A 72089-nucleotide genomic window follows, 5' to 3' on the forward strand; every position below is an offset into this window, starting at 1 on the left:
ACATAGACATGAGTAAACATATGTATATAATGCATGCAACATGATGACTGGTAAAAGATCATCTGAAAAATCATGCTCAGAACCGGCGCCATATGAGTGCTGCCACCGCACGGATCAACCTCTGGGTGCAACCACACTCGTCTAGTACACCAGAGTAGACAGACATAAATGTCCCCGCCGTCGCGGTACCCTCAGTGACAGACTATCGAGTATAGAGCTGAGCGGCTCTATAATCAGGTATAACAAGGTATAGGCTCAACGTGTATATGCACATGACATATGAGTATAGAAGAAGGTAAAGCATACATCATGCCATATAATAATGCCAAATAAATGCAACATATAAACATGTATACTCGCTGGCAATCTCAGTCAATGTGTACGTAGCTCTAGGCTAGTTCAAGTAAAGTAGATCCTAGGTTCCAAGCCTATATTCAAAAGTTCACCGTATCACTACATAAATTCTATAAGCCTTAACTAAGCTAATAAGTACTCCCAAAACTTAAATAGATTCCCGGACTATACCTTCGTCCGTCGATAGCCCTTTGAAGTCGCTAGTCCTGGATGACTATAACCACACCTTGGTTATTCCAGAACCTCTATTATAACCGATAGGGCCCTCAAGTGTATAACTCACACTATATAACTGAAGAAGGAAACTCGGGAATTCGTAATTGAAAATGAACTCTGAACGGCCCTATTTATAGCCAAATTTCTCGGCCAGGATCGGAACTTCCGATTTCGGGATCGGAGCTTCCGATCCAGCTCATTGCGTGCATGTCTGCCACGCCAGGATCGGAACTTCCGATCTACGATCGGAGCTTCCGATCTGCTCTATGACCGACACTTGTCAAAACTCGCGACTGAGTCATCGATCATTTTTGACAGCTGGGGATCGGAACTTCCGTTCCAGGATCGGAGCTTCCGTTCCGATCGGAGCTTACTATCCGGGATCGGAACTTACTATCCGTCCCAAAATGAAAAAGCCCAAATTTTACTTCTGAAGTCCGATAACACTCCGAAATTGGTTAAATACCAACCCTTAATCATGTTTAACATATTATTATCTTAAAATGATATCTGGGTTACTACAGCGCAGATGCGGTCCCATTTCGGGAGCCTCTGCGCTTCCAAAATCTTTCAAACTCTGGGGTTACTGACTTATTGCACATCTTTGCTTCCATCTAAGCGCTCATGTGCTTCATGAGTTTTCAAATTTCTGTTTTTTGAGCATCTGCTCTGTAATAAGGCGCATCTGCTTACTGAAATCTAGTCACTACTGTCAAATTTACACAAAATCTGAGATATGCTCAAGACTCGGAAATATTGCAAACTTGAAACATGGTTATATTATATCATCCCATAAAAGTTTAAAATCATAGGAACATGATTATATTACATCGTTCTTCAAAATACGAGTGTTTAACTATTTAAACAAATACATCTAGCCAAACTAAACACATGAAACTCATCTAAAACCCGGATTACCACTTTTAACTCGTTCCATATTTCTCACTGCCCTCTATTGCTCAATCTTGAACCATCTGTTACCATGCACACATACAAAATAAGGCAACAACATGATAACTTCGGTGATAATATTATTCCCAGTATAAGCAACATAACATGAAATATAAAATAAATCATGAAATGCAATGCATGTTTCAAAAGAAAAGCTATCAAACTCAGATTTTATAATGGAAGCTTAGTTCTTGGGATCCCGGGGAAGAAGATCTTCCAACATATCCACCAACTCACTCATTCGAGATGGCATCGAACATCTAAATCCCCAGACTTTGGTGTAACTATAAAGAGTTATCTAGCTCTAGGAGTACATCTACATCCCATGCCACTCGATATAGCTCTCCAAACATCTATCATAATCTAGGTCGTTCTGCCTTCTATGGTTTATGGTTAAGGCTCAAGATAAATGTATACATAATCTAGATGCATCAATCTATAAACAATAAAATCATAATCTCATTCTTATAATCAAGCAATACAATCAAACACATAAAGCAAACAAGAGCAATCAAACATGCACGTATGTGATTTAAGGAAAACTCGATAATCATATTTATCTCGAGTGTTCTATCCCATCTTGATTGATGTCAGCTTACACCTTTAATCTTGAGTCTAAGATGCTCCAAATATGTACAAGTTACACCAACAATCATCAATCAAAATCTGCTCAACAACATCTCAATCTTCAAGGTACCAAAAGGCTTACAAACCTTGATCTTCCTTTTCTGGTTCGAAGTATGGAATCCCGAGCTCGATGGATTTCACTACAAATCTGAATGAAACATAACAACCTAGGAACATCATAAACTAACTCACATAATGTCGAGCTCAATCAATCTTGATTCAAATTGATCGTTTTCGAACCGGCAGCATAACAGTAGCAAAATCGGTAACCGAAACTCATATATATCAATTCTAACAATCATATCAGCACCAAATTCATCTCATACCAGCCATATAACATCATATATCAGCATAATCAGAAGTATAAGTTTTCGAAAATAAGCTGGAAAATCATATAAAATTCAAACAGCATTCGTTCTTCGATCCGACTTCGATATAAAAATACATATAACCTCAAGAACATCAATACATAATAAAATTATTATTCCTCCCAAAATCACAATTTTGAAACCATTGGATCATATAGATACTTACATCACTTTGTAGCTCTTGAAGAAAGGATCACAAAACTATGCTCGGCTTTGAAATCGGATGAACGGATCTTGAGAAATCAAAGTTTGAAGATGATGAAATGGCTTGAGCTTCCTTTTTATTCTTCTCTTGATTTTTGAGTTCTGAAAATATGATTATTTACATGTGTATACAAGTTCATATACAAATAGAAGCCATGTGTCCTACTAAAAATTCTATTTTTGCACTTTAGCCCCGAATTCTTCACTATTTGCAAATCAGTCCTCAGTCAATCTTTTTAATTCAATTTCAATCCTAAATAATTTAAGAATATATGAATTTAAATCTAAACTCCCAAAAATTCTCAAATTAAATATTCTCGGATTAAAATTAAATAATCTTGGGTCTTACGAGTACAAATGCAGAGGGTGAATTCGGAAGCTCCGAACTCCTTCAGTCAGACAGGGTATGGGTTTTGGTTGGTAATTTGACGGATGCCATATCGGAAGCTCCGAACCTCCAGAATCTAAAGGTCCGTGATGGGCATGTTTGTGTTGCATATTTTATTATCATTTTATTGTCACGTGCATTTATTTGTTTTAATTAAGTTTTTGTTGGTTTTTCATACATCGTGTCTACATTACACGCTCCCGTGTTTATTGTATAGGACGTAGCATTTTGTCGAGGAAAAGATGGAAAAGCTATTGCGCAAGAATGAATTACAGAGTAGAAATGATCAGAAAATCATATTTAATTTTACAGAAGACCAAATCCAATATCCACCGTCCAGAATAAATTTCAAGATGTTTTGAAGCATCTGTCCAAATTTCAGCTCAATCTGACGGCTAGATCTCTGGATATGAATTTTTTCAAATCGCTGCTCGCTGGGAAAAAAGCTGCACGCTCGAGCGGATGAACTCGAGCGATCGAGCGGCCAAGAAGTTTGAAAAATAGAGAATTGCATATTATTGAGAGATCGAGCGGCCATACTCCTACGCTCGAGCGCACCGACTTTTCCGAGAAATCTGTTTTAATTAGGAAACTTTCTTGGGAAGGACTCTAGTCTTTAAATACATCATATAACTCGAAAATTACTATCTGGGGGATGACTTCGGAAGATCTTTAGACGGCTACATACAGAGAATTCATCTGGCGGCTAGGTTTGTCTTTCTTGTTCTTAGATTTTAATTCTTCTTGTTTTTATTCTTGGTCGAGAAAGACTAACCCTTGAATTTATTTATCTTGTGAGATTCAGATTTTCATTGTTTGATTTTTATCGAGTATCAAGAGTTGTTTTGGTTTATTTCATGCTTGTGTGTTTGATTATTAGATTGATCACCTGATAATTCTTTCGTACAATCTACCGCTAAATTAGAATTCAAATCCGTAATTGTTTGAATCATCTAATTTGTGAAGCAACTATGATTAATATTTTCTGCTGTTAAATTTGTTAAATCGTAGGAACAACAATTGACTATACTAAATACAACCGCTGGTGTTTGTGTTGTCTAGCTTCATTAGTTTTACTCATTTGAATGCTACCGTGAGTTTAAATCTAGATTGCTGTTATCGGGTTAATTTATTGGTAAGGGTTAACTTAGAACGCTGGTGTCTAGTTAACTAAAATTAAGGTGAAACAGGAATTAAATTTCCAATAATGAATATTCGATGTGGATTAATTATTTTTAGGGAATCAATGATCAGATGAATGATTTCAAAGGTGTAGTCGACCGATACCAAGTCTCGTTAATTTATTGATCTTTCTTATTTTAATTTTTGCATAGTAGTTAGTAAAATCTAAAAATTCTCTTTTATTTATTTCCAGTATTTTTAAGAACACAAATAAATTTTACTTTTCTCGTGGAAACGATCCCTACTCTCGCTACATGTTTATTTAGTTAATCTGAGTTGGGTTAATTTGGGCATGATACGACTAAGCGCTACCAAATTTTGGCGCCATTGCCGGGGAAAGTATTTTAATTTATTTGTGTTTTTGTTTTTGTTTCTTTGTTTTTTTTATTATTCCTCCTAGTGCTACTCTGGTTTGTTCGTGCGTGCAGGTGAATCTTCGGAAGAAGAAGAATTTTCATACGACCCAGAGATATAAAGAATTTTGCTTAGGCGAAGGGGGATTCTTGCGGTGTAATACTTTGAGATGTCAAATCGACAAGTATTAGAAAATTTTATCCAGCAACATGGAGAGCCATTCTACGCAGCATGGAAGAGATTCAAAGATTTGGAAACCATCTTCCGGTATCATGAGTTTTCTAACTATTCTCTCCTTACATATTTTCTTAATGATTTGGATGCAGTGACAAGAAAATGGATAATTGATGGAGCTTTCACAGCCGGTATTTCAATATTTTGCCGAGATGATGATACCATGAGACACCTGTTGGATGATATGGCCGAGTTTGACTATTACTGGTATTCGCAATCTCAATACCCAGATTTTACAGACCAACCATTCGAGCTTCAAAAGGAGGAGGGAAGTTGTTCGCAGTTGATCTTACATCCGCTGGAAGATATCATGAGCAAGCTTGTGGCATCGACTGTGGAAACTGTAGAAGATCTGAAAAATTCTAGATGTCACCTTGTGGAGCACATAGAGAATATCAAGAGATCACTCGTCCATGAATACCGAGAACATGAAGTGAAGCAAGATACTCAAGCAGTGACCAACCCGATTTGGTTTGATGATGATGACTCAGAGAACCAGGATTGGGAGTGAAAATCAAATCATGCTGAAGATTTAGAGGCGTTTGAGTCTTCTCTTCTTATTGGACTTCAACCGGAATATGTTATAGAATAAATAGCTTATGACGGAAATTTGTTGCCATTTGAGTTTGAGGATGACGGAGTTCAAGAGTCTATCGATATGAGCTCATCGATAGTATTATCCTACACACATCCCCAAGATCTTTCTTGTCCATCAGTACCAGTTTCAAAAGATTTTGGCTTCCGAGAGCCCGCAGAGATGTTCTCTTCCTATGTTTACCAGCTATGGAGTGTTATTGAGGTGACGAGCTTAAACTGTTTATATCTAGCCAAGCTTGAGGGCACATGGAACAAAGACCCATTTGTGGTGTCATATGACACTTATTTTGGGCGTCAACCGCTATTTGAGGAGTGCTTCTGAGGGTCAAGCCGACGACTAAAAATCAAGCGCTGGCTGGGAGACAACCCAGTATTCTTTCTTTTATTTAGTTTTTCTCTTTCATTTAGTTCACTTGTTTTATTTTTGTTGTTTTCAGGAACCTAGCCGCCCCATCTGCAGACAAATTGTCAATATGAATCTCCCATTATTCAGCCTGAGGCCAAAGAGGACGACAATGCCAACACTTGAACCAGGGGAGTTCTGTTTTAATTTTGCATCTCGTTATCATTTTGTTATTTGTGTTGTGTGTTGTGTGTTGTGTTTTTAGTGCTAGAGCATTGACGGCAATGCTTTAGATAAGTGTGGAGGGGTTGCATTGCACGCATTTTGATTCCTTTATTTGTATTGTATTTTTCTTGTGTTTTTTTGCATCGTATTATTGTTGTTGTCGTTTGTGTTGTCAAAATGCATAAGTTGATGATGAGTTGTCAGCATATGATGAGATAGTTGAAAAATGATGATTTTTTGAAATTTTTTTACTCTTGATTGGATATGAAAAACCGTAGGTTGTTTGTGAATATTTTAAACACGCATGTTTAACCAGTGAAGTGTAGTGATGTATTAGATTTTGTGGATGACTGTTGGGCCATTGCACGACAATAGGTGTTTGTGGAACTTGATAGTGCTTGAATCTTGATGATTTTTTTTTGATATGGCATACACTTTCTTGGGCGCACCTTAAATTATTTTTTTTTTTGTTTTATGAAAAAGGAAAATCAATTTTGGAAACCAATTAACTCCATACGGGTTGCGAGCAAGATGTTTGAAATCCTATTCATCTTGTTTGTGGCTAAGTATGCGGATTACATGGGGTTATTCTTTTGAAAAAAAAATATAACAATTCCATCCGGTCGTGAAATGTGAATGAAATTCTATTCATTATTTCATAGCTAAGTTTGCGGATTCCATGGGATTTTAGTTCCTCCCGGTCTATAGACGAGGGGATTGAAATACGAATCCTATCTAGTTATAGCTAAGTCTGCGGGTAATTATTGGGACTTTTAAAACAAAGTCGGGTGAAAAATCCGACGGTGCGTAATTATTCTCAAGAAAGTTGTGTTGTGCTAAAGGATTGTTGGAAGGAGAGTTCTTGATGGTGAGGCTTGCACTGAATTGTTATAGGTCGGCGAACAGTTTTGAAGCTTTGTTCTTTTGAAGTTGCATGTAACTGGGTAACATGACACACACACACATTCGCATTCGACTGAAGGTGTATCATTGATGATTGAGAGTAACTATAAACTTCTTTTATATGAAAGTGGTTTTCTCTGAGGCTATGATATGCGTGATTCGTCCTTGCTTATGTGTTTGTTTTGTTTCATTTTATTTTTGCATAACTTGCTCGAGGACGAACAAGGATTAAGTGTGGAGGTATTTGATGGGCATGTTTGTGTTGCATATTTTATTATCATTTTATTGTCATTTGTGCGTGCATTTATTTGTTTTAATTAAGTTTTTGTTGGTTTTTCATACATCGTGTCTACATTACACGCTTCCGTGTTTATTGTATAGGACGTAGCGTTTTGTCGAGGAAAATATGGAAAAGCTATTGCGCAAGAATGAATTACGGAGCAGCAATGATCAGAAAATCATATTTAATTTTATAGAAGGCCAAATCCAAAATCCACCATCCAGAATAAATTTCAAGATGTTTTGAAGCAGCTGTCCAAATTGCAGCTCAATCTGACGGCTAGATCTCCGAATATGAATTTTTCAAAATCGCTGCTCACTGAGAAAAAAGCTGCGCGCTCGAGCGGATGAACTCGAGCGATCGAGCGGCCAAGAAGTTTGAAAAACAGAGAATTGCATATTATTGAGCGATCGAGCGGCCTTACTCCTGCGCTCGAGCGCACCGACTTTTTTGAGAAATCTTTTTTAATTAGGAAACTTTCTTGGGAAGAACTCTAGTCTTTAAATACATCATATAACTCGAAAATTACTATCTGGGGGATGACTTCGGAAGATCTTTAGATGGCTACATACAGAGAATTCATCTGGCGGCTAGGTTTTATCTTTCTTGTTCTTAGATTTTGATTCTTCTTGTTTTTATTCTTGGTTGAGGAAGATGAACCCTTGAATTTATTTATCTTGTGAGATTCAGATTTTCATTGTTTGATTTTTATCGAGTATTAAGAGTTGTTCTTGTTTATTTCATGCTTGTGTGTTTGATTATTAGATTGATCACCTGATAATTCTTTCATACAATCTACCGCTAAATTAGAATTCAAATCCGTAATTGTTTGAATCATCTAATTTGTGAAGCAACTATGATTAATATTTTCTGCTGTTGAATTTGTTAAATCGTAGGAACAACAATTGACTAGACTAAATACAACCGCTGGTGTTTGTATTGTCTAGCTTCATTAGTTTTACTCATTTGAATGCTACCGTGAGTTTAAATCTAGATTGCTGTTATCGGGTTAATTTATTGGTAAGGGTTAACTTAGAACGCTGATGTCTAGTTAACTAAAATTAAGGTGAAACAGGAATTAAATTTTCAATGATGAATATTCGATGTGAATTAATTATTTTTAGGGAATCAATGATCGAGTGAATGATTTCAAGGGTGTAGTTGACCGATACCAAGTATCGTTAATTTATTGATCTTCCTTATTTTAATTTTTGCATAGTAGTTAGTAAAATCTAAAAATTCCCTTTTATTTATTTCTAGTATTTTTAAGAATACAAATAAATTTCACTTTCCTCGTGAGAACGATCCCTACTCTCGCTACTACATGTTTAATTAGTTAATCTGAGTTGGGTTAATTTGGGCGTGATACGACTAAGCGCTACCAGTCCGATTCCGCCGGCAACATTGATTTGTCCAATCACTAGACAAGTGTGTAGAAAGCATAGATCGGAAGATCCGATTGGATGATCGGAAGCTCTGAAGTGTGATCGGAACGTGCGAACTTGCGATCGAAACGTTCGATCGTGGTCTATAAATAGGAGTTTCTCATAGTTGGTGGATGTTTTGGGTGTGAGTTTCAAGCCAGTGTTTATTTCTTAGTGTTTTATTCGTCTTCTCGAGGGATGAGCAATAGCGAGGTGCTACGGGGCTTGTAGCAGAGCTGCTCTTGAGTCAGGGCCTTCGACATCAGCTAGCTGACGAGTGACGACGAACGCAGGTATAAGTCTATACTCATAGTAGCTTTTGGGAATAGCTATCAGTCTAGTTAATACTTTTAGATAATGTATAGTGATATGATATTCACTTAACTTGTAGGCTTAATTTGTATACATTGTTCAGCTGGACCAATTGTTGAGGATGTAGGTACAGACTGAGATAGCCAGCTGAATATGCATGTTTATGTTTGTATTATTATCTATCATATGATGCATGATTATTATTGTTCATGAATTGTATGCGACATTGGCATACCATGTTGAGCTTGTTTATCCTTTCGAGATAACCAGTTATTCTAGGGTCGCTTAGCCCTAGGGTTTTCTTTGTAGGATCGGGTACCGTGTGACACTCACTGGACCGACGGGGTAGCGTGTATGGTTTTACATAGGACGGTGATAGCTAGTCTAAATATCGGGTTCAGTATGCATGACACCCACTGGATCTTCAGAGCAGCGTGTGCATACTGGAGAAACCTACGTTATGAGCATGTTTTTTTCCAGATCTTGATTACAGTGTACCTGTAGTGACCCACGACATGATCACCTACTAATAAGAACTTAAGCATGCAATTAATAAATAAAATAATCTTAATCAGAGTAACTGCAGAATCTTAAAATAAAATAGTACCAGGTAAGCAAAACCTAGTGGTCAACCCTGCTATCCAGCCTTGGTCACCACCTAACCTCCCTGACCCCGAGAGAACTACCTGCAACTGCCCTATGGAATAGGGTATCCAGCCAACAGAAAACAACCGAAAGTGAGCCTAACATGCTTAGTACGAGAATATGAGTATACGGTAAATGTGCATGAATGCAAATGAACTGGGTACCAAGACACAAGGTCAAGAATATCTGATCAAGAACAAACTTGGGCCCTGGTATGTGCCATGCTGAGCCGTTGCTACATGAGGTGACCGACATACCCAGAAGCCCTAATGGTGACCTAACACAAGTACACGTGTCCAACCAATTATCAGTGACCTGACATGAGCTCTTGTGTCCAACTGATATTGGTGATCTAACACAAATATATGTGTCCAACCATCAACTGACATGATATCATAATACCGGATATCTCAAGGATAAAGGCTCAATATGCTCATGTATGCAACATACAGTCATGACATGATGTATATAAATACATATAAAACATGCAATCACATAATCCATGCAAACACATAATACATGCATACTCAATCTGGATATCTCGAATAATACTTCCGTACCTCTCCAAGGCAGATCATAGAAGCTTCCCCTCTAGGTCCAAGCCTACCATGCAGCACTACATCATAAAATATTCATGCATTACCTAGCATGCTAAACATCACCTACTAGGCTCTAAAAGCCTTAAATAAACTATAGTCTACTCTTTATTTACTATAGGGAACCAAAGCCATACCTTTGTCCGTCGTCAGCCTGCTGATGTCGCGTGCCCCAGAGCCTGGGCATAGCCTAGCTACGACCCCTAGATGCCTCGCCAGAGCTCCGCCTCCTGGCTGCTACTGTGGACACTGTTCGCTATATAAAAATATACTACTTCCTACTACAACTCTTAAAGAAAGAGTCCCGAAGCCCTTAAAATAGAGCGATTACCTGGAGAGGAGAGGAAATTCTCACTTCAAAATGAGGGATTCGGACTCTATTTATAGACCACGATCGGAAGCTCCGGTCGTTGGATTGGAAGCTCCGATCGGTGCATGCATGAAACGTGTCCATCGGCTACGATCGGAAGCTCTGATCTATACTTCAGAGGTTCCGATCTTCTGCATGCAGCTACGTGTAGAAATCCTCATGCCACATACCGGCTGATACAAATCGGAAGCTCCGATCTCCAATAGGAAGCTCCGATCGTTTCCGTTGACTGTTGCTTCCGAACTGTTTTCCTTGGTTCTGATCTGATCGGATGTTCCGATCTTGGTTCGGAACTTCCAAAGGTCCCGAGTCCATTAAGCATATTCCTGCGCATTCTGGGCCCAATTACTTGGTCTGGCTGATCATATTAAAATTCCTTAATCATGTTTTATTAAATCTAAACATGATTAGTAACTTAATCTTGTAAAATGGAACCGAGCTACTACATTCTCCCCCTACTTAAGATATTTCGTCCTCAAACAATCTTAAGTAATAAATGCAGTAAAAATTACTGAATAAACATCTTTTATTCAGGCTTTAACATTTTAAAAGATATAACTTGAAATACAACACTTTTAAAACAACTCTGGATAGTTTGTACACGTACCATTCTCAAGTTCCCAAGTGGCTTTCTCAGGGCCTTGCCGTTGCCACTGAACCAGAACAAGAGACATAATCTTGTTGCGTACTATCTTATCCCAATATTCTGCGACACTTGCTTGAACTATATCTCATGATATTGTCTAATAATTCAGTTAGACCAATAAACCTTAGAGAGTATGGCTCCTTGGTTGAATTAAACCTGGTTCTTCAACCTGTCGTTTTCCCCACATCTTCCAGAATAGTGGAGTATGACATCACCATTTATACAACGCCTCAAACGGAGCCATCCCAATACTGCGATGGTAACTGATCTTTTCATGCTAGACCAAAATCCAAAGAACATGCTCGCAACATGTCTTCAAGAGTACGGATCGTGCCCTCTGACTGCCCGTCAGTATCTGGGTGATATATTGTACTCAAGTTAAGAGTAGTACCCATAGCGCGCTGAAGACTCCCCCAGAACCTGGAAGTAAACCTGGGGTGCAATCGAACAATTTCGTGAATGTACAACCGTGCCATCCTGTCAAAACTGTAGTCCCAGTTATAAGGAATGAAATGTGTTGACTTGGTGAGTCGGTCCACCACAACCCAGATAGCATCACAATTCCTCGAGCTCACCGGTAAATGGGTCACGAAATCCATCGTGATCAACTCCTATTTCCACTCAGGAATGGATAAATTGTGAAACAACCCTCCAGGTTGTCGGTGTTTTTCCTTGACCTACTGACACACCAAACATTTAGAAACATACTGATACACACTTGTCTTCATTCCTTTCCACCAGAACCTTGTACACAATTTCTTATACACCGAAAGGATTCTTATACTTCATGACTAACACTTGTCATAACACATGTGACAACGTTGTTGTCCACAATTCTTTATTTCCTGAACCCTTCAGATTCTCTTCTTGGAAATATCAATACAAATATTCTTATTGACTCAAAAGTTAATTAGTACAACCTCTAGTACTAATCTTGAGATAACACCTAAAAATAAGAATACTGATTATCCTGTCATGGATAACAATAATTTCTTGCTAAATTCTGACTTGCGCGACTAGATGAACAAAACCGTTTCATCTTTCTTTGCCAAGTCCGTAAATCATTACAATCTAGCTAACCCCTGACTCGATCTCATCAAATCGGACATATCAATGGCCTAACACATCCAATAGACATCCGAAAAATCAATGACATCAATTCTACTAGAAATAGTAACCTTAGATCTCAGTTGCTGTCCTTTTTCCATGTCTAAACACTTGATGCTATCCTGTTAGTAACCATCGAAATTCAAACACTTTCTAGATCAACTGCTGATAATATAATCCCAAAAATTTTGTAGAAATGTTCCTTACAACTGAATATCTGAGTACTATACTCATCCTATCAGTTCATTATCGTCAAGTGATGAACAATTTCAATCTTTCCTTCTACAAAGAATATTTACCTCCCCCATCACGGGGTTACAACATTTGTATCTACCAAAGATAAATTAGAAGTAAAACTTCTCATCAACTTTCCTTAAGCAGAAGGAAATCCAAAAGCTGAACTGGCACATTCCTTGGAAACAATTATATCCATCTCTGACCACCTCAGACAAGTACTCACAATAAGTCACTGGGCACTAAGCTAGCACCAATTTTTACCGACCATTTCAAGCAGATATGAACACCTAAGTGCTCAACTTCCACTATCTTAGTGAATTCTCATACTACTAAATCTACGCTGTAACTTAGCAGGTTCATGACATCCGTCAACTACTAAATCAATCATCTGATAGATCTCAAACTATTCTGATGCAAAATATTCTTAGACAGAAAATACTTATCCCATCACATTTCTTATCCACTAATAAAATCAAATATCTTTTCAAAGTTATCAAACTGACACCAAATTATACCTTAACGTAACTGTTGAAATGATATTTAGACTGATTAAATTTCCATAACCCTCTGAAGTACACAAGACTTCCAGAATATTATTGGAAATATACTCCCCCATATCTAGCCTTGATCATAGTTCACGTCTCCCGGCATAAATCATCCCAGTGTCTTGATAAAACTCATATTTTCTTGGTAAACCATCAACTAAATTCCAATTCTTACAAAGAAACTTGCCTAAGTAAACCCATCACTTAGGATTCCCTGTTCATCTAGTTATCAATACCCTAATCACTAGTTATACTTCTGATAGAATCAGACAATATTTGGTCAATCCTCCCGGTTCTCCCCCAGTATCACGTACGAGAACTATCCGTCCAGAATATTCAATTGTCAAGAAACCCTTTCCAAGAATATTTTGTCCACGGAAACCAAAATTTGTATCTGATGAAGTCAGACGTTAATTCATCACATCCCTTGTCACTAACCCAACACCAAGTATAATTCTAGAAGATTCAAATAAATTCTGAATATTCTCCTGATAGTTATACACATTGCTATGACTGTACATACAACGAGACTGAGGTAAGTCTTCCTATAATGCCAAACTGGAACAAAAAAATCCTTCCAGAGTACACCGGCATAAGGTCGCACTTACTATACCATCTCAAAACCCAAAGTCATCAGCATCCTGACATAACTCATCCCTGAGTCTCTGATATTATGCAACATCCCTATCTGGACCAAAATCACTGGTCAAGGAAAATTCTCTACAGAAGCACAACTCAAATCCTGAGTCTGAAAACACCTGACAGTTAAATCCTGTTGAATATCAATTCAACTAAACTCTTAAATTAAATCCTCGAAACCACAATTTTAAGGCCAAAACCTATCTGCTCAGAACGATTACATGTCAATAAAAATCCATTCCAAGACTTTTTTGACAACTGGACATCTGTATCCCTAACAGTCGATAACTAAACCTTGATACCACACCTGATATCTGTCCTATCCAAAGTCATACCCTGCTGTGACTATTGCCAAATTTCCAGACTGAGTAGCCTTCCATATATAGTACCTGGAGCACAAAGGCCTCCAAACAATCTCTGAAGTATGGAAACTTCCAGAGGAATACATACTAAGGGTCGCGCCTCCTCACGTCTATTACTGGTCACAATCCATAACTCTTGGTATCACTTAGTCTGGCATCATGATGAAAATCCATCATCACACGGTAGCCACCTAATGAGATTGAAATAACCTGTTCAAAGGAAACCCACCTAGAACAAACACTCATGCCCCCCTAATGAATCATACCATCCCTGGAAAACACTTGGTTTACAAGAATATTCTAGGTAAAACATCTAGAACTATTCATCTGAAACATGCAAATCCCCAAGTATACATTAAAACAAATAATCAATCTTTTATTCAATTTAACCAAGAAACTCTTAAAGATTACAATACTTGAACCACCAATCCAAGTTCTAATATAGTCTTTATTACAATCCCATGTAATACATAACTTAATCAAAAGATTACACGAAAAAATGTACATTTACAACAAAAACTGAGTACATAAAATACTGAAATCTTTAATACATTTGATTACAACTGAAATACTGTTTACAACAAAATACAGTATTTAAACTCCTGCGGAAGTCTTTCATTCCGTCTACTGATCTTGAACATGAAGTTTTCTATCTGTCACTCATGTCAGCAGACCTTATTCCTCACAAGATCTAAAAGAATAAAACCTTGCTAATCTACCGGATCCTTCCAATATTTTGTTGGAAAAACGTGTTCAGATCAATTAAGAATTGATACCCGGTGCAGCGAAAGTTTAAAAATTTTATTTTTATATATGGAACGATTCCATATCATGAGTATCAAAACTTTAAGATTAAATTATGCAAGTAAAAATAAAATCACAATTAAATTTTTACCTCTTCAAGAAAGGCTTGATTATGGACACCAACAGAATTTAATCTGCTTTTCTTGTATATCCCGGGAACCGATGGCTTCACGATCAATCTCCGAAATCAGGTCCACGAACAGAAAACAGAAACCCTCTGATTGATTGCACTAGAAATCAATCAGATGTTTATCGATGAGAATAAACAGATTTGATCTGTCAATTCAGAATGTAATTTTCCGTAAAAATCACAAACTGAATTTTCTAAAAAAGGGACAGAGGATTTCGAAAATTCCCTTGAAATAATATGAGTGATTTTCGAAAATTGCTAGAATGAATTCTTGTGATTTTCGAACACTACTCATCTATTTATAGATAATTTTACACTAGATTAAGTTATGATTGTATTAGGACTCTAACTCCTTAGGGCCCACAATCCATAACTTAAGCCCAACAAGCCAAGTCCGTTATTATAGAAATTAATATAAAATTCATCATGACTCCGATTGATAAACCGATTTCACCAATGTGCACAGAAACCATTTCTGCACCTTTTAAAGTCAAGATAATTTTTCTGAATCCGAATTCAGTGATTTCCAAAAATGCCCATCCCTACATCATTTTAGGAAATTCCACTCCCTTTTAGTTAAGAAGTCCAACTTCTCTTTCATTAAATTTAACTCTTTAAATTTAACTATCTCAACGGGGTTTAGTAATCCATTACTTGTGTGACCCTCAATGGTTCAGGGATACAGCTAGCCGTGGGCTCACAACTCCTTGTGACTCGAAACAACAATTTCCGACTTGCCCAACGAATCATGGTCAGAGCATCTAGCAACATCCCCCCATGATTCTCTAGGTATCACTGATAGTGCCTACAAGAACCAGTAGATTTTGGTTAGCGTATAGTACGGTCCCTTCATCCATATATCCCGATCGAATCAACAACCATTGGTGCATCGAGAGTCGTTCGAGATTCGATAACTATGCATTACATCTTGGAGATCAAATAGTGACATCGCATGTGTTACTAGGAAAACCGAGTAACCTAAAACACATCATGTACTCTTGCCAGAGATTCGTCACACTAATATCTCCTCAGATCGCATAGGATATCCAGACTCGCAAGTATGTGGTGAATACTTGACAACAAAGCATCGACTCCTATATGTATCGTAACTGTACCCAATCCCGACACCTGTTGACCCCAATAGAGTCGGTAAACGAGTCAAAGTACAGTACTAGCATATAGAGTCTCAATGATGTTTCAAGTAGTAAGGACTAATGGTGTACAACCAAAACCGTGAACTTTATCCACTCGATAAGTGATAACCACTTGGAAAGTCCGAATAGGGTAGTTTGATCATTCATCATATGAATATCCATTTGCATGCTTTGAAAATCTCCATGTCCATTACCAATGAAACGTGGTACTTGGCATCACAAATGCTAGTCTCAATCTCGAGCGATCCTTATCCTTATTAGCGGATTGCTCAATTGACTAGGAACTGTTTAGAATATACAGTGACTATAAGATGTGTTTCATAATAGTGATCTCTCTTTATTCACTATCTCATCTTACTTACACTATAGTATATTCAAGGTCTTTATCAAAACATCAATAGTATATCACAATATAACAATATGAAGAAATACAAAGAAAATGCCATTAATGAATGTAAATTATATTAAACAAAGATTGTTTATACATAGAGTCACAAAAGCCCTTAGCCACAAGTTGGCTAACCGGGCACCCACTCTTTCAATCTCCCACTTGCCCTAAAGCCAACTAGTCACACTACGCAATCCCATTGCTTTGCGATGTTTGTCAAACAATGGTCCTGACAAGGACTTAGTAAGTGGATCAGCGATATTGTCTGTAGAGGCCACTCTCTCGACAGTGATGTCTCCTCTTTCCACAATCTCCCGGATGATGTGGTATTTCCTCAGTACGTGTTTGGATTTTTTATGAGACCTTGGTTCCTTTGCCTGAGCAACGGCATCAGTGTTTTCGCAGTATACCGAAACTGGACCAACAGCTTCAGGAATTACGCCCAACTCTTGGAAGAAATTCCTCATCCAAACGGCCTCTTTAGCAGCAGCTGATGCTGCAATGTATTCTGCCTCAGTGGTGGAATCCGCTGTGGTGTCTTGTTTGGAACTCTTCCAAGAGACAGCACCGCCATTGAGCATGAATACAAATCCAGAGGTTGACATCGAGTCATCCACCTCGCTTTGGAAGCTAGAGTCGGTATAGCCTTCCAATTTAAATTCTCTTCCTCCATAAGCCATGAATATATTCTTAGTCCTTTTCAAGTACTTAAGAATATCCTTCACGGCTTTCCAATGCATTTGACCGGGGTTGGCTTGATATCTGCTCGTGACACTCAGAGCAAAGGCTACATCCGGTCTGGTAGATATCATCCCATACATAATACTACCTATGGCTGACGCATATGGTATGTGTGTCATTTTCTCTATCTCTTCGTCAGTCATGGGACACATAGACTTGGATAGAGAAACTCCATGACACATAGGTAGATGTCCTCTCTTGGACTCATCCATAGAAAACCTTTTCAATATGGTGTCGATGTAGGTTGCTTGAGTGATTCCTATCATTCTCTTAGATCTATCTCTATAGATCTGTATCCCTAGAATATAGGATGCCTCACCCAAATCCTTCATCGAGAATCTACCTGATAACCATATCTTTGTTGACTGCAACATCCCTATATCATTCCCAATGAGTAGGATGTCATCAACATAAAGCACTAAGAACGTCACCGCATCCTTAACTACTTTCTTGTACACGCACGATTCCTCCGGGTTTTTGATGAAACCAAAGTCCTTTATCGTTTCATCAAATTTCTGGTTCCAACTTCTTGATGATTGTTTGAGACCATAAATTGATCTCTGAAGCTTGCATACCTTATGCTCGCTTCCCATGGATGTGGATCCCTTGGGCTGCATCATATAGATTTCTTCCTTAATGTTTCCATTAAGAAATGCAGTCTTCACATCCATTTGCCATATCTCATAGTCATACCATGCTGCTATGGCAATAAAGATTCTTATGGACTTGAACATTGCGACTGGTGAAAAGGTTTCATCATAGTCAACTCCTTGTCTTTGAGTATAACCTTTAACTACCAATCGTGCCTTGTAGGTAAGTACCTTACCATCAGGCCCAAGTTTTCTCTTGTAGATCCATTTACACCCTATTGGAACAATTCCATCGGGAGGATCTACTAAAGACCAAACTTGGTTTGTATGCATCGAGTCTATTTCCGACTGCATAGCTTCAAGCCATAAATTAGAATCCGCATTAGAAATTGCTTCCTTGAAGTTTTTTGGATCACATCCAATGTCGGGTTCACTTTTATCCCCTTCAAGAAGAAGACCATATCGAATAGGAGGTCTAGAAGTCCTCTCGGATCTCCTAGATATAGGCGTGCCCGTTGAAGGTTCTTGAGGTGTGTGGTCGTTATTTTGTATCTCGGGTTCTTTTCGAATTTCTTCGAGTTCCATCATATTTCCTTTCTTATCTAATAAGAACTCCTTTTCCATGAAGGTGGCATTCCTCGAAACAAACAATTTTGTCTCATAAGGATGATAGAAATAATATCCGATTGAATTCTTCGGATATCCTACAAAATAACATAAGGTGGATCGACTATCCAAATTATCTCCCACTGTCTGCTTCACGTAAGCAGAACATCCCCAAATCCTTAAGTACGAATACTTAGGAGCTTTGCCATTTCATAACTCGTATGGAGTTTTATCTACTGCTTTAGTGTGGACATTGTTCAACAACAATACCGCCATTTCAAGCGCATAGCCCCAAAACGAAGGTGGGAGCTCAGTGAAGCTCATCATAGATCGAACCATGTCCAACAAAGTTCGATTGCGACGCTCTGAGACACCATTCAGCTGAGGTGTCATAGGAGGAGTCCACTGAGAGAGAATCCCATTCTCTTTTAGATAGCTCAAAAACTCGGTACTTAAGTATTCTCCACCTCGATCCGATTGAAGTGCTTTAATACTTCTACCTTGTTTGTTTTCTACTTCAGCCTTGAATTCTTTGAACTTTTCAAATGATTCAGACTTATATTTCATTAAATATAAATACCCATACCTCGAATAATCATCAGTAAAGGTAATGAAGTAGGTGTGTCCAAATTTAGTACCAATACTAAATGGTCCATAGACATCTGTATGGATCAAATCCAACATGTTTTGACTACGCTCAGGCTTCCATTTGAAAAGAGATTTAGTAATTTTTCCTTTTAGGCAGGACTCACAAGTAGGTAGAGAGTTAATATCAGACATATCAAACATACCCTCTCCCACTAGCTTGTTCATCCTCCTTGAGGAAATATGACCTAGCCTAGCATGCCAAAGGTTTGCCGGGTTTTGACTATCGTTTTTTCTTTTATTTGTTGTTATCGGTTTATCAACATAATTGGAACGTCTTTTAATTTTAATTTATATAGATCGTTTTCAATTTGTCCATTTCTAATCAAACATTCATTCTTGTAAATATTGCAAATCTCATTCACAAAATTACAAGAAAAACCATCTCTATCAAGCATAGAAATAGAAATAATGTTTTTAACTAAATCTGGCACAAATAAAACATCTCTCAAAAATAACTTAAAATTGTTCTGCAAAACTAAATAAACGTCTCCCACTGCTTTGGCTTCAACTCTGGAACCATTTCCAAGCCTCAGCTGGGTCTCACCCATCCTAAGCTTACGACTTCTTGTCATCACCTGCAAATCATTGCAAATGTAAGATCCACATCCGGTATCTAATACCCAAGAAGTAGTATTAAGTGAAACATTTATTTCAATGTAAAACATACCCTTTGTAGTTCGCAACTGCTCGAGGTATTCCTTGCAGTTACGTTTCCAATGACCGGGTTTCTTGCAGTGATGACAAACATCTCCAGATATGTTCACGTTTGAAGCTTTTGTCTTGGCCTTCTTTTGTGGTACAATTTTCTTGGGTGGGGCAGAACGTTTCTTACCCTTTCCACTTGGCCCCTTCTTGGAGTAAGAAGAGGAGCCAACCAAGAATACCGGTTTATCCTTCTTTAATGTGGCCTCATAAGACACAAGAATATTGACCATCTCTTCAAGAGTGGCCTCTATCTTGTTCATATTGAAGTTCACCACAAATCCGTCAAACGACGAAGGAAGGGAAAGAAGCAACAAGTCCGCGTTTAGTTCATGCTCCAAAGTCAAATCGAATGTTACCAATTTTTCAATGAGCCCAATCATGTGTACCCCATGCTCACGGACCGAAGTTCCATCTCGCACGCGGCATGTCATGAGCTCTTTGACGGTGGCATACCTCTCCGACCTTGACTGAGCTCCAAAAAGTTCCTTGAGGTGCATGTGTAAGTCAGCAGCATTCACGGCATCCTCAAATCGCCTCTGGAGTTCATCAGACATTGAAGCTTGCATATAGCATTTAGCCTTGACATCATGGTCCCACCATTGATCAAGTTTTGCCAATTCTTCCGGACTTATATTAGTCGGTGCTTCCTTTGGAGGATTCTTTTCTAACACGTAGAAAATTTTCTCCGAGTTTAGAACAATCTTTAATTTACGGAATCATTCCGTATAGTTTGCGCCAGTTAATTTGTTTTGTTCGAGAATTGAGTATAGTGGATTGCGCGAATTCATTGTAATGAAATACTGAAAAGAAACAGACAATAATCAGTGATTGTTTAATTAATTTACTAAGACATAAAATATGGCAAAATTTAATTTTATGAATTTCACTCCCACTATTTTAACGATTTCACTACCCTCTAGTGAAAACGGGAAACTTGTTTCCTTAGTGGGAACATGGAGTCCAATTGACAAACTATAGTCCCGAATAATATCAGCCAACCATAATTTTCAAAAGGTAGAGCCCAATTGCTTCCAAAGAAACCCCCATGTTTTTACCTCATGTCCAATAAGGGCCCAATAATATGACGCCGTTTAATGTGACATGTCAAGATGACCCATCAATATTAAGTTGTGATGGACGGTCGCCATGTGGATTCCCAATAATATGAGCCAATTCCATGGGAGTTCCACCCAACTTACAACATGTGTCGATCCAATGTACAGCTTTCCGACGAACGGGCCCCCCCAATAATATGAGTCGGACCGTGCCCGCGCGTAGCATCTCATACATTGATCGTTGATGGAAGGTAGGAATATTTAAACAATATTTAAATTCCCTTTTGTTTATCTTTATATCAATTTTAAATCATATTTAAAATGAGGGATTTTTAATTTTTGAAAATTTGTCTCATCATGCAATTTATGTATGCTTGCGGGATTCATACAATTTAGTCTAAACATACATACATCAATAATATCATATATTATTTAAGGATGATCGATCCCATTATCTAATCGACCCGTGGTTGCCAATCACGAGTCTAAGTCCAATCCTAGGTGATATGCAAGTATGCAATGCAATCCTATTACATTGAACTTTCATTTACATTTCTTCGGTCTTTATTGTCTGCTGGGCCCATCATTGTCTTCAAATCTTTATCTCCTACTAAGTCTAACAAATTTACAATAAATTTCGATGACAAGTAGGGGATACATATTTAAGGGGTGGGAACGGGCCATAAACCAAGCCCACTTTTTATTACAAATGACAATTCAAATTGGGCTATAAACCAAGCCCATTAATAAAACCCAACAACAATAAAACCAAATGTAAATAACCTAACATACACCTACAAACTTGGTCATGACAATCGATCATCCTTTTATCCAATAATTAATTCAATAATTAAATAATTGGACAACATGCAATGGCATCATATTTAAAAAGATAAAATCAAATTTTATCTTATCCTTTCATAAGATCATATCTTATCATCAATTGTACCAAAATAATTGATTTTATAAAATCTAATTTAACGGATAAAATTTATAAATTTTCCAAAGATTCAAATTTATCCAAAAATCAATTTTAAAAATTTCGGACTCGAACAATTCGATCCGATGCCTCGCGAACCAATCAAAAACAATTTTCGATCGGACCAAAAACTATAATTTCAAAATTTCAAAATTTTAATTAAAAAATGAATTTTAATTTTCCCGGACTGCCCGGGACATTCCCGGGCAGCCCCCTCCTCCACGTGGGACAGGGCTGCCCACGTGGAGGCGGGCAGCTTCGTTGCTGCCCTGCGCTGCCCCTTTGATCGCTGCCCCGGGCAGCGACGATTGCTGCCCCGAAGCCCCTGTTCCATCAAAATTTTAATTTTTAAAATTCGTTTTGTTTTCAAAAAACCGAGGCCAAATATTTTGTACAATCGATTAATTTAATCGTTTGATCTGAGCAACCTTTCTCTGATACCACTGTTGGAAAAACGTGTTTAGATCAATTAAGAATTGATATCCGGTGCAGCGAAAGTTTAAAAATTTTATTTTTATATATGGAACGATTCCATATCATGGGTATCAAAACTTTACGATTAAATTATGCAAGTAAAAATAAAATCACAATTAAATTTTTACCTCTTCAAGCAACGACTTGATTATGGATACCAACAGAATTTAATCTGCTCTTCTTGTATATCCCGGGAACCGATGGCTTCACGATCAATCTCCGGAATCAGGTCCACGAACAAAAAACAGAAACCCTCTGATTGATTGCACTAGAAATCAATCAGATGTTTATCGATGAGAATAAACAGATTTGATCTTTCAATTCAGAATGTAATTTTTCGTAAAAATCACAAACTGAATTTTCTCAAAAAGGGACAAAGGATTTCGAAAATCCCCTTGAAATAATATGAGTGATTTTCAAAAATTGCTAGAATGAATTCTTGTGATTTTAGAACACTACTAATCTATTTATAGATAATTTCTACACTAGATTAAGTTATGATTGTATTAGGACTCTAACTCCTTAGGGCCCACAATCCATAACTTAAGCCCAACAAGCCAAGCCCGTTATTATAAAAATTAATATAAAATTCATCATGACTCCGATTGATAAACCGATTTCACCAATGTGCACAGAAACCATTTCTGCACCTTTTAAAGTCAAGATAATTTTTCTGAATCCGAATTCAGTGATTTCCAAAAATGCCCATCCCTATGTCATTTTAGAAAATTCCACTCCCTTTTAGTTAAGAAGTCCAACTTCTCTTTCATTAAATTTAACTCTTTAAATTTAACTATCTCAACGGGGTTTAATAATCCATTACTTGTGTGACCTTCAATGGTTCAGGGATACAGCTAGCCGTGGGCTCACAACTCCTTGTGACTCGGAACAACAATTTCCGACTTGCCCAACGAATCATGATAAGAGCGTCTAGCAACATCGCCCCATGATTCCCTATGTATCACTGATAGTGCCTACAAGAACTAGTAGATTTTGGTTAGCGTACAGTACGGTCCCTTCATCCATATATCCCGATCGAATCAACAACCATTGGTGCATCGAGAGTCGTTCGAGATTCGATAACTATGCATTACATCTTGGAGATCAAATAGTGACATCGCATGTGTTACTAGGAAAACCGAGTAACCTAAAACACATCATGTACTCTTGCCAGAGATTCGTCACACTAATATCTCCTCAGATCGCATAGGATATCCACACTCGCAAGTATGTGGTGAATCCTTGACAACAAAGCATCGACTCCTATATGTGTCGTAACTGTACCCAATCCCGACACCTGTTGACCCCAATAGAGTCGGTAAACGAGTCAAAGTACAGTACTAGCATATAGAGTCTCAATGATGTTTCAAATAGTAAGGACTAATGGTGTACAACCAAAACCGCGGACTTTATCCACTCGATAAGTGATAACCACTTGGAAAGTCCGAATAGGGTAGTTCGATCATTCATCATATGAATATCCATTTGCATGCTTTGAACATCTCCATGTTCATTACCAATGAAACGTGGTACTTGGCATCACAAATGCTAGTCTCAATCTCGAGCGATCCTTATCCTTATTAGCGGATTGCTCAATTGACTAGAAACTGTTTAGAATATACAGTGACTATAAGATGTGTTTCATAATAGTGATCTCTCTTTATTCACTATCTCATCTTACTTACACTATAGTATATTCAAGGTCTTTATCAAAACATCAATAGTATATCACAATATAACAATATGAAAAAAGACAAAGAAAATTCCATTAATGAATGTAAATTATATTAAACAAAGATTGTTTATACATAGAGTCACAAAAGCCCTTAGCCACAAGTTGGCTAACCGGACACCCACTCTTTCATATTTTTGGGTTCCTTATCTGGTAGATGAGACAAGATTTTCTCGACAACCTCTCCAACTATTAGTGGAGAGTTTTCGGGGTGGCTTCCTTGGTCGACGCAGAATGTATGACTACATGCCACACATTTCGTTCAACCTTGAGAAGTTCCTAGCGTTGAAAACTGGATCTTCTCTTCTAGCTCCATCCTGCTGGGATCCACATAATACGAAATTATGCTGCCAACCTTGGAAATGACGATCCTAGAAAAGCCTAAACATCTTGATATTCCAATTCTTGATACTTCTATCGTCATTGAATCCAACTTGAAATCCTACAAAGGATAACCCAATATCAATACTATGTCCCAAAGAATCTTATTGCATGCTCTGATATCATAAATGTAGTGACCCGCGACGTGATCACCTACTAATCAGAACTTAAGCATGAAATTAATTAATAAAATAATTTTAATCGGAGTAACTGCGGAATCTTAAAATAAAATAGTACCAGGTAAGCAAAACCTAGTGGTCAACCCTGCTATCCAGCCTTGGTCACCACCTAACCTCCCTGACCCCGGGATAACTACCTGCAACTGCCCCATGGAATAGGGCATCCAGCTAATAAAAAACAACCGAAAGTGAGCCTAACATGCTCAGTACGAGAATATGAGTATACGGTATTATATGTGCATGAATGAAAATGAACTGAGTACCAAGACACGAGGACAAGAATATCTGATCAAGAATAAACTTGGGCCCTGGTATGTGCCACGCTGAGTCGTCGCTGCAGGAGGTGACTGACATACCCAGAAGCCCTGATGGTGACCTAACACAAGTACACGTGTCAAACCAATTATCAGTGACCTGACACGAGCTCTTGTGTCCAACTGATAGTGATGACCTAACATGAATCCATGTGTCCAACCATCAACTGACAGGATATCATAATACCGGTTATCTCAAGGATAAAGGCCCAATATGCTCATGTATGCAACATACAGTCATGACATGCCGTATATAAAGGCATATAAAATATGCAATCACATAATCCATGCAAACACATAATACATGAATACTCAATCTGGATATCTCGAATAATATTTTCCTACCTTTCTAAGGCAGATCCTAGAAGCTTCCCCTCTAGGTCCAATACTACCATGTAGCACTACATCATAAAATACCCATGTATTACCTAGCATGCTAAACATCACCTACTAGGCTCTAAAAACCTTAATTAAACTATAGTCTACTCCTTATTTACTATAGGGAACCAAAGCCATACCTTCGTCCATCGTCAGCCCGCATTTATGGTATTAATCGATGCCTCTAGCAGATGGTCAAATGTATGCTTATTGTCAACTCGAAATGTGGCATTTGCAAGATTAATGACTCAAATAATAAAATTGCGGAATCAATTTCTCGATTATACAATCAAGAAAATAAAACTTGATAATTCTGGAGAATTTACTTCCCAGACTTTCAATGATTATTGTATGTCAATGGAAATTACTGTTGAACATCCTGTTGCTCATGTTCATACACAAAATGGATTAGCTGAATCATTGATTAAACGTCTACAACTGATTGCTAGACCAATGATTATGAGAACAAAACTCCCTATTTCTATATGAGGACATGCAATTTTACATGCTGCTGCATTAATTCGCATCAGAACAAGTGCATATCATAAATTATTCCCGTTGCAGCTTGCATTTGGTAAAGAACCGGACATTTCTCATCTGAGAATTTTCGGATGTATGGTATATGTGCCTATTGCACCACCTCAACGATAAAAAATGGGTTCTCAAAGAAAGATCTGTATTTATATCGGTTATGATAGCCCATCAATCATTTGCTATCTTGAGCCTCAAATAGGCGATGTGTTTACAGCAAGTTTTGCTGATTGTCATTTTAATGAATAAATCTTTCCAATATTAGGGGAAGAAAATAAACACATCGAAAAAGAAATCACATGGTATGTACCATCATTGTTACATTTGGATCCAAGAACCAAATAATGTGAGAAAGATGTACAACAAATTGTGCATTTGTAAAGAATAGCAAATCAAATGCCAGATGCATTTGCAGACACAAAAGGGGTAACAAAATCATATATACCTGCTGTAAATGCCCCTGCTCGAATTGAAATTCCAAAGAAATAAATTGAAGACACTCAGGATGTCATAAAATACTTGAAGCGTGGAAGGCCAGTTGGTTTCAAGGATAAAAATCCTCGGAAAATAAAAGACATAGAGAAACACGATGATCACAAAATAGAAAATGGTGTTCCAAAAAAACACATGATGATGAAAATGTTCTGTCAGAACCACAAACTAACGAGAATCGTGAAATCTCTATCAATTATATTAATACTGGAAAAATATGGAACCAACAAGATATAGAAGAAATTGATGAGATATTTTCTTATAATGTGGCATGTGACATCATAAATGAGAATGAAGATCATGAACCAAAATCTTTTGGTGAATGTAAAACTCGGCAAGATTGGGGAAAATGGAAAGATGTCATCCAGGTTGAATTGGATTCGCTAAATAAACGTAATGTTTTTGTACCTATAGTCCATACACCTTAAGGTGTAAAACCTGTTGGATACAAATAGGTTTTTGTTAGCGAAATGAGAAAAATAAAGTACTAAGATATAAAGCTCGACTTGTTGCACAAGGTTTTTCTCAAATGCCTGAAATTAATTATGAAGAAACGTATTCTCCCGTTATGGATGCAATTAAGTTTCGGTATTTGATTAGTTTGGCAGTGTCTGAAATTTTAGAAATGCATCTTAAGGATGTTGTTACAGCTTACTTATACGGATCACTTGATAGTGATATATACATGAAAATCCCTGAAGGATTCCAATCATAGTACACTTGGTGATGCTGATGCTGGATACTTATCTGATCCACATAAGACACTTTCTCAAACCGATTATGTATTTACTCGTGAAGGCACTGCAATTTCTTGGCGTTCACAGAAACAAATACTCGTAACAACTTCATCAAATCACGTCGTTGCATTACATGAAACAAGTCGTGAATGTATGTGGCTAAAGTCAATGACCCAACATATCCAAACCTCGTGTGGATTTTCAGTTGACAAGAAGCCTGTGACACTATATGAAGATAATGCTGCGTGTGTTGCTCAAATGAAATAAAGATACATCAAAAGTGACAGAACCAAACATATCACCTCAAAGTTCTTTGCCTACACTCAAGAGCTTAAGATGAATAAAGATATTGATATCTGTTACATTCAATCAAGTGAGAACTCATTAGATCTCTTCACAAAGGCACTTTCTGCGGCAATATTCAGAAAACATATATATAACATTGAGATGCGCAATCTACGACATATGTGAAAAATCGTTCGTGTTAACATGAGGGGGAGTTTATGTGGCTGCACTCTTTTTTTCTTACTATGGTTTGTATCCCAATGAGTTTTTCCTAGTAAGGTTTTTAACGAGGCAGTATATAAAACACGTAATATCACGATCTTCATCACAAGGGGAAGTACTTGAAATTAAATATTTAAATTAGGTTGAAAATTATTGTGTGATAATGAATGATGATATTTTATTTTTTGATTATGTAAGTGATGACATATTTATTTTTTGGACAATTCTCAATTGAGGATCTATAAATAGACCTCAACATTTGTAATGAAAAACATAATTTTAAGAGAGAAGATTTTATTAAGTGTAGAATTTGATGTATTTTGAGTTTTGAAATTTTTACCATAAATTTTTACTTTTTCACAACAATAAAAACTCATTAAGCTTATATATCGCATAATCATTTAATCTTTTACCAGTGTAGAATTTGTGTAAAAAATATAAATAGGTGAATTAAAATACAAAATAATTATATTAGAAGATGTAATTGAAAAATTATTAATAAATATAAGGATAACAATATTTTAGTCTTGTTATTTGCACTTTTTTTTAAACTTTTGGTCTTGTTAATAGTGAATTTGTGTTCCAAGTCCTGTAATTTATATATATTTTTTTCAATTTTGGTCCTGTACAGTTAATTTTCATTTGTAGTCCTGTAACTTATATACATATTTTTTATTTTGATCATTTGACTTGTATTTGCTTTCATTTTTTTATGACTGAAAGACCTATTGAATTTTGAATTGATTGTTATAATCGAGCCGAACTCAAACTTTATTTAACGAATATATTCTCGACTCATGAGTTTATTCGAACTTTTATCGAGTCTAAATATGCTTAATAAGTATAAATTATAACTTTAAATATTCATTAAACTCATAAAAACTAAATTTTATATTTAGAGAAAAATATAATATTTTTTTTAAACTTTGAAATTTAATTCTAATAAATAAATATAATATTTTTTTTAAACTTTGAAATTTAATTCTAATAAATAAATAAATGTAATAGATTGTTACATATTTACCAGAAATAAAAGTGTAAGATCTATAAAGAAAAAAACAAAACCATCATCATCATTATTATTTTATCTAAAAGCTTACTCATGAACCTGTTATGTAAATCTTCACGAGTTAACGAGATAAATATTATAAAATTGAGCTTATTTAACTTGACGAGTTTCATTAAAAAAACTCAAAAAAAAAAAAAATTATTAACGAATCGAGTTTCGAATAACTAAATATGAGTTGTGTTATTTACAACAATGTTAGAAACCGTTCAAAGAAGTCCGTCTATCGAATTACAGCATGGAATCATCGACATTTATAATCATTTGCCTTCAAAAAAGATGGCGGAGAAAAGAAAAAAGAAAAAAGAAAAAAGAAAGCTTCCCATCTTTGACTCACAATTAAAAAAAAAAACTATGGATCAAAGACCCTTTCAACGAATTAAAGTTCTTTTTCCAGCAGGAATTCATTTCAATCATATGCCTTCTTCTTCAACAACAAAAAAAAAAAACCAAAAATAAAAAAATCAGCAACCATGCCCGTTGAAATCTTCTTCTTGTTCTTGTTCTTGTTCTTCTTCCTTTTCTCCAGTCCTGCAACAAGCCTTTCAGCTTCATTATCTTTCAACTTCACCAACTTCGAGTCTCACGAGAACAAGGGCTCCATCAACACCACGGGAGATGCTTACATCTCGCCTCAAGGGATTCAGCTCACCCCCAACGAATTCAATGTTTTGCAGAATTTCACAGTGGGCCGCGCCACATATATCTCGCCGCTGCATCTGTGGGAAAGGAAATCCGGGAATTTATGTGATTTCTCCACCCGTTTTTCGTTCGTGATAAATTCCAGGGGGCAAACGGCTTTCGCGGATGGAATCACCTTCTTCTTGGCTCCGGTGTATTCATCCATTAAGAGCCCTAATGCTCTAGGTGGAAGCATAGGTCTTAACACAGATGACAACAATCGGAATTCATCTTCCGAGACGTTTTTTGCTGTCGAATTCGATACTTTTCAGAATTTTTTCGATCCATCTCGCTCACATGTTGGGATTAATATAAATTCCATGGTATCTGTTGCGACCGCTAATTGGCAGAATGATATTCCTAGGGGGAGAGAAAATGAAGCTTGGATCAGCTACAGCGGCACTTCGAAGATTCTCAGTGTTAATTTTACAAATTTTTTGAATAACACTGTCACACAAGGTACTCTGAGCACCGTGATTGATCTCAGATCAATCATGCCTGAGCAAGTTATTTTTGGCTTTTCTGGTGCAACAGGAACTTTATTCGAGATAAATACTATCAATTCTTGGGATTTTTCTTCGAATTTGACCCTCGATACTACTTCCACCGTGCCGGCTTCGGGCCCGATACCCGATCCCCCGATCAGCATCGGAGATGGAAGGCGAAATAAGAAGCGGGGAGTAGGGGGATTAGCTATCGGATTAGGCGTTGGATTGCCGATTATAATTCTTCTTTTGGGATTTGCGGGCTGTTTCTTGAAGAAAAAGTATAAGAAGGAATCAACAGATCATATGCATACATACGCCATCGACCCATCGATGGATAGCGAATTTCAAAGGGGCACCGGGGCTAAGAAGTTTGTGTATGCTGAATTGGCCCGTGGAACTAATAATTTCTCAGAGGAATTAAAGCTTGGAGAAGGGGGATTTGGTGGAGTTTACAGAGGTTTCTTGAAAGAAACCAATTCATATGTTGCTGTAAAAAGGGTATCAAGTGGATCCCAACAAGGCCTCAAAGAGTATGCATCAGAAGTGAAGATCATCAGCCAATTAAGACACAGAAACCTCGTTCAACTCATCGGTTGGTGCCACGAAAGAGGTGAACTCCTCCTTGTTTACGAGTTCTTGCCAAATGGCAGCTTAGATTCGCATATCTTTAAGCATAATTCGGTGTTGACATGGGAAGTTAGATACAAAATTGCACAGGGGTTAGCCTCTGCTTTGTTGTATTTACATGAAGAATGGGATCAATGTGTAGTCCATAGAGATATCAAGTCAAGCAACATCATGCTGGATTCCAACTTCAATGCCAAACTCGGTGATTTCGGCCTAGCTCGACTGGTCGATCACGACAAAGGGTCACAAACCACGATCGTGGCAGGGACGAGAGGATACATGGCACCCGAATATGTGATCTCGGGCAGGGCCAGCAAAGAATCCGATGTATATAGTTTCGGGGTCGTTTTGCTAGAGATCACTTGTGGGAGAAAAGCCATTGAGGCTAGATTTCAAGAAAACAATATAGTGATGTTAGTGGAATGGGTGTGGAAACTCTACGGTGCCGGGAATATACTCGAGGCAGTGGATCAAGATCTGGGAATGGAGCAAAACAGTGAGGTAATGGAGAGATTGCTGGTTGTGGGGCTATGGTGTGTTCATCCAGATAATCGGCATCGGCCCACGATACGACAGGCGATGAATGCGATGAATTTTGAGGCTCAGTTGCCGGTTCTTCCGGCAATGATGCCGGTGCCGATATATTACAGTCCATCCATGAGTATGGTTACGGGTTCTAGCGTGAGTTACAGTGATTCTTCAAATATTACCTCTTCTTCTGCTGGTTCCTCTGATCCATCAACGGCGTTGCTTAAAACTTCTTGAGGTGTACGGTTTCTCATAACAAATTATTTTTTGTAAAACTGCTTTTTTTTTTTTTTTTTTTTTTTTTTTTTATAAATTATTTATTTACCTTGTTAATTCTTTGGAGTACGGTTCTTGATTGTAAATTGTAATATATACTAGGGGAAATTGCATATATTATCCTCGTGATATCCTGAGTTTGCTCAAATTTCCCCGTGAAAAAAGTATTATCTTGAAACTTCATATGTTTGTTAATTTTGAGCTTACGCACATCTATCAGTGTGTTTGTATATCACGTGCGGAAGGTTGCGATTTGTCATAGTTTTTTTACAAATGTTGTGTCTAAAATGTCTAAAATGTCTTTTATTCAAATAGAAGACTTCTTTCTTTTTCTTCACTTGGCGGCTTCCCATTTACAATTTTGTAAAGAAACCCTAGATTGAATTCGAAAATCATGAATCCAAATGTTAATTTAAGAGCATTCCCAACTCAAAGAAGGGGAAAAATTTTAAATCGAAACACAAAAAACTGAAAAAAGTAATTTATTGAGACAATTATACACGAAACCCTACCTATCACAAGTCACAAAAGAGCAATATTCCTTTGACAATGCGGTGAGGAATGCATTCTATGGTTCCGATGATATCATGTATGTGAGGATGTGAGATTTTTGAGAAGGCTGGGGCAAAAACTTTCTCAATTCTAACATAGTTAAAATGAAAATAGAAGAATCAAGTTTTTAATTTAAGGGGTAATTTTGACAATTCAAAATTTAGTTTGACTAAAAGCAAGGAGTGTGTGAGCTCAAAATTAACAAACACGAGGAGTTTCAAGATAATAATTTTTTCACAGGGAGATTTGCGCAAACTCGGGATATCACGAGGGAAGTATATGCAATTTTTTCTATATATTATTATTGGTACGCAAAAAAATTCAAAAATTATCAAAATTAGTTAAAATAAAAAATTATGTAGATTATTTTTATATAATTTAGGGTTTTTATAACAAAATTGAGCTGATAAATTTACGATAATAATATTTTTTTTTGAAAAATAAATGTTAAATTAAACAGGGTAACTTGTGATCGAATAAAATAAAATACCATGATATTAGAGATACTTTCATCCTATTTTTATATTTACTGCGCCAATGATGTATTATTTTTTTTTGGACAGAAAATTCTTGCAACTTTATTGAATAGTAAGAAGATCTTTCGCTACAAGACATTTCAGCCAAAACGGAAAATTCCCCGGCACTCAAGAAAAAGATGCGGGGGAAGAATAAGCAAAAAGAGCTAATGAATGTGCAACAACATTTACTGATCTCTGAGAATGAGAAAAAAAAAACGCCATCGAAAACAGAACATAAGGATGAAATTTCCAATGCAATATTTCCAACATAAGTAAAATCACTATTAGGCTCCATGACTGCTTGCACGACCAACAATGAGCCTGAATAAACATAGATCCATCTAAACCCTCTATCAAGAGCCAAACAGAGAGCTTCTTTGATTGCTAGGAGTTCTCCAATAACTATTGAATTCGTCAATGGGAAAAATCGACCAAAAGAAACCAGTGCTTGACCATCATGATCACGAAAAATACCTCCAATACCACAACAATTCTAATTTTCATTAAATCCAGCATCCACATCAATTCTGATATAGCCAACAGACGGGCATTGCCAACAAGAAATCGAAAAAAGCGGACCTGTTGAATGGGTTGTATCGTGAAGTAGCAAAGCATTGCGATATTCCTGTAAATAGATTGAGGCAGAAAGATACGGTATTTGAACACCTTTACTTTCATGATCATGTACAGCTCGACATCTAGCACTTCAAACCATCCAAGCAAGGCAAACAAATTCCTCAAAGTCAATTTTCTTCAATTGGCTCATTAACCAGAAACATACAGTTGGAGAATCGTGGCTCTTGATCTTCTTAATCCTTAGTCAGGCTTCATTGTTTACCCACATATGGCGCACCATAGGACAGAAATAGAGTGCATGACATGTTGAATCTAAAGATTGTTGTATAATGGGCAAGAACTAGCAATCGACACATGATACCTGCAAAGATTAGAATGTGCAGGAATGTATCATAAAAAACTTTCCACCGAAATACTCAAATTTTGGGAGGAATAGACAAAGCCCATATGAATCGCCACCATTTTTTCATTATCGAACTATCTGATTGGTTTACATGAGGATTATGGAGGCCCACTCCCACTCGATATCCACTCCTCACCGAATAATGTTTCTTTGGATCAAACTTCTAGAATCTCGTCTTAAGAAGAATGGAATTTGATAATGGAATTTGGAGGATTTATTGAGCTATAAAATTTGGGCAAGAATTTTGAATACTATGCTGATCCCACTTATGATTTCGAATCCAAGAACTCACACTCGCCCCTTATTGAAATTGAACACCATAAGAAAGGATATTGGATTTCAGCGAAGGAACCCATCTATCTCGGAGAAGATCCACAGATTTCCCATTTGTAATTTTCCAATAAAGGCCAGATTCCAAAATATCTCTACTCCACATCAAAGATCTCCAAATGTATGATGGATTACTACCTAAGGAGGCATTCATGATATCTACATGCTTAAAATATCTAGCTTTTAAAATCCAATGATGTATTTAAGGATGATGATTTATGAATATTTGTGGGATCCATTGAAAAAATAGTCGGACCTAATATGTATTCACAAATCTCAAACCTTTAAATATGAATTGATAATAGATGATTTCAAGTTTAAATTGCAGCAATTTTTTTTAAAAAAAAATTAAATATTCACGTAAAACATCTTTGAATATTCATGTGACCATAATGTGGAATATTACATCTTAGCATTTATCAACATTTAATGCTTCAAATATTTTCAATTGAACATCTTAATTTTTTTTGTTTTTAAAAAATATAGCTGCAAGTTGGCGCTCAATTTATTTCGTCGGTGTTGGTTTAATTGGTCATAGACTCATAATAGACTTTTCAACATGACCACGGGAGATTCTATGCTGGCAGACTAGCACTACTCGGTCTGCCAGCATCAACGGTCCCGGGCCCTTTTGCACATCAAATGATTTGATGTGCAAAGGTCCGGGGACCGTTGGATTGCCCTTCGGACAGTGCCTCGAAGGATAGCATAGACTCTCCCCATGACCATATGCATGAATGTTCAAATAATTAAATTTAATGAAACTATAAATTTTTCAACATGACCACATGCATGAATGTTCAAATAATCAAATCCTCCCTTCAAAAAAATAAAATAAATCAAATTCTATGAAATTTGATGTACAAAATCTCGTTATCTTGAAGAAGAGCCTTCGTGTGACATGTCAATTAAGGAGAACAGCAGCTTTGGGAAACCAACTGCTTCTCGTGTGTTCAATCTAATAAAATTCGAGTCATCACCTGCATCACGAAATGATGTCAGAGGCACCGGGGATGCCCGGCAAAAATCCTCCGACGCTCAAGTCAGCTATCAACTCAAAATACGTACACACAAAAACTAAAGAGATTTTTAGAGCATAAATGGAGAGAATACGAGTCTACCTTGAAATGGAGAAAAATCTTTTATTTATAGAGTTTCTCAAATGGGCCATGGACCTCCCAAAATATGGACTCTTCTCCTTGGACCTAAGCATATGAGCTTAATGGATTTGATACCATTTTAATTGTAATACCCAGAAAATTCATAAGTCCATTCACGGTTTATTTAATGAATTTTAATAGATTTAAGTTATTTTATTGTATTATTCATGATTTACAAAGAAATTTTAAATGAGCTTTAATCTATTCCATTTGGTTGATTATGATTTAAATGCTTTTGATTCTGGACTCACGGAACGAAGCTAACCAATACACGAGATCGTATAGAATATTACTAAAAGCATTTTGAGTATAATATTGCTATGGTTTTATTTCTAGCATTGGGAGAAAAATTTTAATAATCCGATTTGAGGCGTGTTGGATTGACTACATTTTATGTATCCAACACCCCTGTTGTATTAATTCTATTATCCATATCCATCTACCCTTGACCACCCTCATTATCACTTGTCTCCCCTCCTCCTCTCAATCATACGCCTACTTCCCTTCCTCCCATTTCCATTTCTTCCTTTTCCCTTTCCATCGGTGTTTCTTAAGATCAAAGGTAAAGTTTAGCTCCAAATTTCCGTTCCTACCAAAGGTTAGCTCGTTATCGAAGTTCTGGATCATCTCAATCTTCGTTAAGGCAAGTACAAATTTTAAAGGTTTTGAAACCACCATTCAAAATATAATTATTTTGATATGAAAATATGTATGTTGAGATATATAAGCATGAAGTTTTGATTTTAAGGGTTTGAAGAGCATGTTATGTGATAGTATGAAATCGTGAAGCATAAGCCGTTCTTGTCATGTTCTTGAATTTGATTCAAGAGATACATGTTTCATTTAAGTTTTTATCTGTTCTTGAAGTTTCAAGGGATGTTTTATTTAAATTATATAGCTAGAGTAGTAGAAAATATCATATTTTGAAGTATTGAGTTAGTTTGAATTAAATCTTTGAAACGTTGCATGTGCTGGATTGTTCCGGATTAGCGGCACTTGTTACCATTTTGATGATTAAGACTAGTTTACTAATCCAAATGATATGAGGCTAATTTTATTTGAAATATACCTCATTTATCTACAACTTTAATGTTTTGAGTTTTGTCAAAATCATTTTGAAAGTTTAGTCAAAATCGCCCCGAAGTGTGTCGAGTATTTTGAATTTTTGGAAGTGACACATCTCGGGAGAATGAGCATAAATTTTTACATAAAACTGAAATTGAAGTGAGGTTTTCGGAATTAGAAATCCAAGAGCAAGATCTATAACTTTTATGTTTACCATTTTTCCAAATTCCGACTTTAAAATAGAGTTTCAGAGCGAGCAATAAGGCCCATTTGCGCAGGTCATGCGCGGCCGCGCCTAGAAGTTGAGCGGCCGCGCCTTGCCTTCGAAATTCATGATTTGTTTGTGTTATTTTAGGGTCCTAAATTCATGGTTATGATCTTTTAAGGCTTCTAAAATATATTTAAGAGTTTCTATGCAAAAAGTTTCAAGTTTTAAGTCAAGAACGAAAAGAACGACTTACGTGGATCGATTACGTTATGTGATGCATGTACATGTCTAAGTTTCATTCATGAAACCTATGTTCAATATGAAAGTATGATTTTATCATCTATGACATGCATGAAGTTATTGAGTAAAGTTTTATGTTCATGAATGAAAGTTTATGAAGGAAATTACGATGATATGATGATGCTTCACAATGAAATGATATGTTATGATGATACGATGATATGATGATGAAATGATAAGATGATGAGACGTGAATGAATAATGTTAAGATGAAGCATGATATGACATGTTAATGTATGAAAACGCTTTTGATGTCTTATGTGTCTTTGTGGTTGCAAACACGGGATTGGTGCTCCGGTTTGGGCTCCGGAGAGGGCCTTTCCAAACATGGCTCATGAGACAGATAAGTACACGGGACTAGTGCTCCGGGATGAGCTCCAGAGAGGGCCTTTCCAAAGAATGAATGTTATGAGTCTTAGTGCCATATGCTTGTTGATCAACAGGAACTACGAATGTGCCCATTATGAAGATTGCCATAATTTCACATAATTCATCACCCCAAAATGATAAGTTTCTATGTAATGTTCATGGTTTATGTTCATGATTTGATGTTGTTCAAGTTGCATGATTTTATTTATTAGATGTTAAGTGCAAAAGTTTATTTAATAATGAAATGGTAATGTTTTAGGAATATGCATGAAGTCTATTTTCAAGATTTAAAGTTAAGTAAGTTGATATCTATGTTTAAGTTTCTTGCATCTTTTAATAGTTTTGAAGTTCATGTTTAAGATTTTAAATTTAAAGTTCCATGATGTTTACATTAAAATTCTTCAAGTTCAAGGTATCATGTTATGTATGCTCAAGTCATTTTAAGTTTAAATTATTTTGAAGCTATAATGACATCGATATGTATATTTTAATCTTGCTGAGTCCTTTAGACTCACTATACTTGAATGGTGCAGATGGTTTAGCAGTTTTGATTTAAAAAGCTTTGGTAGCATGGCTGAAGAGTCCAAGAGGCGAAGACATTGCATGACACAATAGTTCAAAAGCTCTGATGTATTTAAAAAGAAAATATTTACCTATGTTTATTTATGTTATGTTGTTACAATATTTTATTTACGATGTTCAAAAGTAATGGTTTAATTATTTTCATTGTCAGTCTTTTAAAGATGAGTTGGGATTTCAAATATTTCGTCTTTTAAATGTTTATTTTAGTTTGATATTTGTTTATAGTAACTCACATTCCCTTATCCCATTTAAATATTAGAAGTAGGTTTTGACGTGTCGTATTTTAGAAGGTATTTGTGGTAGGGTTGCATCCGTGTTTCAAATATTTTGTGCATGGTGGAGTCACGAAATTATATTGTTATTAGTTATACTTTGAAATTCATTTTGATTTAGCGTGACGCACTCCCTACATTGTTTAAGTTTTGAAAAATTTTATCACTCTTTTTTCGCAACTCTTTTATTAAATGTTTTAAAATACGGGACGTTACATTAATACACCCAACTTATATCCTAATTAAATTTAATGATTTTTAAACCAATACCTATCATACACCTTCACTCTCGACCATCTTTAATTTATTGAAGACGATCGAGAGGATTAAGAAGCTACATTATAAAGGTGAGGTCTAATATTTTTTTCCTTTTTTTTATAATTAAAAACTTGACCTACTACTCTTGCCACAATAGGGTAGTGCTTTGGAGATGTTTCATGAAGTACTTTTCAACTTTTTCTTAACAAAAATTTGAAATTTAGTAAAATTTTGTTAAAAAAAAGGCTGAGAAGTGATTCCTAAAAGTTCTTTCCAAAGACTATCGATTCATATTTTACCACCATATGCAAGGGTCCCACCACAACAGCTCATTTTTAAAAAAACCAGCTGCCATGTCGGGTAAAAAAATTCTCTCGCTTTTCTTTATATACTTTTTCTCTCATGTTTCTTTCCATTTATTACGTTTGCTCATCTACAATACACGAGATGTTCTATGATTCACCGGGTGAAATTCACCCGGTGGATATTGACCATTCATGGGGCCTGCTGAACCGGGTGAAATTCACCCGGTGCAACATAGAATAAGCCACAATACACACACATGTATGCTTATATGCACAGTTCCATTTTTCTCTTTCCTTCTCATTTTTTCTACTGTATTTTTTTTTGCATGTATTTTCCTTTATGCTCTTGCTCATTTTGGGATAAATCGCGGGAGTTTGTGGCTCGCTGATTCACGTTTGTTCGTCCACGGCGGAGGAAAAAATCGAAAGCGACTCCTGTAATACCACTCTCCTCGCCTCGTGGTTTGTCCCGAGGTCCAAGGATGCTACGATCCTGACTCGATTTAGAATTTTTAAACTTGCAAAAATATCGTCGCGGTGACTGGGGTGTCTCTGAGCTAAATTTTCGAGTGATCTTTGTTTGTTAAAATTTTTCTCTTTGGTTACGGGTTCTCGGTTTGGGGGAAAGATGGACGGCTTGTGGGCCGGGTGTTTTTGGATGGTTATGGTGTGGCGATGCCAGCCTGATTTTTGTGGTTACGACGGTGGTGTTTGGACGCCTGTACGGGGTGCCGGGCAAGGCTTCACCGGAGCTGGTGATCGGCGCACGGGTCTAGTTCTGAGTGGGAGATGGGATTGACTCGGGAATGGGTTTGGGATATGGTTATTGGGGTTTTGGGCTTACAGAGGTTACGAGATTGAGTCGGGTGGGTCGGATAATGGGCTCCGGGTATATTGGGTTGGACATGGGTTTGGATGTGACGGGTTGGGTCACGAGATTGGGTTTGGTATGTAAGATCTAGGCTTTGGTGTGTTGGTTTGGATCTGGGCTTGGGCTTAGGCTTAGGCTTGAGTTTGGGTCTGGGGCTGTGCTTGCGTTTGATCTACGCTTGGGTTTGGGTTTGGAGCTGATCTTGGGTTTTTTGGGTTGGATCTGGGATTGGGTTTGGGTTTGAGGCTGTGCTTGGAATATTGGGAATTGAGCTTGGCTATTGGAATCAATCTACATACTAATTTACCCAACCTAGGTTGAACTTATATTTTCAGCTAAAATCTAACTGGTTATCGAGTTCCCAAGTGGTTGCTAAAAAATAATATTGGTTTTATAGCGTAGTGTTATTTTACTTAAATAACTGATGTCTTTAAAACTTTCTTCAGGGTTTGTGCCTTGCTGAACAAAATATTCTTTATTAATGGCTAATTGCGAGCACAACTCTCTTCATGTGATTAGCTTCAGTCGGGATGAAGATTCAGATACTTGCTTCTATTACTCTGATACCCCTCTATTTTGAGAGACCTGGGTTCTTTGGGTGACCTGATTGTCTTTGGTGACTTGGGTTCTCTGAGTGAATTTGAGCCTATGAGTGACGTCAGCAAGATGACGTCATTTCTTAAGAACTTGATGGGACATCGGACGCAACGTTCGTCGAACGGATGCAATGATGGCGAACGGACGTTCCGTTCTCTATCTATAAATAGAGGTGTTGAGATTCATTTTCAGGCACACCAATCATCTCTCTTCTCTTAATTACTTAGTCGTCTAGCTTAGATCTAGGGAATTCTAGGCGTCCCATTGGGAATCCGGAAGTGGCATAGCGATCCAGGAGTCGTAGCGGAGCTGTGGCCTAGTTTTGAGTCAAGAGACATCAACGGGCTAACGACGAACGCAGTGTAGTGCGGAGTTTAGGTGTGGACCTAGAGCCGGTAGAGCTTGCCTAGTATTTGAGGTACGAAAGTACTGTTCGAGATATCCTAACTGAGTATGCATTATGTGACTGCATGATTTATATGACATGATTATATGCTGCATACATTTTCATATTGAGCTATCTTTTTGAGATGTCTGGTAGTAGAGTTTTACCCTATTCTGTTAGTGGATGGACTTCCATCGATTTGGGTCCGGAGTATCCACTTGTATTTTGGTATGTGAGCCACCTCCTGAAGCAACGACACAACATGCTACAGACCAGGGCCCGGTCTGTCTTTGTTATCTGATTCTTGGCCTCTAGTCAGTAGGCGGTGCACTTGCATCTATGTATACTCATACTCTTGTGCTCAGAGTTTTATGCTCACGTCTCGTACTTTGTGTATCTGGACACCCTATTCCATGGGGCAGATTTGCGATTGGATGAGGCGGGTGGTTCAAAGAGGGGCTAGGTAGTGGTTGGTCAGCTGGAGATTCGTCTAGGGTTTTATTTTATTATATTGGGTTGATACAGTATTCGATTTGGTTGTATAAATATTTGGGTACCGCAGTTTAATTTTGGTTTACTATTTATTTAAGTTAATTGCATGCATAAGTTTTTGATGAGTTGGTGATCTCGGTAAGAGTCACTACAATGTACCAGATTTCTAGTCTACTGAACAATGTGATTTCCGTCCGGAAATGTGAGTTTAATTAGACTCGTAAATGATCGATTGTACGGATCCTAATTGAGTACATGGAGAACAATGCTACACTGAATGTTGGTGTTAGCCACCTCTTTAGCCTACAATATTTTCTTCAGAATCCTGAACAATCAATGCATATCACTTGACATGATACTTCATATTGATACGCTCTTATTGACACACTACACCTCATATTGAAATATTTCACTGATATCGTTTGTCTTGTTTTAAATGTATAAAACCAGTTTATTCCATCACTAAATCCTTAAAGACTTAACCTATATTTTATTCTATTTATTGTAAATTTCTGATACCTGATTCAGGACCTCGAATAGGATCGAAATTATGGAAAGGGAAATATTGGATTAGAAATATTGTGATATTAAGAGATATCACCATTGCATTAGTATTTGGCTAGTATTTTTTTAATTCAATGATTGTATACACTTTCGCTACTGTAATTTGAATGTACTGGATTCTAATACAAGACATATCCCACATGATTGTATCATTTAGAGAATTTGGGAAAGAGCCGTGCCTTAACCATGTGGAGCAATGTCGAACCACTTCTTCACCAATAAGGGGCCAAAAGCGTTGGAAGAAAACCAGGTTATAGCCATTGAGTCCTGGTGCTTTATTCGGATGAATTTGGAATAATGATGTTCGGAATTCATCATCAGTAAAAGGGAGCATCAGTGCAGAGTTATCCTCAGATTTTATTTTGGGGTCAATGTGGGCCACCACTTATTCATTGTGAGCTTCACCCGCCTGTAATAACCGATCAAAATATTCAAATGCAATTCTGAACATATCATAGGGGTATCATGCATGATTCCAACATCATCTATTAACTGTCGAATGCAATTTTGTTCCTTACGCCTAGTGGCAGTGGAATGAAAGAATTTGGTGTTCATATCGCTTTCCCTTAACCAAAAGTTTTTGACTGACTGACTGACTGACTGACTGAATGAATGACTGAATAAATGAATAAATTGAGCCTGTACAACGGTCTATGTACCAGATTCCTAGTCTAATAAACAATGTGACTTCGGTCCGAAAATGTGAGTTCAATTTTGCTCGTAAATGATCGATTGTAGGGGTGAGCAAAATATCGGTCAAATCAAGAAAATCGACCGAACCAAAAAAAAATCGGAAATTAGGTTCGGTTTATTCGGTAGCTCGGTTATTTTTTTAAAAAATATCTGTTATTTCGGTTTACTCGGTTCAGGGCTGGTTTTTTTTTAAAATCGGTTAAATCGAATAAAACGATAATTATTTATATATTTTTAAAAAATAAAGATTGGGCCTAACTTTGATCTCCAAGTCTGGTGTTTATTTATGTTGGGCTTTAGGATTATATATCCAATTTGTTAAGTGTTTATTTCTGTTGGGCTTCCGTCTTTACACTTATATATCCAATGTCATTTATTTTAAATCTAGCCCAAATAGAATTTATATTTATACTGCGAATCATTTTATTCATTTCTATTTTTTCATTTTCCCAAACGATTTGAGGTTTGTTGCGTTGCGGCGCCCTAATTCCCAAAACCTCAGAAACTCTTCAATCTTCATGGAAATTTTTGGCCAAATCTTGGAAGATTCGAAGTAAAAACAAGTTGAAGGAACGCACACAACATCGAAGATCAACATTGGTAGGTCTTAAACCTTTGAATTTCTCCCCTACGAACCTCTATAACAGTTTCTTGATTTTCTGAAAAGAGGCGATTTAAGAATGATTGTGGTCTGTTAGATTTCATAATTTCATTTAAATTCTCTAGATTTTGTGTTTTTAATGTTTACACGAATTTGTGGAGATGGTTTAAGAATTTGATTCTCGATACGATTGTGCCGAAGTATCTTGAAAGTTGTGTGTTAATGTGATTGCTTTTTTGAAATTTTATAGCTCGAAGGACTGCTTTTGATATAAGCTATACAACTAGACATTTTCAATTAATTTTTTTTATTAATTCTTTATATAGCACGACACGAAAATGGGACCAATCTATTTCTCATTTTTTTTATTCAGGAGCTTTTTCATTCAGACTATTTTTTATTCGTTTTTTTTGCTAATTAAGTGAAAATAAAATTGTTCTTATATTGTAGATATCAATGGAAGAAAATATATCAAACATGGATGCCGATGGAAGTTGTTATGTACCACAACCTTCAACTGGAACACGTGCAGATTCAAAATCAAAGGCAACCAAGCGCAAACCTGTCCAATCAAGAAGTGAGGTATGAAATCATTTCACAAAATTTATCAGTGAAGACAATGAAAAAAAAGCCAGATGCAATTATTGTGAGAAGGAATTTTTTGCTGACCCATACAAGAATGAGACTGCAAGCTTGAAATCACATATAAATTCATGTAAAAAGCATCCTCATGTTGTTGAAATGAATTCAGCACAACTAAGTTTACAATCAGGTGAAAAATATGGTGAGGTTTGCTTGAGTTCTTGGAAATTTGATCAGGATGCATGTAAAAAAGCCTTGGCTAAAATGATTATAATGGATGAGTTACCTTTCAAATTTGTAAAAAGAGATGGGTTTAAATTATTTATGGCCACAGTGTGTCCAAAGTTTCGAATTCCTTCAAGATGGAGTGTAGCATGTGATTGTGTTGAATTATATAGATTTGAAAGAGAAAATTTGAAATGTTTATTAGATACTTTGTCTCAAAGAGTTTGTTTGACCACTGATTCATGGACCTCAATTCAAAACATCAACTATATGTGTCTAACAGCTCACTTTATTGATAAAAATTGGAAGTTGCACAAAAAAATTATCAATTTTTGTCCAATTACAAGTCATAAAGGCGAGACAATTAGTTTAGCAATTGAAAATTGCTTGAGGGGTTGGGGAATTGACAGTGTCTTCACAATTACAGTTGATAATGCAAGTTCAAATGATGTAGCTATCAATAATTTCAGAAGAAAGATGGCTAATTGGGATTCTACTATTTTGAAAGGAGAATACATTCATATGAGGTGTGTACCTCATATAATCAATTTGATTGTTTTTAATGGATTAAAATAGATAAGTGAATCTGTGTTGAGGGTCAGGAATGCAGTTAAATATGTTAGACAATCTCCTTCCAGATTAAGCAAGTTCAAAGAATGTTCAGAGATTGAAAAAATTGAAAGTAAGAATTCCTTGTGTTTGGATGTATCTACTAGATGGAATTCAACTTTTTTGACGTTGAATGTAGCTCAAAAATTTGAAAGGGATTTTGATAGACTTGATGAACAAGATCCATGCTTTAAGTTAGATCTTCAAATTAAATTGTTGACTGATATTGTTGATGATGATGGAGTTGTTATACTTGGGTCAGATGGTAAACCTAAAAAAGAGATGAAGACTTTTGGTGGAAGCCAACAAGTGCAGATTGGAATAATGTTAGGATTTTTGCATCTTTATTGCAAGTTTTTTTTATTATCTAACATTAAAAGTTTCAGGTTCCTTGTATGTCACTTCCAATACTTTTGCACATGAGATTAGTTCTATTCATATTATATTGAAGGAGTGGCAAGAAAGTGATGATTTTGATGTATATTCAATAAGGATGAGAATGAGAAAGAAATTTGACAAGTATTGGGGAGATCCTGAGAATGTGAATCACTTGCTTTATATTGCAGTAGTTCTTGATCCAAGGCAGAAATTGGATTTCGTTGAATTCATGTTAGACGAGTTGTATGGAAATGAAAAAGGGTGCAAGAGTAGCAAAGATGGTCAAGGATATGTTACTTGCTTTGTTAAAAAATTACAAGAAAAAATTAGAGCCTAAAGGTGGTATCTTGAAAGAGTCATCTACTCAAGAATCGGGTGATGGGGAGCCCAATAATGTGAGCCAAATGGATTTGAGAAGACAATCAATCCTTGCAAAATACAAGAGGAAAAAAGCTCAAATTTATGGTGATGGCAGCATGTCGGAACTAGACAAGTATCTTAATGAAATGGTTGAGAAATATTGTGAAAATTTTGATATTTTGGCATGGTGAAAGCAAAACCATCATAGATTTCCTGTACTTGCTCAAATTGCTCGTGATGTGTTAGCCATACCAATATCAACCGTTGCTTCAGAATCCGCTTTTAGTACCGGTGGTCGAGTACTTGATTGTTTTAGGAGTTCATTGACTTCTAAGGTAGTAGAAAGCCTTATTTGTACTGAAAATTGGTTTCGTTTGCATCCAAACCCAATCAATGTCAAAGAAATTTTGGAAGATGTGGAAAAACTTGAAAGTGGTTAGTTCTTTATTTTAAATCAATATATATTATATAATTTTTCTTTAAAATTTAAAGTACTCATTATTTGACTTGCATTTTTTCCAGAATTCTTGAAAATTACATTGGATTCGTTCTCGTCGACCACCGTTGGGGATGGATAAATTACATTAATTATTGGTATGTTCTAAATATCTTATGATATTTTCAAATTTGGAATTTTATTTACGTGTTGCTTCTATTATTTAGGTGACAAATGACAATTTTTTTGTTACTGCCTACAGCCTACTGGATCTTTAGGTGAAAATGACAGTGTATTTACTGATTGAATCTTGAAGTCTCAAGATGTGGTTTCTGCCTACTGGATAATGACAACATGAAGACTTGAAACTAGAAGTCTATATTATTTGACATTTTTGACATGTTTAATTATCTTTTGATTAGTTCCAAACTTGTATGAAATTAAAGTATAATTCGTATTTGAACTTGAATGATTGTATTCCCGTAGACAGTCTTTTGATTGAAGACATTATGGATATATTCTAATTCAGTTTCGTTTTTTTTTTTTTGTGAAAATACTTTTTGAAATGGTTTTTTTTAAAAAAATTAAAAATCGGTTATTTCGGTTGAAAAACTGAAATAACCGAATATTAATCGGTTCGGTTTAATCGGTTGAGTTGAACAAATTCGGTCGGTTCGGTTTTTACAATTTTGGTTCGATTATAACCCATTGCACACCCCTGATCGATTGTACGAATCCTAATTGAGTACATGGGGAAAAGTACTACACTAAATGTTGGTGTTAGCCACCTCTTTAGCCTACAATATTTCTTCAGAATCCTGAACAATCACTACATATCACTTGACATGATACTTCATATTGATACACACTTATTGACACATTACACCTCATATTGAAATACTTCACTGATATCGTTTGTCTTGTTTTAAATGTATGAAACCAGTTTATTCCATCACTAAGTCCTTAAAAACTTAACCTATATTTTCTTTTATTTATTGTAAATTTCTGATACAGGATTCAGGACCTCGAATAGGATCGACATTATGTAAAGAGAAATATTGAATTAGAAAGATTGTGATATTAAGACATATTGCCATTGCATTAGTATTTTGGCTAGTATTTTTTTAATTCAATGATTGTATACGCTTCCGCTACTGTAAGTTGAATGTACTGGATTCTATTACAAGACATATCCCACATGATTGTATCATTTAGAAAATCTAGAAAAGAGCATTGCCTTAACTATGTGGAGCAATGTCGAACCAATTCTTCACCAATAAGAGGCCAAAAGCGTTGGAAGAAAACCGGGTTATAGCCATCGAGTCCTGGAGCTTTATCTGGATGCATTTGGAATAATGTCGTTCAGAATTCATCATCAGTAAAAGGGAGCATCAGTGAAGAGTCATCCTCAGCTTTTATTTTGGGGTCAATGTGGGCCACCACTGGTTCATGGTGAGCTTCACCCTTCTGTAATAAATAGGGATGACAATGGATCGGGTATGGGTAAGATATTGTGTCTTCATCCACATATTCATTATTGTGTCTCCATCCACATATTCATTTATTAAATTCATCCTCATCCCCATACCCATACCCATACACATAGGGTATTCAATTTCATCCTCATCCACGTACTCGTCGGAGGATGGATATCCATATCCTACCCATCCCCATTTATCGTATCTACCTCATACAAATACATTTTTTTCAAATTTTAATTATTTTGATAAAACTATAATTATTTACTAGATTTTTATACCAAAATTTTTAAGAGAACAATAAGAAAAAAAAATGAAACATAAAAGAAAATCTACAACCTAATAATTATATAAAGAATAAAAAATATTCTAAATAATTTATTTCTACATCATTATCCTACAAAATAACATTAGATTTATACTAACAATTTCATTGTTCCATCCAACTAACATAATTCAACAAAAAATAAAATTAGAATTTCTTTAATATAAATATATATATATATATATATATATATATATATATATATATATTTTAATCGGGTATCGGGTCGGGTATGGGTATGATATTACTACATATTCCTCCATCCCCATATACGAGATCCCATACCCATTTACCCATTTATTTAATCAGGTCCAAAAAATGCCTCCATACCCTCCTCCATTCGGGTCGGACATCGGATTCTCTATCGGGTTCGGAGAAAAATGTCATCCCTAGTAATAACAGATCAAAATATTCAAAGACAATTCTGAACATATCATGGGGGGTATCATGCGTGATTCCAACATCATATGTTAACTGTCGGATGCGATTTCTTTCCTTACGCCTAGTGGCAGTGAAATGAAAAAATTTGGTATTCAAAGAATTTGGTACTTTGCTTCCAGAATGCCTCATTTTGTGCTAGTAGTTTGGATAGAGTGGATTTTATCTCCTGCATAAGTAAGACAGACAGTGGCTCAGTTTTATCACGGAGTTGATCAATCAGCTTTTTGGTGGTTGCAATTTTATCTTTACAGTCTTCATTTAATTGACGGCTCAATGTTGAGAGACTAGTAGATAATCCCTGCAACTAATCAAATACATTCTCGTTTCCATAGGAGGACCAATAACTTTGAACAAACCCAGATATCTCTCTCTCCTTGAGCTAGTTATTCTCGAACCAAAAATTCCAATTTGATTTATGTGCCTTGAGTGGTTCGGTGTTTAGCAGAATGAGAGAGTGGTCCGAATGAGATGCAATCTGATTTGTTAAGGATGCGTGTTCAAATATTGATTTATACACAGATGAAACCATAACACGGTCAAGATGCTCTTCCATCGATCTTATTTGTGAAAGGGTGTTCTTTCAAGGGAATATCATGTAAATCACTATCAGTAATGGCTTCCCTAAAGCCTCGTATCATCCATTCTGGGCGTTCAACTTGCCCTCGCTTCTCAGATTGACTCAATATGTCATTGAAATCACCAATAATGCACCATGGAAGTGTGGATAGTGAAGCTAAGTTACGGATAAGGTCCCAAAATTGGCAATGTTGAGTAGTTTCTGGGAAACCATAATAGCCTGTGAGCCTCCAATCCTTATAGCCACGTTCAGAGATTTTCATGTCAATATGATTTTGAGAGTAGTTCAGGATTGTGCAGACTTGATCATAGCGCCAAAACAATGCTAACCCTACAATACGACCCTCACACTCAACAGAGAAGGCACCATCAAAGCCAAGAGAAATTCTGATCTTCCCAATTTTATTCAAATGAAATAAAGTTTCTGTAATAAATACCAAATCCGGCCTGTGAGTTTTTATCAACTCATGAAGGTTTTGATTTGCTTGAGTGTGACCAAGACCTCGGCAGTTCTACCTTAGGATGATCATGGTTGTCTGCAGGCTTGGTAACCATGTCCTGCCCTTAAAAAAAAAGACTAGTTGGAATTTTGAGTAAGAGCTACCTGATGATCACATAAGCCATCCGCTGATGAAGTAGTGTCCTTTTATGTATTTCTGGTGAGATGGGTTGCTGGATGACATTCGTAATTTTGTGTTGGGCCTCAATGTATTGGTTGGCCCGATGCCGTTTCCGATCTTCACTCAAGAGCAGCCTAATCTCATCCTCGTTTTTAGCGGTAATTTCAAAGTTTGAATTTTGAAATTTATTTGTGTCCCTTGAATCTTGCACTGCATCGCTATGTATCAGGGCCTTCTCCACGTTTGTGTTTGTCTGTCAATGATTCGTGGGATCTAATCCAGATTTCGATCTTCCCCCTATTGACTTACTAGATTGGCCGGTATACGGTCCTCCCTCTGCATTAGAGTTATTCTCCACCAACTCTAATGGTTTGCGTAGCCATTTGGAAGTTTTTTGTTGTGCGGTATGCTTTTCTGGTGCCCGTACGTAACCAAGCACCCCATTCCCTTTTCATGTTTTTGTCATTTTATAAAAAAAGTTTTTCACAAAATCGTTCTTTATGGCCTAGAGTGCCACAAACAAAACAAAATAAATTAAGTCTCTCATATTCGAAGTGTACCATAAAGGAGTCACCTCTTGATTTGCATATTTTCTTGCACCACATCAAAGGCTTTCGCACATGATCAATTGCCAGCAGTACCCAGATATATGATCTCCAAATCCCCAAATTATTTGTACTGTCATAATTCACATAGTTGCCGACGAAGTTTCCCAGTTGCTTGCCAATAAATTCAGAGAAATATCCCATTGGTAGTCATAGATGTGGACCCAAAAAGGAATGAGATTGAGTGTGTGAGAACTCGAAATTTCAAAACTTAAATGAGGTAGATTGAATTGAGGTAAACTGAACTGACCAATTGACCAAGACCAATCCAGTTCCACAAGACTGATGAGTAGCTAGACTGAAATCCCAGAAGGCAGTTACTCCAGATTTGTAACTGACGTATTAACTCAAAATTATGGCAATTAAGGGCAATAAATAAGAATCTTAATACTTAGAATTCTGTTTATACATAGCAGTCAGATTATGAGAAAATATTACACAAACTCTAAGCAAAAACACAACATAAAACGAGAAAGTAAGTTGTCAAGATATTCAGTTGTGGGAGTCCAGTTAAGCGTGTTCAGTCGGGCAAGTGAAGAAAAAACTCCAAGGAGACCGAAATGTTTTAGCAATATCCAGTAATGGGCGTTTTAAAGTACCAAATTTTTGTTTATATGTTTTAAAAATGATTCCAGCGTGTTATTGTATTCAAAATCCCGATTTTATAAAAACTGAACTACTGATTTCTAATGCACTGAATCTTATGAATTAGTGGTAGGAATATATATTTTGAACACTACTGAACTCTGATTACTGATTATTGGCCTTATTATTTAGAGGTTAACGTATAAAGGACTGATATCAGTTAGCCACGAATTCATAAGCCAATTTAGTGCATAAAATGACTACTGTTATTACTAATGAATATTGAATCTCTATTATGCTCTGTTCTGTTTTAATATGTTATGCATATGAGATTACTGTTTAAAATTATTTTAAAAATTGGGATGATTTATCCCATTTACTGTGTGACGACCATATCACTCACCCACCCAAATCTCAGATAAGAACGAGAAAGAACTAGATGAAGATGAACAAATTCAGTTTTGGGGCTAATGAAAAAGAAAAAGATTGATTAGATTCAATTCTGTCCGTTGCGTTAAGACTCTGTTATTGATCAGTTATGGATCGTATTATGTTATTCGTTTATGCATTGTAAATACATTTGATATGTCCATATTTTTCTATGTTGACTTGGACTAAATTGTGATGATTAGGTGCATTTTAAGCGATTAAATTGGTTTTATAGTCACTAATCATTGGTTGTGATTTGATATAGGAAAAGGAGGAGAATGGAGCAAAAGATGGGATAAATGGGTAGAAATATATGAAAATCAGAAGTATGAGAGATCGAGCATGCAATTTCTACCCGCTCAACCGCCGAAACGGAAAAAATTAAGGAGTCGGATAGAGAGTTTCTCGCTAGAGCGGACAAAAATTGTGCTCGAGTGCGCACACAAAGAAGAGAAAAAGAAATCGGCGATCAGCGCATCTGCGCCTAGAGAAAAGCGCATCTGCGCCTATGCGAAGTGAGAAGAAGAAACAAAAGTGTGCTTCTATGCATGGAGATCAGTGCATCTGCGCTATGAAGAAATGGATCCCCGCTTCTGCGCTGCTGTGTCTGTGCGAGAAGAAACCTTTGGGCAGAGAGTTTCATGCTAGAGCGCGATTTTCATCCGCTCGAGCGTGACACAAATTAGGAAAATTATATTTTAAAAAGAAAACTTGGTTGGGAAAGACTCTAGATCTTAAATATAATCTAGAACTCGATTTTTATCATCTTTTGGACGATAGAACACTGAAGAAACTCTTTGGCGGCTAGGTTTTTCTCTCTTTATTTCTAGATTAATTTCTTTCATCAATTTATCTCGAGATTTCATAAATTTTAGTGGCAAAGTTTTAATTCTTGGTTGAAGAAGACGAAACCTTGATGTTTTATTTTCTAGTGAGATTTTGATACACGTTTATCGTTTGATTTTTTTATTTGAGTATCAAGAGTTGTTCAGATTTAATTGTTATGCTTGTGTGTTTATCTATTAGCTTGATCACCTAATAATTTTCTCATACAACCTAAAGCTAAATTAGATATCAAATTCGTAATTGTTTGATCTAACTAATTTGTGAAGCAACTATGATTAATAATTTCTGCTTTTGAATTTATTAATTCATAGGAACATCACTTGACTAGATTAAATATAACCGCTTGTGTTTATGTTGTCCAGATTCATCAATCTCACTAGTTTGAATGTCATCTTGGATTTAAATCTTGATCGCTTGCATCTTGGTTAATTTATTGGTAAGAGTTAATTTAGAACGCTTGTGTCTAATTAACTAAGATTAAGGTGTGATAGAAATTGATATTTCAATGATGAATATTCAAATTAAATTCGATTATTTATAGAGAATTATGATCGAGTGAATAACTTCAAGGATGTAGTTGATCGATACCAAAACTTGTTTAATTAATTGTTTCACTATAATTTTAATCCTGCATGCTAGTTAAGATAATTGATTTTCCTTTGTTTACAAATTTTTAGAGATTAATTTCCAGTTTAAAATCCTCCCTTTTTATTTATTTCAGTATTTTTAAGAACACAATAAATTTCACCTTTCCCGTGAGAACAATTCCTACTCCTGCTACTACATGTTTATTAAGTTGATCTGAGTTGGGTTAATTTGGGTGTGACACGACTAAGCGCTACCAATATTATAAATTCAGTTTACGAATGACAAAACATTTCAGTTCTCATGAATGAATAGACTGGTATTTGAGTTTCTGAAAACCAAAATTTGTTGTTTAATGAAAAAACGTTAAATAACGCTGATTTCAATAAAACACCGTTTCTGAGCATGACAGAGTGGAACCTGAGTCGGCACTTCTCCTTGTTTCAGCCTATGTATGAAGAATGAGTTGTTTTTAAAGACTTGTTAAACTTTAGTTTAACTCTTGAAAGAGATGTTTTAACAAATAGCATATGAATTAAAGACTTGTTTAGGCTTCCCCCCAAAAAAAAAAAAGAGGACTTGTTAAACTTATAATATATCACATAATTCTCTTTAAAAAAATATATATATATCACATAATTATTTTTAATTAGTTGTTTTATTTTAATTTTAAAGATTGAAAAGTATTATTAATAAAAATCAAACCAGACGAAACTAAGAAAAAATTGCAGAAGAAAATATCAGCAGCCATGCCCATTTCCACCATTGAAATCCGCTCCATCTTCGTCCTCTGCTCCATCCCTGCAACTCTTTCAGTTTCATTATCATTCAACTACACCAGATTCGGGTCTAACGAGAACAATCGCTTCAAGATTCTCACCCAAGGAGATGCTTACATCCCGCCGCAAGGGATTAATCTCACCCCGAATGAATACAATGTTTCACGGGTTGAAACAGCGGGTCGTGCCACATATATCGACCCACTACATCTGTGGGACAAGAATTCCGGGAATTTGAGTGATTTTTCCACTCATTTTTCTTTTGTGATTGATTCCAACGGGAGTCCCAATTTTGCTGATGGGATCGCCTTTTTCTTTGCTCCTGTCAATTCATCCATAAAGTCTAATGCTTTTGGTGGAAGCTTGGGCCTTAATACAGATAATGTTTATTCAAATTCATCTGCCGAGACATTTTTTGCAGTTGAATTCGATACTTACCAGAATACTTTCGATCCATCTATCCCACATGTTGGGATTAATATAAATTCCATGATATCTGTTGCAACCGATGATTGGCAGAATGATATTAGTAAGGGGAGGGAAAACGAAGCTTGGATTAGCTACAATGGCAGTTCAAAGATTCTCAGTGTTAATTTTACAAATTTTTTTAATAACACTATCATACATGATAGCCTCAGCACCGTGATTGATCTCAGAGATTACATGCCTGAAAAAGTTATGTTTGGCTTTTCTGGTGCAACAGGAGCTAATTTTGAGAGAAATACTATTATGTCTTGGGATTTTTCTTCAAATTTAATCCTTGATATTACTTCTAATGTGCCGGCTTCGAGTCCGATAACCGATCCCCCCACGATCAGCATCGAAGATGGAAAGAAGCGGGGATTAGCTATCGGATTAGGCGTTGGACTGCCGATTATAATTCTTGTTTTGGGATTTGCAGGCTGTTTCTTGAAGAAAAAGTATAAGAAGGAATCAACAGATCATATACATACATACGCCATCGACCCATCGATGGATAGCGAATTTCAAAGGGGCACCGGGGCTAAGAAGTTTGTGTATGCTGAATTGGCCCGTGGAACTAATAATTTCTCAGAGGAATTAAAGCTTGGAGAAGGGGGATTTGGTGGAGTTTACAGAGGTTTCTTGAAAGAAACCAATTCATATGTTGCTGTAAAAAGGGTATCAAGTGGATCCCAACAAGGCCTCAAAGAGTATGCATCAGAAGTGAAGATCATCAGCCAATTAAGACACAGAAACCTCGTCCAACTCATCGGTTGGTGCCACGAAAGAGGCGAACTCCTCCTCGTTTACGAGTTCTTGCCAAATGGCAGCTTAGATTCGCATATCTTTAAGCACAATTCGGTGTTGACATGGGAAGTTAGATACAAAATTGCACAGGGGTTAGCCTCTGCTTTGTTGTATTTACATGAAGAATGGGATCAATGTGTAGTCCATAGAGATATCAAGTCAAGCAACATCATGCTGGATTCCAACTTCAATGCCAAACTCGGTGATTTCGGCCTAGCTCGACTGGTCGATCACGACAAAGGGTCACAAACCACGATCGTGGCAGGGACGAGAGGATACATGGCACCCGAATATGTGATCTCCGGCAGGGCCAGCAAAGAATCCGACGTATATAGTTTTGGTGTCGTTTTGTTAGAGATCACTTGTGGGAAAAAAGCCATTGAGGCTAGATTTCAAGAAAACAATATTGTGGTGTTAGTGGAATGGGTGTGGAAACTCTACGGTGCCGGGAATATACTCGAGGCAGTGGATCAAGATCTGGGAATGGAGCAAAACAGTGAGGAAATGGAGAGATTGCTGGTTGTGGGGCTATAGTGTGTTCATCCAGATAATCGACATCGGCCCGCGATACGACAGGCGATGAATGTGATGAATTTTGAGGCTCAGATGCCGGTTCTTCCGGCAATGATGCCGGTGCCGATGTACTATAGTCCTTCCATGAGTTTGGTTACGGGTTCTAGTGGGAGTTACAGTAATTCTTTGGACTACAGCCATTACAGTAATTCTTCAAATTTTACCACTTCTTCTGCAGCTTCCTCTGATCCATCTACTGCGTTGCTTAAAGCTTCTTGAGGTGTAATTTTTTTTTTTAAATTATCTATTTTACCTTGTTAATTAATTCTTTGGAGTACTGTTCTTGATTAAAATATATACTTAGTATTCTTGGTAAGCATCGGTGCTTGATTGAATTAATCATAGACTTTTCAACATGACCACATGCATGAATGTTCAAATTATACTAGGCCTATTAAATTAATAGCAAAACATGGCTTATATCATATAGGTAGATCCGTTACACGGGTCAATCCATGACGGCGTGAGCCGTCCACCAAAAACCCATCGTTTGACGGGTCGAATGCGGGCCATAAATTCATAGATATTAATAAAAACATATCAATAAAATTTCTAATTGTTGATTTCACACGTATAAATTTTATATAAAATAATTAATACAAAAATTAACAAATTTCATTTAAAAAAGTACATATATTACCATAAAGTAAAAAAAAATCTAAATTTTTTTCTCCAGTCCCGTGGGCCAACCTAAGCCCGCCTCGAGTTGGCCCGCCTAGACTCGCTTTTAGTTGAGTTGAAAAAATTTCAATCCAACCCATTTAAATTGTGTGACAGGACGGGTCAACCCAATAGACCCAATTCAAATTGACAGCTCTACATATACGCCCAAAATCATATGATTAATAAGATCTTATATTAAGAGTTATACCCAAATTATATATCTGATGATCTATATTTTTCACATGTGTATAATTAAAGTTATATTGTTGATATGTCAAATCATGATGTATTAGATAATATCATTGTGTTTACTTAGTGTAATGTGATTACATGAGATAAATCATACTAGGACTATTAAAATGATTTTGAAGGACGTGGAATTATGTGGATAAAAAATAACATGTTTACTTAGAGTTATTAATTTTGGGATTGAAATAATGATTGAAGGACAAATTACAGTTTTACCTTCCACCTATGATAAATAATATTATGTTTAATTTTGTATTCATATAATTTGGATTGGATTATTGTTGAATATTATAAATTATTATTGATTCAAATGTGAGCCATTTTCACTTATCAAAATTATTGGGTATAAAAAGATGTATTTGTTTTAAAAAAAATAGATAAAATTGATAATATGAGTTATTAAAAAAAGATGAGAAATTGAGAGGAAAACAAAAGAATTAAAAGAGGATATATTAGGATTTCTGTGGATTTTTTTTCCACAAATATTGTTCAAGATATGTTATACTTATATAATTAAATATGAGAAATCTCATGAAATCAAGGTATAATGACAGGCTCTGAGATTTTAAAAAATTTGATTTTTTTTTGTAAATAAACAATGGATGAGATTGAATTAGTAAGTTTTGGCTGCTGACCGTACTTCTCCTACATATACTGATGAGATCTTCAACCATGCTTTTGGCCTCCATGATGAGGTTGTGTGGGATTGTCGTTACCAACTCTGCTCGATGGGCTTGGTTCCCAAGGAGATAATTATGAAGATCTCACCTCAGGTTCCTGAGTTGTATGTGTTGTTATGGTGGAGCCTCCCACAGGCGATCCACCGATGGGGTACACTGATACTGAGATTATTGAAGCCTTGACTTTGCTTCCTGTTGATGAAGTGAATGAGGACGCGCGGGTGACTTTCGTCTTCTTAGTATTTATGATATTCCCATGTTTTCAATTGTTTCTGGTTATATTTCTTTTGATTACATTGTTGGATTTTGACTATGTTTATTCGTACTGACTCATGAAAGTATTTTATCTATTTTATCATGATGTTCCCGTGTATTGTTTGTTTTACCACTATTTAAGCTTCTTGGCTTGTTGTTTGTAGATGTTAAAGGTGTACTTTAGCTTTTTAAGATCTTATCTCGTCGGGAAGTCCTTGTTTGAATGATCAGTGGCAAGGTATCCCGGGACTCTGTTTTGTTCTGAGTGACCTCTTACAGCATCGAGCTTTCCTTGATGGGCTGGCCAAGCCTCTTATGCGTGGGAGGCGTATTATGACGGCTTGGGTCTCATGGTGATTTTGCCCATTTTGTCACTTTTTTCGTGTAGAAGTGTATTGATAAGTGCAATTTATGCACTTAATTTATACATGATTTGACTTGAATTTTGTGATGTATTGAGTGGATATTTTGTGTATTTGTTGTTGTTTTTGTGAGATTCAAGGATTGGAGGAAAAGTATCAAGAAGAAGCAAAAAGATGAAATATGGAGCAGCAAATTCAGAAAATTACTGGGAATGTTTGAGACATCTAAATCCAATCTCCACCATACAAATTGAAGTTTAAGATTTTTAAAGCTGCTGTCAAAATTTCAGCTCGATCCGATGGTTAGAACTCAAGATATGATTTTGCAAGAATGCTGCGCGAGCTGGATGTGCCATGCGTGCCCGCGCCTCTCAACAGGTGCGCTCGCGCTTTCCTGGACGTAAAAAGAAGTCCAAAATCAGAAGCTCATGCGCGCCCTCTCTTGTTCATACGCTCGCCCGTGCCAACCCGTATTCAGATTTCTTAATTTTTCGGGAAGGAAACTTTAGCATATTTATGGGCTTTCTTTGACGGACATTGAGGACATATAAAAGAAATTTCAAAGACACAATAGGAAGAGAAGAGCCGCCACAACTCAGACAGAATTTGGGAGAGATTGATCGTGAATTTTTGGGAGAGAAATCTGGGAAAAACGTGAAGAACCTCAATCAACAAATATGAAGATCGTTCGATCGACCGCACACAGCATTTTATATTCGGATTTTTTTCTTCCTTTCGAATTTATTGTCATTGAATTGATGTCTAAATTTTTGAACATGAATTGGTTTTATTTATTTTTGATCATGAACTAAATTTTATTAGTCTAGAGAGACGATGGAACCTGGTGTAGACAAATTTTACAACTGTTAATTTTATTTGATTGGATTCTTCTAGATTAATTGTTTTTTTTAGTTTTGATTGTCTTTTTAATTAATTGATCACTAATTGAATTGTCATATTTATTTAAAATCATTGCCTGGGAGAGGGTATTTTGAATAGGACATTAGAAATTACAATGTTAAGTGTTTATATAGCTTAGGAGATTATATAACGTTAACGGAGCTTTAGGAAGAACATCGTTTTTCACATATCACTAAGACTAGATTTTTAATAGGGATATTTGAATTAAATCTTAGTTGATACACATTATTTGTTTCTCGGAAGAGGAAAATAATATAATTTATGTGTTCTTGGCTATTAATTGAATAGAATTCATGAAAATGATTTAATTAGAAGTAGTTGTTGTCAAAATCAGGTGAAATCAAAACCTCTAGACCATTTTCTCTCACTGATATTTTTCTGAAGTTGCGTGCGAGCTTTGCTAAAATTTCTGAATTTTAGAAACCAAACTATTTATTTAATTTTCTAGATAAAATTTAGACTATTTTAATTACAAATACTAAATAATTTTCACACTACTCCTTGTGGGATCCATACTATACTCACTTTATATTAAAACTTGACATCGTGCACTTGCAGACACAAAATTACGCAACATGTATTTTGTCTCATTACATAAATAGATGCAAATAGATAATTTATGTTATTGATAACTCCATTCGATAAAATGAAGTACTATAACTGAGTGCATTGAAATAAATGGGATATCATATAATATAATTTCCTCCTGGATGCAATAACTGAGTGACCCAACCCGGATTCACTATCTAATCAGAGTTATAATTAAGCGCATGCAATAATACTAAAGAGAAGAGCGGATAAATTTAAAGTACAACAAATCCAATCGGTAGAATGCAATCGATGATAACACAAGTGTATAAATACCATTATACAACCAAATTGAAGGTTCAGGGTAAACAAATCCCTACCCTCTAAAACCTCACACTCTCGGATCCTCAATGCTGCTGAGAGCCGCCAGGACCGCCCAGCCTCAAACCTGTCCCGCCACAAGGTACACCACAATACCCAAACATAGGGGCGTGAGCGACAACGCTCAATACGGAAGCAATGATATAAGTACAAATATGCGCACACAGATGATTTAAAAACCCAGGTAAAACACTTGCTCATGGCACCAGGAATATACAGTACCGGCTAGAGAGCAACTACGCGGGGTACTCGTATATTCTATATTAGGGCAGAGCCAACCCCATCCTGACCCGAATAAAAAATAGGGTACAAGTCCCAAATGGAAACTTTCATACCTGACTCGAGCCCAAAATGAGATCACCGTTTTCTTATGGAGACTGTCAATGACTCACATCTCTCAGGATGCCGTCACACGTAAAATCATGCATGTGCTAAGGCGTTAAAACATGCTAAAACATGATAAAACATATAGCACATACTCATGCAAAATACATGCAAATATATCATGTCGGCTATCTCAGTCAGTACTTACGTACCTATAACACTGCTGGTCAAAACCTAGCTCCGCTGGTCTAGACTCCAAGCCTACTAGTCCAGTCAACTGCTACTACAATGCAATTACCCATGCATCAATACTAAAGATCTAAAAGCCTTAACTAAGCTATTGCATATTCCTAAATATTTTTAGGAAGTCAAAGCTATACAAGCGTTCGTCGTTAGCCCTTTGTTGTCGCTTGCCTCAAAACTAGGCCACAGCTCCGCTACGATGCCTAGATCGCTAAGCCACTTTCCTGATTCCCCATAGGATGACTAGATCTACCTAAATCTGAGTTAGAAGGCTTAGTAATCAAGAGAGAAGAGAGGAGAGAGGTGCAAGAAATGAGCTCTCGAACCCTTTATTTATAGACATGGAACGGAACGTCCGTTCTCCATCGTTGCGTTCGTTCTGCCTGACGAACGTTGCATACGTTCCCCTTCGTTGCTTTCGATGTCCCATCAAGTGCGTAAGAAATGACGTAATCTTGCTGACGTCATGGATGACATCAGCTGCCAGAACGTTGCTTCCGATCCCTGAACGTTGCTTCGGTTCCTGGTCACCCTTCGGACCATTTTTGATCATTCAGAATCCATTTCTGAAGACCGTTAATCCAACAAAAGCTTCCTTAATCATGTATTAATAAATCAAAACATGATCGCATGATTAATTTACTCATAAATCGTTAATTATGGATACGGGTAACTACATTCTCCCCCACTTAAGAAATTTCGTCCTCGAAATTTAAGTCAGAGGAAAAGTACATGACTCAACACGAATGTTCTTTATTACAACTGAACAAGCACAAACTTGATACAAAGAAATACAAAATCTCAAAACAACTCGGGGTGCTCAGCTCGCATTCGGCTCTCTAACTCCCAAGTAGCTTCCTATGTACCTCTGCGCTGCCACTGTACCATCACCAATGGTATACGCTTGTTACGAAGTACCTTGTCCTTCCTGTTGAGAATCCATAATGGTCTCTCCACATACGACAGATCCTGATCTAATTGCACCTCGGTTGGATGAAAAATATGCGAATCATCCGCCACATACTGTCTCAGCAAGGACACGTGGAACACATCATGGATCCCCGAAAGATCTGGTAGCAATGCTAGATGATAAGCCACGCCCCCAACCTTCTCGAGAATCTCAAAAGGACCAATAAATCTCGGTGTCAGCTTACCCTTGCGACCGAACCTCATCACCTTTCGGAAAGGTGACACACGCAAGAATACATGCTCTCCCACCTCGAAGTGTAACGGCCTCCGGTGAGTGTTTGCGTAGCTAGCCTGTTGATCCTGGGCCACCTTAATCCTGCATCGGATCAACTCCACTGCATCAGTCATCTGCTGAATCATATGAGGACTCTCAACCTGACTCTCGCCAACCTCGTCCCAAAACAGAGGGGTACGACAACGACGTCCATAAGTGCCTCAAATGGTGTCATGCCAATGCTGCGATGGTAACTATTGTTGTAAGCGAACTCCACCAATGGTAAATTATCATGCCACGCTGGACCAAAATCCATCACCGCTGCGCGAAGCATATCCTCTAAAGTTCGAATAGTACGCTTGGACTGTCCATCTGTATCTGGATGATAAGCCGTACTCAAGCTCAAATTAGTACCAAGGGCTCGCTGGAAACTACCCCAAAATATCGAGGTAAGTCTCGGATCTCTATCACTGACAATACTCAACGAAATTCCATGCAATCGAATGATCTCCCGCACATACAATTGCGTCATCCTATCAAAGGTATAATCGCGGTTATAGGGAAGAAAATGCAATGACTTCGATAATCGATCCACGACAACCCAAATAGCATCACAATTCCTGGAAGACAAGGGCAAGTGGGTGACAAAATCCATCGTCACATGCTCCCACTTTCACTCAGGAATCTCTAAGCTGTGAAGTAACCCTCCGGGTTGTCTAAACTCTGCCTTGACCTGCTGACACACAAGGCATCGGGATACAAACTGATAGACACTGCGCTTCATCCCTTTCCACCAAAATCGAGTGCGAAGATCCTTATACATCTTCATGCTGCCTGGATGTACAGAAAATCTACTACGGTGAGCTTGCGATAAGATCTCATCCCTCAAAGAAGAATCATCGGGTACTAAAACTCGACCAGAAAGACACAACAAACCGTCTCCTTGCAAATGAAAACCAGAAGTATTATCACCTTCCGCCAAACGGGCTAACTTCTGAGTCTTCAGATCAAAATTCTGAGCTTCCCGGATTCGTTGATACAAGGCTGGCTCTGCAAGCACAGAAGAAACACGAATCCCTTGCTGTTCTTTCTTATGACAGAACGTGAATCCCAAAGAACAACACTCCTTCACTACCTTCGAAACCGAACTGGTACGAATGGAACTCACATAGACTTCGCGACTAAGCGCATCAGCAATGGGGTTTGAAGAACCTGGATGGTACTTGATCTCACAATCATAATCCTTCAACAGATCCATCCAACGACGCTGCCGCATGTTCAACTCAGTGTGAGTGAACAGATACTTCAAACTCTTATGATCGGTAAAGATCTCAAATCTTTCTCCGTACAAATAGTGACGCTATATCTTCAGAGCAAAGACAATGGATGCAAGCTCTAAATCATGTACGTGATAGTTCTCCTCGTGAGTTTTCAATTGTCTGGAAGCATACGTGATCACATGGTCATTCTGAGTCAACACGCACCCCAAACCCTGGAGAGAAGCATCAGTGTAGACTACAAACCCACCTGATCCAAACGGCAAAGCAAGAACTGGAGCTGTCGTCAAACGACGTCTTAACTCACAAAAACTATCTTCACAAGCATCAGACCACACGAAAGAAGCATCTTTATTTGTCAATTGTTTCAAAGGCCTAGTTATCTGAGAAAACTTCTCCACAAAACTCCGGTAGTACCCTGCCAAACCAAGGAAACTACGAATCTCAGAAGCTGTAGTCGGACGCGACCAATTTAGAATAGCCTCTGTCTTGCTGGGGTCAACAGATACGCCCTCCTGAGAAATGACATGACCAAGGAATACAACTCGGTCAATCCAGAAGTCACACTTGCTCAACTTCGCGTACAACTGTCTCTCTCTCAAGACCTGAAGTACAGTGTAGAGATGGTAGGCATGCTCATCCATGCTGTGAGAATAAACCAAGATATCATTGATGAACACTACCACGAACTTATCCAGAAAGTCGCGGAACACCCTGTTCATCAGATCCATAAAAACAGCTGGAGCATTCGTAAGATCAAACGACATCACTAGAAACTCATAGTGTCCATACTGTGTACGAAATGCTGTCTTAGGAACACCCTCCTGCCGAACTCGCAACTGATGATACCCAGACCGAAGATCAATCTTCGAATAGACAAAAGTACCCAGCAACTGATCAAAGAGATCATCTAACCGCGGAAGATGATACTTATTCTTCACTGTCACTTGATTCAACTGACGGTAATCAATACACAACCGCATCGAACCATCATTCTTCTTGACAAACAACATTGGGGCTCCCCATGGCGAAACACTGGGTCGAATTTAGCCCTTATCAAGAAGATCTTGCAATTGCTTCTGCAGCTCTTTCATCTCTGATGGTGCTAAATGGTAAGGAGCTCTGGAAATCGGTGCGGGTAACTCAATGCCAAACTCAATCTCCCGTACTGGTGGCAAACTTGGAATTTCATCCGGAAACACATCTGGAAAATCACGAACCACTGGTATCTCCTAGATATCTGGCTCCCCTAAGGATGCGTCAATGACATAGATAAGGTAGCCTTCCCCGCCAGACTCTAAAGCACGCCGGGCCTTCAGAGCAGAAACCACTAGCATCGGGGGTCGCGCTCCCTCACCATAGAAATACCAAGACTCGCCATCCTCCAGTCGAAACTGAACAAATCTCTGATAGCAATCCACTATCGCGCGGTAGGTAGTCAGGGGATCTATCCCAATGATACAATCGAAATCCTACATGGCTAGAATCATCAGGTTAGCACTAAGCTGATACCCCTCGAAATCCAAAACACAACCCACAACTAGACGCTTGGCTAAAACCTCGCTACCCATAGGGGTAGAAACCACTAGCAAAACGTCTAAAGGTATGTATGACAACTTATACTTCTTAGCAAAACGTGCTAATATGAAAGAATGTGATGCACCGGTATCAATCAAAACATATGCAGGAAAACCACATAAACTACAGATACCTACGATCATCCGATCACTGTCAGTCTCTGCCTGTTCTTGGTTAAACGCAAAGACCCCGAGAAGGAGTCTGAGCAGGCTACCGCTGAGACTGTTGCAGCTGCTGACGCTGCTGTGAATACTGCTGCTAAAAAGGTGGCTGAACAGATGCCTGAGAACCTCCGAAACCACTCGCTGCCCCAATCAGCATCAGACAATCCCTTTTCATGTGACCCTCCTGGCCACACTGGAAACATGCATTGGTCGATCGACCACACTGCCCTGGCGGATGCCTGCGTCTGCATTGACGACATTGGTTCGGTCTCTGACCACCAAAATTATGCACTCCACCAGATCCAGATGAAGAAGAAGAAGTACCTCCTGGTTTCTTGAAAGATTGTCCCTTCGGACCCAAAGTACTGGCACTCGCTGACCTGGAAAAAGAAGAGAAAAGTCCTCTTTTCCTCCGAATACTGTCCTCTGCCTGGCGGAAATGGTCCACCAAGTCCTCGTAGGTCATATCACCGCCCACAGCAACCATCCGATGAATTTAGGATTCAGACCCTGAAAAAAATGGTCGTACTTTGCCATAGAACTATCAGCAATGTGAGGACAATAAGGTAGCAGATTAAAGAACTTCTTGTAGTAGCCCGTAAACAAAATCAATAATTAAGAAATTAATCATAATTACTTGGGTAGAGTTCGAAAGCTCCGAAGGTGAGTTCGGAAGCTCCGAACAGGATCGGAATCTCCGATGCAGGATCGGAAGCTCCGATGGTATTACGTCAGGCATGACGTGTGTCAAGATCGGAAGCTCCGATCAGGATCGGAAGCTCCGATCACCCCTATCCGAAGTCAACAAGTGATATTTTGACACGTGGCAGATCAGGATCTTCGGAAGCTCCGATGGCAGGATCGGATGTTCCGATCGAGGTTCGGACGTTCCAATCGAGGATCGAAGGTTCCGATCGTTGTCTATAAATAGAAGGCCGAGAATTCACTTTCAATTGCCAATTCCAGATTTCCTCTTTATTCTAGTCGTATTCAAGTTGTTATAGCCTTCCTAGGCTTGCCCCAGGAGTCGTCGAGGCGTTCGATAGTCGTAGCGGAGTTGTGCCCAAGTTCTGGAGGCATCGACATCAAAGGGCTAACGACGAACGAAGGTATAGCTTTTGCTTCCTATAAATATTTAGGAGTATGCAATAGCTTAGTTAAGGCTTTTAGAGCACTATAATGATAGTAGTATCATTTGGCAGTGTAGAGCAGACTATAGGCGTTGACCTAGAGTTGGTAGAGCTTGCATTGATTTGAGGTACGAAAGTACTGTTCGAGATATCCTGAGTGAGTATGCATGTATTATGTGACTGCATGGTTTATATGTCATTGATTTATGCTGCATTCATTTGCATACTGAGCTATCTCCTTCGAGATGTCTGTTAGTAGGGTTTTTTCCCTATCCTGTTAGTGGTTGGACTTCCATCGATTTGGGTCCAGCATATCCAATTGTATTTCGGTATGGGAGCCACCTCCTGAAGCAACGGCACAGCGTGCTACATACCAAGGCCCAGTCTGTCTCTGTTATCTGATCCTTGACCTCGAGTTTATAGGGAGTTCACTTTGCATGCATGTATACTCATACTCTTGTACTGAGCATTATATGCTCACGTCTCGTACTTTGTGTTTCTGGACACCCTATTCCATGGGGCAGGTTTGCGATTGGACAAGGCGGGTGGATCCAAGAGGGGCTAGGCAGTGGTTGGCCAGCTGGAGCTTCGTCTAGGTTTTATTTCTGTTGTTTTGGGTTAATACAACTATTCGATTTGGTTGTATAATATTTGGATAAATTACAGATTCCTTTCCTTGGGATTGTATTTATTTATGGTTTCCGCAGTTTATTCTGATATTTATTTTATTAAGTTATTTGCATGCCTAAGTTCTGTTTAGTAGGTGATCCGGGTAAGGGTCACTACATTTATGGTATCAGAGCATGCAAAAGTATTCTTGGGATTTAGTCTCATCATGAGGTATTTTTGTAGATGGCAAACTACGATGATGAGAGTAGCCAAGGAAGTGGAGGCGGTCGTTGGGACGATGCCGACCGAGAGCATCGTCGAGAACGGCGTCATCGTCATCATGACAAAGAGCGTTTCACTGTACGTCGATTCTTAGCTATGGGTCCTAAGCCCTTAAATGGAGGTGAGTCTCCGGAGGATGCGGAGAACTGGTTAGACTGCATGGAGACGACTTTTCAGACTTTCCAATGCACCGAGGAGCAGAAGATGGAGACCCTGGGTTATCTTCTGGATAGATGTGCGCGTAGGTGGTGGAGGTTTACTTCTGCACCTTTTGTTGCGGCGAGAGGAGTGGCCACCTGTGCTGATTTCCGCACAGCTTTTCTGAAGCTGTATTTTCCTCCTGCACTCCGTCAGTCGAAGGCAGGCGAGCTTCTGAGTCTGCGACAGGGAGCCATGTCTATTGACAAAGCAGAAGTTCTTTGATATGCTATCCTATTGCCCCGAGATTGCTGACAGCTCTGGGATGAAGTATAATCTGTTCCTTCAGGGCCTTAACCCTGAGATCCATGACCGTGTGGCGGTTGGTGACGAAATGTCCTACGAGGGTTTGGTGAGCCGTTGTCACCAGGCGGAGGACAGCATTTGGCGGAATAGGTCTTTCCCTCAGTCGAGGCCTGTTAGTTCTTTGGGTCCCCGTGCCCAATATTTCAAGAAGTCTGGATCTACTTCTTGTTCCTCTGGCTCTGCTGGTGTTGTTCGTTTCGGTAAGAAGGACAAGTGTGATCACTGTGGGAAGAACCATCCATCCGACAAGTACCGTAGAGCTTCTGGAGCTTGTTTCCGTTGTGGAGAGACTGGTCATATCCGAAGGGATTGTCCACTATCTGGGGGAGGCGGTTCTGGTTCTGGTTCAGGATCTGGTTCTCAGGCCACCGTACAACAGAGGTCACAGGGACAGCCTGCTGGGAGTTCTCGTTTGAGGCCATGAGCTTCTGGCTAGGTGTTTGCCCTGAGACATGATCAGGCAGTGGAGGAGAATGAGAAAGTCATCACAGGTACATTTCTGCTTCATGGTATACCTGCTCTTGTACTTATTGACACTGGTGCATCTCATTCCTTCATTTCTGCACGTTTTGTTAAGAGGCATAAGTTACCATGCATTGCACTAGATGTAGTGATGTCTGTTTCTACTCCGACGGGCCAATCTGCTTTGGCTAAGCATCTAGTGATGGGTTGCCCTTTAGAGTTCTAAGGGAACATTATGTTAGCAAATCTCATGGTCCTGGCGATGGACGACTTTGACTGCATTCTGGGAATAGATATGTTGACTACCTATCGAGCTTCAGTGGACTGCTATCAGAGATTAGTACGCTTTCATCCGAAAGGGAGCGAAAGCTGGTTTTTCTATGGTGAGGGAGCGCGACCCCCGATGCCTTTGGTATCAGCTTTGAGAGCCTGTCGAGCTCTAGAGTCTGGCGGGGAAGGCTACCTTATCTATGCAGTTGATTTGTCCGCTGAGAGTATTGGGATAGAGAGCATTCTTGTTGTGGATGAATTCCCAGATGTATTTCCTGATGAGATTCCGGGTTTTCCTCATGTTAGAGAAGTCGAGTTTGGCATAGAGTTGATGCCGGGTACTTCGTCTATTTCTCGAGCACCGTATCGTCTGGCTCCGTCAGAGATGCGTGAGTTGAAGAATCAGCTACATGATCTTTTGGACAAGGGGTAAATTCGTCCTAGTGTATCTCCTTGGGGAGCTCCTTTTCTTTTTGTAAAGAATAAGGATTGGTTGATGCGGCTGTGCATTGATTATCGGCAGCTGAATTGAGTCACTGTGAAGAACAAGTATCCGTTGCCTCGTATTGATGACTTGTTTGATCAGCTGCAGGGCACGTCAGTTTACTCCAAGATTGACTTGAGATCTGGGTATCATCAGTTGAGAGTCCGTGATCAGGACGTAGCCAAGACTGCATTCCGTACTCTCTATGGGCATTATGAGTTTCTAGTGATACCATTTGGTTTGACTAATGCGCCGGCTATAGTCATGGATCTGATGAACCGTGTCTTCAGGAAGTATTTGGACAAGTTTGTCGTGGTCTTCATTGACGACATCTTGGTGTATTCGTGTAATACGGAAGAGCATGTTTCTCACTTGCGGTTGGTACTGCAGAATCTTCGGGATGAGCAGTTGTACGCCAAACTGAGCAAGTGTGAGTTTTGGATGGATCGAGTAGTCTTTCTTGGCCATATCATATCCAGGGAAGGGATTTCTGTTGATCCAAGCAAGATTGAAGCGGTACTTAATTGGTCGCGTCCAACGACGATTACTGAGATCCGTAGTTTTCTGGGTCTAGCAGGGTATTATCGTCGCTTCATTCTGAACTTCTCTCAACTAGCTCGACCTTTAACGCAGCTTACCCGCAAGGGTGTGGATTTCGAGTGGTCCTCTGAGTGTGAGGAAAACTTCTGTGAGCTTCGATGGCGGTTGACTTCTGCGCCGGTGTTGGCATTACCGTCAGGATTTGGATGGTATGTGGTATACACTGATGCTTCTCTTCAGGGGTTAGGTTGTGTTCTGACTCAGAATGGGCATGTGATCGCATACGCTTCTAGACAGCTGAAGCTTCACGAGGACAACTACCCAGTCCATGATTTGGAGTTAGCAGCCATTGTGTTCGCTTTGAAGATCTGGCGTCATTATCTGTATGGCGAGAAATTTGAGATCTTCACCGACCATAAGAGTCTCAAGTATTTGTTCACTCAGGCGGAGATGAACATGAGGCAGAGACATTGGATGGACTTGCTTAAGGACTATGATTGCAAGATTAAGTACCATCCGGGAGCTGCTAATCTCACTGCTGATGCTTTGAGTCGCAAGGTGCGACTATCCGCACTTCAGAATTGTTCGATGTCTAGTGCGATCAGTGACTGTTTTACTTCAGGTTATACCTTCAAGCATAAGAAAGGTATGCAGAGTATCCAGATGTTTGCAATATTATCTGAGCCAGCTTTGTATTCGCGGATTCGAGATGCTCAGATGTCTGATTCGAAGACCCAGCATTTAGCTCGTCTAGCTAACGAGGGTAGCTCGTCTGGATTTCACTATCAGTCAGATGGCTTTTTGTGTTTTTTTGGTAGGCTTGTGATTCCGCAGGATGAAGAGTTGCGAGAGGAGATTTTGTCTCAGGAACATCGCACTAAGTTGAATATTCATCCCGGGAGCAACAAGATGTACAAGGATCTACGTACTCATTTCTGGTGGAAGGGAATGAAATGCAGTGTTTATCAGTATGTTTCGAGATGTTTGGTGTGCCAATAGGTCAAGGCAGAGCATCGACGACCTGGAGGATTGCTTCACAGTCTGCCTATTCTTGAATGGAAATGAGAGTTTATCACAATGGACTTTGTGACCCATTTGCCGGTATCCCCGAGGAAATATGATGCTATCTAGGTTGTGGTGGACCGACTCACCAAGTCAGCGCATTTCATTGCCTATAGCCGAGAGTACTCTGTGGATCGCATAGCACGGATGTACATTCAGGAGATCGTTCGACTTCATGGAGTGCCTGTGAGCATTGTCAGCAATCGAGACCCCAGGTTTACTTCTAGGTTCTGAGGGAGTGTTCAGCGTGCGATGGGCACCACTCTCAGTCTGAGTACCGCCTATCATCCGGAGACCGATGGACAGTCAGGGCGCACTATCCGTACTTTGGAGGATATGCTTAGAGCGTGCGTCATGGATTTTGGTTCAGCCTGGCAGGATCATTTTCCATTGATCGAGTTCGCGTACAACAACATCTATCATACTAGTATTGGAATGGCACCTTTTGAGGCGTTGTACGGGCGACGTTGTCGTACTCCACTCTTCTGGGAAGAAGTAAGGAGAGACAGGCTGAGGGACCGGAGTTTATCCAGCAGGCGATAGACATTGTTGATCAGATCAAGAAACGGATTAAGACTGCACAGGATCGTCAGGCCAGCTATGCTAATACCAAGCGTAGGCCTTTGCAGTTCGATGTCGGGGAGAAAGTGTTTCTGAGAGTGTCACCTTTCCGCAAGATTCTCAGATTTGGCCTTAAGGGCAAGTTGTCTCCCAGATTTATTGGTCCGTTTGAGATCTTGGAAAGCATTGGCGATTTGGCTTATCGACTAGCTTTGCCACCGCATCTTTCCAGTATTCACGACGTGTTCCACGTATCTCTATTGCGACGTTATGTGGCGGATAAGTCTCATATTCTGCAGCGGTCTGAGGTTCAGGTGAGCAAGGATTTGACTTATGTTGAGAAACCTATTCGTATCCTGGATTATAAGGATAAGGTTTTGCGGAACAAAGTCATTCCTCTGGTTTTAGTTCAGTGGTAATGCCGAGGCACTAAGGAGGCTACTTGGGAACTTGAAGACAGGATGCGTGAAGACCATCCTGAGTTCTTCTGATTTCATTCTTAAAGTTGTATTCAGTTGCAAACTCTGTAAACGTTTGATTTGAATAAAGAATGTTTCTGATTTCTGTATTTCATTCAGTACTTAAGATCTGATTTCGAGGATGAAATATCTTAAGTGGGGGAGAATGTAGTAGCCCGTAACCAAAATCAGTAATTAAGGAATTAATCATAATTACTTGGGTAGAGTTTGGAAGCTCCGAAGGTGAGTTCGGAAGCTCCGAACAGGATCGGAAGCTCCGAACAGGATTAGAAGCTCTGATGCAGGATCGGAAGCTCCGATGGTATTACGTCAGGCATGACGTGTGTCAAGATCGGAAGCTCCGATCAGGATCGGAAGCTCCGATCACCCCTATCCGAAGTCAACAAGTGATATTTTGACACATGGCAGATCAGGATCTTCGGACGCTCCGATGGCAGGATCGGACGTTCCGATCAAGGTTCGGACGTTCCGATCGAGGATTGGAGGTTCCGATCATTGTCTATAAATAGAAGGCCGAGAATTCACTTTCAATTGCCAATTCTGGATTTCCTCTTTACTCTAGTCGTATTCGAGTTGTTACAGCCTTCCTAGGCTTGCCCCGGGAGTCGTCGAGGTGTTCGATAGTCGTAGCGGAGTTGTGCCCAAGTTCTGGAGGCATCGACATCAAAGGGCTAACGACGGACGAAGGTATAGCTTTTGCTTTCTATAAATATTTAGGAGTATGCAATAGCTTAGTTAAGGCTTTTAGAGCATTATAATGATAGTAGTATCATTTGGCAGTGTAGAGCAGACTATAGGCGTGGACCTAGAGTTGGTAGAGCTTGCACTGATTTGAGGTACGAAAGTACTGTTCGAGATATCCTGACTGAGTATGCATGTATTATGTGACTGAATGGTTTATATGTCATTGATTTATGCTGCATTCATTTGCATACTGAGCTATCTCCTTCGAGATGTCTGTTAGTAGGGTTTTTTCCCTATCCTGTTAGTGGTTGGACTTCCATCGATTTGAGTCCTGCATATCCACTTGTATTTCGGTGTGGGAGCCACCTCCTGAAGCGACGGCACAGCGTGCTACATACCAAGGCCCAGTCTGTCTCTGTTATCTGATCCTTGACCTCGAGTTTATAGGGAGTTCACTTTGCATGCATGTATACTCATACTCTTGTACTGAGCGTTATATGCTCACGTCTCGTACTCTGTGTTTTTGGACACCCTATTCCATGGGGCAGGTTTGCGATTGGACGAGGCGGGTGGATCCAAGAGAGGCTAGGCAGTGGTTGGTCAGCTGGAGCTTCGTCTAGGTTTTATTTCTGTTGTTTTGGGTTGATACAGCTATTCGATTTGGTTGTATAATATTTGGATAAATTACAGATTCCTTTCCTTGGGATTGTATTTATTTATGGTTTCCGCAGTTTATTCTGATATCTATTTTATTAAGTTATTTGCATGCCTAAGTTTTGTTTAGTAGGTGATCCGGGTAAGGGTCACTAACTTCTGCTGGTATTCCTCGATCGTCATCGTACCCTTTCACAAACTCAGTAACTCACTAGCTTTTGCCTGCCGTAGAGCTGGAGGAAAATACAGTCTCTGATAAGCAGTACGGAACTCGGTCCACGTAGCTGCTCCTCTCGCTGCTATGAATGGTGCAGAAGTAGATTTCCACCACTTCCTCGCTCGACTCTCAAGCATAAAGGCAAGAATCTCCATTTTATCCTCATCTGTGCAACGGAACTCCTGAAAAAAATGCTCCATCCTCTCAAGCCAATCCTCAGCCTTCTCAGGCGTCTTACCTCCTGTCAAAGGCTTCGGGCTAACCTCCTTAAATCTATGCATGCTCACTCGTCTGCGCTCCTCACGATGACCTCGACGACGTCTACGATCACTCGGATCGCCCCATCGACCGCCGCCTCCGCTATCGTGGCTCTCATCGTAATCTGCCATCTGTTGCATAAGAACAGATAATCACTAAATTCGCTTTTACGAAATTCCCAGTGCAATGCGCTCTGATACAAAAAAGTGTAGTGACCCAACCCGGATCAACTATCCAATCAGAGTTATAATTAAGCGCATGCAATAATACTAAAGCAAAAGGAGCGGATAAATTTAAAGTACAAAAAATTCAATCGGCAGAATGTAACCGACGATAACACAAGTGTATAAATACCATTATACAACCAAATCAAAGGTTCAGGGTAAACAAATCCCTACCCTCTAAAATCTCATACTCTCGGATCCTCAATCCTGCTGAGAGCCGCCAGGACCGTCCAGCCTCAAACCTACCCCGCCACAAGGTACACCACAATACCCAAACACAGGGGCGTGAGCGACAACGCTCAATACGGAAGCAATGATATTAGTACAATATGCGCACACAGATGATTTAAAAACCCAGGTAAAACATGAAACGACCCTGACTCAACATAAGTAATAATTAAATAAAATGCGTATTTTTCAGAAAATTTATAAAAATTTCGGCTTGACCTATTTGTTTAAGTGAAAACACGTCTGTCTCAGACAACAAACAAAATAAAATGAAAGAAATAAACAACCAACGATACAAGTAAACTAAACCGAGAAAAGAACGAGAATCCAAGGAAGAGATTCGACATAACAAATATCCAAAGTGTTTAAAAATCTAATGTTTACATGCCCAAAACAATTCTAACTAAACATTACATATACATTTGACAAATAAGCAAAATAAATGTTTCATAACATATAAATTCTAGTAACTATGCGGAAGACGAGCATAGGTCGGAGGGATGTGCTGTGCCCGCATCGCAGTCCACTCGA

The 72089-nt window shown here is 38.1% G+C and overlaps 3 protein-coding genes across 3 annotated transcripts; all 3 read left to right on the forward strand.

The window, feature by feature from the left end:
• The first annotated feature begins 28987 nt into the window (after nucleotides 1–28987).
• Nucleotides 28988–31428, forward strand: LOC140863881 (L-type lectin-domain containing receptor kinase IX.1-like). The gene has a single exon (XM_073267655.1). It carries the CDS (start codon nucleotides 29174–29176, stop codon nucleotides 31259–31261), a length of 2088 nt encoding a protein of 695 aa, XP_073123756.1. The 5' UTR covers nucleotides 28988–29173; the 3' UTR covers nucleotides 31262–31428.
• A 9875-nt stretch (nucleotides 31429–41303) lies between these two features.
• On the forward strand, nucleotides 41304–45133 carry LOC140861202 (zinc finger BED domain-containing protein RICESLEEPER 2-like). Its single transcript, XM_073264207.1, has 8 exons — nucleotides 41304–41357; nucleotides 42852–42983; nucleotides 43518–43735; nucleotides 43847–44082; nucleotides 44204–44476; nucleotides 44526–44704; nucleotides 44750–44990; nucleotides 45078–45133. Exons 1-8 carry the CDS (start codon nucleotides 41304–41306, stop codon nucleotides 45131–45133), a joined length of 1389 nt encoding a protein of 462 aa, XP_073120308.1.
• Nucleotides 45134–52230: 7097 nt separating this feature from the next.
• Nucleotides 52231–54360, forward strand: LOC140861203 (L-type lectin-domain containing receptor kinase IX.1-like). Its single transcript, XM_073264208.1, has one exon. It carries the CDS (start codon nucleotides 52231–52233, stop codon nucleotides 54061–54063), a length of 1833 nt encoding a protein of 610 aa, XP_073120309.1. The 3' UTR covers nucleotides 54064–54360.
• The last annotated feature ends 17729 nt before the right edge of the window (nucleotides 54361–72089 follow it).

Source organism: Henckelia pumila, chromosome 4 (assembly GCF_033568475.1).
Source record: "Henckelia pumila isolate YLH828 chromosome 4, ASM3356847v2, whole genome shotgun sequence".
Lineage (NCBI taxonomy): Eukaryota > Viridiplantae > Streptophyta > Magnoliopsida > Lamiales > Gesneriaceae > Henckelia > Henckelia pumila.

Bases quoted from the DNA above. Each gene is read 5' to 3' on its own strand.
- LOC140863881 (XM_073267655.1), top strand. From the start codon at position 29,174: ATGCCCGTTGAAATCTTCTTCTTGTTCTTGTTCTTGTTCTTCTTCCTT.
- LOC140861202 (XM_073264207.1), top strand. From the start codon at position 41,304: ATGTCGAACCACTTCTTCACCAATAAGGGGCCAAAAGCGTTGGAAGAA. The intron at 44,083-44,203 runs GTAAACCTAAAA...TAAAAGTTTCAG, and splicing joins TGTTATACTTGGGTCAGATG to GTTCCTTGTATGTCACTTCC. The intron at 44,705-44,749 runs GTTGAGAAATAT...GCATGGTGAAAG, and splicing joins ACAAGTATCTTAATGAAATG to CAAAACCATCATAGATTTCC.
- LOC140861203 (XM_073264208.1), top strand. From the start codon at position 52,231: ATGCCCATTTCCACCATTGAAATCCGCTCCATCTTCGTCCTCTGCTCC.